This window comes from Aythya ferina, assembly GCF_964211825.1.
Source record: "Aythya ferina genome assembly, chromosome: 7".
Taxonomy (NCBI): domain Eukaryota; kingdom Metazoa; phylum Chordata; class Aves; order Anseriformes; family Anatidae; genus Aythya; species Aythya ferina.
In genome coordinates, this window is record NC_140302.1 from 31,295,981 (window position 1) to 31,368,069 (window position 72,089).

A 72,089-nucleotide genomic window follows, 5' to 3' on the forward strand; every position below is an offset into this window, starting at 1 on the left:
TAAGTCCTCACAATAGATTTAGCCACAACATTTACAGAGAGAGGCCTGCTGGATGGTTCTTCCCAAAATCTCAGAGCTGAGCCTCCAAACTGCCTGTTAACACCTCAGGATACTCCAGTACTGGCCCCAGGAGCCTGAGACTCAGCCTTTGCGAGCAGCAGCATCTGGCAGCAGCAGGTAAATCACTGTGGATGTTGCAGCCATCACATCTGCCAAGGGGAAAATAATTGTGGGGGAACACCTGGTTTTGGACCACCCAACATACCTGCCACTCGGGACACAGAGGAAAGCAGAGCACACGTTTATTTAAAATCACTGTAAAAAGCATGAAAATATCTGGGGGCAGGGGAAGCTATGGTGCAGGGAGTCCTGAAGGTAGCTACTGATTTTATCAACCAAAATTGTTTTGTGAAGAAGAGAGTGGAATAGAAGCAGGTGACGGCAAAGGAAGGATCCAAAAGCCTTATTTCTAGTTGTTAGTTTCAGACTGAAATGTAATGATCCATTTTAGTCTGTCAGCTGTAGCTATCTTAGGTATATGTATAAGGGATAAACAACCACGCTCTTTGTCCGAAACATCCTTTTTCAAAGTCTTCACTCATTTTAGGGCCATTTATTTAAATTCTACAGTTTGCAGCTGTGGACAACACACATCAGGAACGCACAATCACAGCACTGAGGCTGCGGCGTTGATTTTTCATGGCAGCTTCTGGATGATCCAGTGAAGCTGAATCTTTGCTGCCCATCAAAAATGACTGCACCATTGCCACCAGTTGTCAAATGGGAAACCAAGCAGGAGACATGCCTTTTTTTTTTTTTTTTTTTTTTTTTAAAGTGTTTAGACATTGATTGCACCAGGGTATTAAGCACCCAGCTGCTTTTAGAAATCTGACCACTAGAGCCCTGCTCATAATATCTTCTGATAAGCAAACCTAGTTTGAGACAGCAAACTAAATCACAGTTATTCCCAAATGCCCAAACTATACTAGCAAAATTGTATATCATCCTTTATCTGACTGGCAACTGTCCTTTGGACATTATTAACAGCTCAGCTGCCGGGAGGGTGTCTTTGCCAGGGATCATCTGGGTTACAGAGAAATGAGGGAGTGTAGATGCCGAAGCAGTCCAGGACTTAACTTTCAAAAGAAGGCTATCGCATGGCCAAAGTTGAAGGAAAACTCAACAAGTGAAGGTACGTGTGTTTCTGGACTTTGATGTGGACGAGGTGTATTCTTTCATATGACCCAGATAAATATCACTCTCGGTTCTCACTGTATCACCTCTCCTAATGCTCATAATCAGAGCTCTTACAGTACTTTGAATTAGATCTGTGATTTGTGAGCGACATGTATAATAATTAGAGTGTGAAGATGTACAGTTAATCCATTTAAAGGTGTAAAGAAGTCCATTTAATGAACATTATAGTCACATTAGACTTGGAAACATCTAACTCTTTTGTTGAATAAAAAGAAGTTCAATGAGATTAACTTCTCTTAGTTGGTTTTAAAGAATACTCAAACATGTCCTACTCTGATAGTGTACTATTCCTTAGTGCATGGTTTCTGCATACCAATGCCTTCAGTGCAGAAGAGTAAGAATAAGACTGGGAGACATTCTATTTCAGTTAAATAATTACAAATTAAAGAGGATCACTTCTACTTTCTATACTTACTGTAGTATGATAAGAAGCTGAACTCCTTGAACTTGTAATTATATAACAGAAATGTTAATCTCCTGGTTCGGTATTCAGTCCTACTGCATTAAATGTATTCTTACAATTATCAAGTTTACTACATGGCACATAGACATTTCTATTGGGAAACCTATTATTTGATCATATCAGATTTTGACCACAAATACTGTAATGGAATTCTGTTTTCAAATCTCTCACTGCCACACAATGACTAATGAGGGTTAATACACCTATGTAACTTGAGAACCTGAAAAAAAAACACATTGGTATAATTTCTGATTTTCAATTTGTAATGCTAACTGAGCTTCCGATTATTTTCCACAGCTTTGTGCAATTAAAAGAAAGAAAAAGGAAAAAAAAAAAAAAAAAGATTTAAGCTAGAGAACATATAAGTCCAAAATACGCTAAGTAACTTGTAATAAAGAAATTTAATTTTAAATATATGTACTTTAAGCGGCTGTTCTCCTCTTAGGAGAAACTCATTTAGGCTTAAGAGTTACTGGCCGGAGCTATCTTCTTTTCACAGGATATTATAATGTGTGCTATTGGCTTTAATAGTTTGGAAGTACAATTTACATCCTCGTCCGTTTAAATATATAAAACTATTTCAAGGGGTAGCATAGCCGGTTAGAAAAGAAAACAAGATAATTCTCTGACTGCTGCTTTCATATTTTTAGTGAAAAAAAGTTATCTTTGCAGCAAAATGCTGGCTCCCAATGCTTTAATGAATTTGTACTTCTTTTTAAAACTGAAGATAAATTCTGCAGATAGCATCAGTCACTTCAGATTTAGGCTGGTGAAGCGCCTGCTTCCAGCGGAGATACCTGGCTTGGTGCATACACCAGCCGGGATTGGTTTGTGGTTTGCAGAGCAAAACCTGATAAGATGGAGAGGCAACATAATCCTGGCTAATGCGGAATGACTTTGTGTGTGCTGTATGTGATGCAAGATGAACGTGAGAAAGGCAATCCTTACACCCAGGGAGGTTTTGGCAAAGCAAGTGTCCTCTTTATGGCTAAACCTGCTCCAAAATGGCATTCTCAAGTTTTGCCTACCAAGCATGCTGAGCCTTCAGGTCACTGCCTAAAAAGAGGCGTTTTACACATGTCCCAGGGTACTGGAATCATACAGCTCCTCATTATCCACTACTGGAAAGAGTCAGAGCACCGTTTGCAAAACACAGTCACAAACATACCAAAACAATGATTTTTCTTCCCAAATGTGTTGGTCTGAGTTGTATTACTGGCCAGACACTTAGGCAGAGGCTTCTACAATCTAAAAGGCCAGAAGGAAAGCAAAACACAGAAAAAGAGCAGTCTGTTCAGGACAAGACATGTTGCTAAGGATCTCTGAAGCTAATGCTGCTTTTGACCTGTAGGCAGTCTGGGGAGAAGTCTGCAGGCATCTGGGACAGAGATAACTGGGTCCTCACTCAAAGGTCAGCCTCGGGGTGCCTGTGCAATGCCCAGATTTCCTGAGTTTCCTTGGCTTATTGAGGACCCAGCACCCCCAGCCCCAGCACAGGGCTGTGCCTGCCAGGCACGAGGGCTACTCTCTGCTAGCCTGGCACCAGCCCCGTGTCCCCTTTATACTTCACATTTCTCAGAAGCCTCCTCTCCTCAAGTATCGAATCAGGCATTTGATGCTCACTGGAGCGAGCAACTGAGATAAGGATAAAATCAACTTTGATTGCTCTGCATAGAAAATATACTTCCCTTTAAATTTCCTGCCTGCCTGAGTTATTGGATACGCACACAATACCCAGCCTAATGACTCAATCATGCAAGCCGAGCTACCCAGGCTGACCCACCAAGCCTCTTGCTGACCCGGGTTCTCACACAGCATGGTTTGCAATGGCACTGCTAACTCCAGGCTCTCAAAGAGAATAACCATTGTCTGAAACCTCACGCAAGATTCTGAAACACCAGAATTCTCTAATTCACTCTTTTTTTTTTTTTTTTTGTCTTTCCATCCTCTCTAGGCATATTAGTCCATTGCTTCATTATTTTCCCATTAGCAAGTTTCAGCTACTGTCTACACTGAATCTTCCCTGTTTCAACAGAAATATCGATGATGCAGGTTGCAGGAAGAAGTGGGTTTCATTGGAAATCCAGTCCTTGTCCTATACATACATGTGCACCATGGACATGGATAGTGAGTTACTGACTACCTCTTCACATGCACACACCTCTGCTTTTCACATGTGCTCACAGAAATGTTACTGCACCTTCCGTCCAACACAGGCTAACCAGAACTATGTTTTTTACATGACTACCTCCTTAGTCATGTTTTTTGGACTCCTGCTTACTCATGCTTCTTTTCTCCCTCCACACCTTTATTTGAAGTGCGATGCCTCTGAATGTGGTGCTTTAGCTGAGGCTTTGTCAACCCTGGACAGACCTGAAGGATTACTCCTTGTGTCCTGAAGGCTTTGGTTTTTTTTTTTCTGATTAGAAAGCCAGCCAGTGGTTGGCCTTGCTACAAGGCATTTTTGACTCGCCTTCAACATATGAGCAGAGGGAACTCCAGATCTTTTTCTGAAAGAAGCTAAATAATTTTAATAATTAGTTAAGATCAGTAACCGGTGTCATGAGTTGTAGGTCTCAGTCCACGTTCCCCACAAATGCATATTTATAGTCTATTGCTACTCGTGGCATCAGCTAGCACCCTCCCTTGTTCTGAATTGGCACAAAAAACTCCTTGATTCATTCCAGGAAAGGTCTTGTTCGTATCGCAGCCTGCTTGAGTCACGTCGCTGAGCCAGCCTGGGAAACGTCCTCTGGCGGCCAGGTCTGCCTGCTTGGCAAACAGCACGCTTTGTTCTTTGGGGTCAAGCGAATTCACAGGTTTGAGCAGGCCACTGCAAGTCAGAGACCACAGGGACAGGAACGTGCTGGGGTAGCTGAGGCACTGCTGCAGGCAAGAGTGAGAAGGAAAAAAAGGTGAGTGGGAATGATTCAGCTTTACTGTAAGCGGGTAAATCCAGGCCCTGTCCCTGCCAGGAGGGGGGAGCAGCTCCTGCCTCTGCTGCGACAAATCCCTCCCTGCCCTGTAAGCAGGGACACATCAGGGAGGTGACAGAAAATGTCATCGCTGCAGGTGAGCAGAGCCCTGTGTGGCCACAGTGCTCTGCATGTCCCCAAACAGTGTAGCGCCCTGCACATGGCACAGAGAGTGTCAGCAAGGCAGCAGCCTTTATTTGTGTTCCGATTGCAGCTGGCAAGCACCTGAAGAAGGTATTCCAGCCTCATTAACTTATAAAAAACTTCATGCTTCCCTCAAATATCCACTTAGTGGAACATCGATATATCTCTACTGCATTACAAGGCTGCTCAGATAATTAAGCAGTACACACAAATGTGAGCTGACACATTGGGAAATATACTGCACTGCTGCTTAAATGTGGGAGATAAAGCTATGGGAAAGAGGCAAGAGAACATACTGCTGTAAGATTACGGAGATATAAATTCATGCCGTGGTGCCACTAGAATACGGGGAGAAAGTTGTTAGAAACAAAATGAATTCAGTAGCGCCTTGAACTCACTATCATAGTCTGGGGCAAGTTAATCACTTCATCCTCATCCACTAACACATTTATCCACCTACTAATTCTCCACCTAATTAGAGAGAAATTCAGAGCTCTACTGGTCAGGGAGGCAGGGATTAGGGTTAAGAAAACATTTGTATTTGAAACCCCCTACCTCTGCTGGTTAGTGTGAAAGATCCTATAAGAAACTCCCACCCTAGCTAATCCATGACCCTCAGCAGGGAGGAGTGTTAACAATTTGGTTTAAAACTCACACTCTCAGACAAACGCATCAAAAACGGCTTTTCTTCTTTGATTTATAGGTATTACTTGTTTTTCCAAGCTCCATTAAGGACTCTTCATCATGTACTGCAAGGGGCATTAAGCACTGAAAGTTGTTCCCAGCTCTGTATTATTCAAAGGCAATTTACACTAATTATTGGAGTCCGTGGTGTTACCCATACTCATAGAATGATCCATCTCAGCAGGCTAAAGTACTTTTGAAATGTTAATTTATTACTGAGGTATAAAAACGTCCTTACATTAAAGCACAATTCTTTCTTAAATGCCAAGGGTTTTCTATTACTGATATATTACATACTTACTGTTTATCTTAGATATAAGAATAAAGATATAATTTAATTTACTATATAATAGTGCCTATAAAAGCCTCCATTAACACAAATTGCACTGCATTTAAACTCAGTTACGACACTGATATTATTCTTGTTTTTCTTGTTTGGCAATTTTCTCAACACACATGCAAACAGAACACACAGAGCTGCCTCACGGAGGTTAGCTTTTCAGGCAAGCAGCCGAATAGCAAAGTGGAAAAAAATAAATATTTCACTGGTGAAGTGTTTCACTGATTCCAAACTAATTTCATTCACATTAAAGTACAGATATTTGTCTGGTATCACTCCAAGGACAGAGAAAATGTCTTCATAAACTAGAAAGAGAGAACACCAGCCTACCAGGTGCCAACAACAACAACAACAACAAAAATCCACTAAAAGTACCCAAGCATTCAGTTGAATTCTGGCACAAAAGCCATTTATTTTAGCACGAATAGTCCAACCAGTGCTGAGAACAAAGACTCCACCTCTTACAGGTTTTGTTTTTCTTGGTCACAGTGTGTAAAACTACAGCCACGCCAACAAAAAATGATTTAACCTTGTGTTTGACAAAACCCCTTGAACAATCAAGGGTATTATTTCTTAACTAGCTCAACCGACAACTTTTTCTTCATTCAGATGGCACGGCGTTGCATTCAGTGGTAATATAAAGGTTGCCTTACAAGTGTCAGAGTCTTGGGATGTGTAAGGAGTTTGTGGCAGGTGTAAAAAAGCCACCTTTGCTTTCCTACATCCTCTGCAAATCCTCAAAGATAGTCTTTGCCCACAAAATGGACCCTGTAGTGAATTAAGACCATCTGCTTTACATCTGAAATGCCTAAATAACATCACATAAACAAAGATTGCCATGATAGGCTCTAACCTTTTTTATCCAAAAATTTCTGGCAACCTAGAATTTGTTTGCATAGCTGAAATACAAAACACGACTTTGGAATAGCAGTACTCTATTCCCAAACTCTGTGAAGACTTTATATGACCTTTTCCTAGATTTCATTTACCTCTTCAGGTCTCTCTCTGTCCATCCTTATACATAGTAGTTCCTAACATGTAAGGACTTCAGAAATAAACTCTTATGCCTACATAAAGCTTGAAAAGCCCAAAGAAATCCAGATTTGGGAAGTACACCCTCAGAAGCTGGCCAGGCAGCTACAGGTGCTCAGGAGGCTGAGACTTTGCAGAGGAGTCAAGCAATTACATGGAGGAAGTATTGTGCTCACCTGCTTGCCTAAATTCCATGCGTAGGACTATAATTTGCATGCGCTACAGTTTGCATACATTAAGGTTTTTTTTTTAGATGCCATGTAATGACTTGTATACAAAACCACAGTAATTCTACCTGTAAGTCAGGCCTTTAGATATACAAGCTTGACTCACAAAAAGCAGCTCTTAAACCATGAAAATCTGCTTTTGAGAAATGTGTGTTCTCACAAAGATCTCTGTAACTGATCATGAAAATGATTCACATTGGAAAAAAAAAAAAAAAAAAAAAAAAAGGAAAGAAACAAACAAACAAACAAACAAAAAACTCCTGTAAAATTTAAATCATGAATTAAAGTATGGTTTATTATTTTGAAGCACTTCAGCACCCATCTGATCAGTCATATTTAATCCTGAATTTAGTCCCAGATTATGCATCATTTTATCTATAATTCCTCTCTTATTTTGGGAATAGGTGGGCACAGCTAATCCTGGACTACAGAGTCCTGGATCACCAGAACTTCTTTGGAAAGAAGCCATCTGGGTATAAAGGTCCCTCACAGGATAATCCCGTCTATCCATAATAAACTGACTTTTTGGTATGCAGATGAACCTATGTTTTGCAAGTTTCTATTTTATTCTTCACTGAAAGTTAGCCAGTTTGAATCATTGTTTGTCTCCATAGATGTTGTAGTTTAACCTGGCCGGCAGCTAAACACCACACTTCCAAACCTAAAAACTTCCAAACCTAAAAAGCCAGCTTGATTTCCCTTGTACAAAGCTAGCCAAGTCCCAAATGTCCATGAGGAGGGACTGGAGATGTCGATGGGCAGCTCAGAAGCAGTGTCTCTGGTGGACAGCATCACACAGGACAGTTTTGGTTTTAGCTGAAGTCCATCTGGGAAGAAACACATTCAAGCAGAGAATGTAAATCCTGTCCTTGCCTGAAAATCTTACTGTATCTCAGACTGGTTTGTTTCGGCAGGTTGGGCCAAGCAAGTAGTAGGAATTCCCTGTCTATCAGAAACAAAATAAACATAGGCCATCATGGAGCCATTCTCCTCATTTCTCCTCAACAAAGGAATGGTTAGAGAGATAAATACAGCTCAGATGTAATTTTTGGCAATAAGACTTATCTTTATCCACATGGAAGTCTAGATAAAGAATCACTTGAAGCTGTGCAAACTTTCAGTAGTCACTGACATTGGCTACTGGTTAAACTCAAACAGAAAAGGGTGAAGTCATGCCGTTTGGGGTGACTCAGAACATTTTAGGATCTACAGAAAGTATGTTGTGTATCTCTCTATAGGAGATGATTTCTACCTTTGAATTAGTGGAAATTACCACAGAAAACAACAAGAGTAGCTCTGGAAAAAAAAAAGTCTAATCAAATCCTTAGCTTTCCTTCTAAAAGCATGATTTAAAAAAAAAAAAAAAAAAAAAAAAAAAAAAAAGCATGATTTTTAGAAGCAAGATTCCTTCTAAGAGGAAAAAAAATGCTTACTTCTAAAAGGAAAAAAAAAATGTTTCCTTTCTAAAAGCATGATTTTTACCTTGTTTACTAGGAACTGACATGGAACATTATTCATGTCTCAAGCTGACTAAATGTTCAGCAAATGGTAACTTCTGAGATTTAGTGAATTTGAACTTGTAAGCTGGAAATCAATATTCTACGTCCCCCTACAATTCTGCTCAGTAGTTCAGTCCCCCTCTGCCTCTCTCTCTCTATATAATTTTATTTATGTATATATATTTATCAGCAATGGCTTAGAGTCTTCTGATGATCACATTTAAGAAAATAGTTTTCAAGATAAACAAAAGGAAAAAAAATACTCATTTCTGAAGAAAAAAAAAATTCCTTTTCCAGACCTTTGGTTTATGCACACACTGTAAGCAGTGACCTGTCAGGTTTCAATGGCTGTGGATTAGAACAGAATAAAGTCATCATCATAGGGCCATAAGAGATATTTCAGGTTGACAGAGAGAACAGTTCCAGATATCAAATTCTAAACTAAATCCCAGCCTATCAAATGACTGCTGGATCAGGCACTTAATGAGTACGTTTTATCTTATTAGACGGAAATAAGTAAAGTTTGGAGAAAAAAAAAATGTTACCCATCTTACTTGTAAGCATTTAATTTTTTAGCCATAGTAATATATTTTATTACAAAGATAGGTTAACCTAAAAAAAAAAAAAAAATATCAACAAGTTTGCCTAATAACATCAAGCCAGATATTCTTTATTTTATAAATTCATCAGGATATTGCTGTGCTGCCATTCAGATCACATAGCAGCTGTGCATTATATATGCAAGACTACTGGCACCAGGCAGCTCTTTTTCTAATTAATACAAGTCAGACTGAATTGTTAGGAGGAGGGAAATAGAGCAAAAATGAGAGAAAAGAAGATTTCAGCACAATTGCCTATTGCAACATGAATACTCGGCTCATCTGCATAATATTAATGATACCAAATATGCAAACAGATGTTTCTCTCATTAAATGCTGTATGCAAATAACACTAGAAGGAGTGGTAATGTTGTTTCAGGGTTGAGAGATCACGGGGGGTAATTAAAGGTTAATCCAGTTTTCAGTTCACAGACTGTAAGACATGAGTGGTTGTAAAGAAAAATCATCACTTAACCTTCAATTCATTACCCACAGCACATGGATTTTTCTTCTAAAATAACAAAAACATATATGTATTTATCCGCACTCTAGTGCCGAGGTATGGTGCATATCATTAGGGAAGAACAGAAATTATTTGTTGCCATGAATGCCATTAAGTAGGTGCAGGAATGCATTAATTAGGGAAGCCAGAATATGATCAGGAGTTCCTGATGACAGACTAAATGCTGCAATCTCACTAAGCATATTTCAAATGCTGAGATGTCATCAGATGTTAACAGACAATCATCTAAAGCACTTGTGGAACGAAACCCCTAAAATAATTAGAAGTCTAATGTTTAGATACTGCGCGAGTTTTGCAGGGAGCCTCTGTGACTTGGATGGTACCATCAGCAGCAGGCTGCCAACCACCACTTTTGCTCAGAGCATCCTGCTGGGTGGATTGAAAGCAGTAAACATTTTAGCACTTAGATCTGAGTTCAACACGCCAGATGAGACATTCCCACTCCTTGCTCATAGGAGAAAATAAAGTGATAAGTGTCTGCGCTGCAGTCTAGCCATGTTCTTCAGCAGCAAGATTCTGTGCTGAGGGAAAGGAAAGGCCAGTGTGAACTACAGCAGCCACAGGTGGGAAGAAGTAGAAAGAAGCAAGGAAATATCTTGATTTGTGCAACCCTCTCTATATAATTTCTGGGTGAAAATCGATGTGGGCCTGAGATTGCGAGAGTTGAGAAAGCAAAGAGGAGATGACAGTTGGCTCTGCTTGGCCTTCGATCCAAACCAGAGCACCCTCTCCTTCCATGACGGTAAAATAAGTTTAAAAATTTTGGTGTTTCACTTAAAAATCTGCTTCCATAACTCTCACAAATTATTTTCTTTAAATATGGTTTCCTAAGAAGAAAAAGGGCTTATGCTGTCTCCCATGTGCCTCTCACCATCTGGCTGTCTTCACCACCTCTCTCACTCCTCCCCCAGCAATGCACAATGCTGGACCTTCCATCTGTGCCTCATCCATTTCTTTGGGTCTGAAAAGTGATTTCCTTCTTCTCTGACCTCTCCAGTTCCCACTTGGGCTGTTTTTGAGCCTCACACTTAAAAAAAAAACAATGACCACACCAACCTATCCTGAAACTTTAACTTGTTTTCCAGGGCAAAGGATCTCAGGTTTGGCCCAACAGCACTGGGTATGGTATATCTTCAACTTAAGCTGTCATAATTGTTTGTTCCATTCATCATTTGTGTTGTAAATCTTGCTGCTGGAGACAGTCTTAACACTCCATGCCACTAATTATTCATTTCTTTTAAAATTGCATCACTTTACTCCTTGCCTGAACTGCTCTTTTCCTCTTTGTTCTTTCTGCTAACTCTGGAATTTCATTATGGAATTCAATTGAAAATGTTCTTATTAATTGAGGGTATGAAAAAAAAAGACATTGAAAAATGCATTATATGAGATAAAAAAGTCATCATATCTATACATCGTTGTCTGCATTCATGTGGCATCCTGTGGCACAAACTCTGTTTCATAAAGATCCCCCCTCTCAATGATTTTCACAGCTATTTACAGCCTGGTTCCATTTGAAAAAGGTCTGATATCCAAGAGAAAAAGCCTGTGAAAATATCACTTTTTCTGAAGCTGAACACAGCGGAGGGGTTTTATTATACTTTATTTTGTCCTGACTGAAGTGAAATAGAAGAATTATCTTCCTTGCCTCAAGTGTTCAAGAGAGCTGTGTGTTCCCTTGGAAAGCATATTTTGCTAGGTTATTATATGTGGCCAGCCACAAATTTTAGGACAATGGAAGGGTCATCTACAGCACTGTGGATAAGAGTTTTAAACTTTGAAGGCTACAGTTACTCCATATATCTTTTCCAGTGATGGGAGCTTTGCTTGAAGCCCATAGCAGGAACAAGACAAGAGGGAAAATCACCTTTCAGCCACGCAGGACCTGAGTACGGCTGCCTTCAGCTCTACACCCTTTTCCACAGCCACTGCCCCACCTCCTCAGTGGAGCAGCAGCTGCTGTCCCTTCTGAACCCCCGGAATAAACAGCTGAGGATTACCCTGCTGTGAGTGCACACCCGCCAGCGCGGTCAGCTCTGCGTCACCCCAGGGTAAAGGGAGCACACGGCAGGATGCAGCACAAGCATAAAGAAGCAGTGGCCAGCAGGTGCAGGAGTCCCGCGGGGGCCTGTCGCGGGCTGATAGCATTTAAACAGCCGTCAGCCCCCTGCTTTGATCACTTGAGCACAAAGGTGGTTTCCACGCCTTCCCTATCGCCATCATTCCTAGCCCAGTACAAGGACCTGGAGAGCAATTCAGGTTGGAAATCTCCCCATCCACTTATCTCAAGATCCCACCAGAAAAGGCACCTGTCAAAATCTCATCCCTGGTTTATCACCTCTAAGCATCACTGATGCTTTCTGACTTGAACAAGCAGTTGAAGTTTTAAAGTTGCAACCATGAGGTTTGGAAGTGTTCTAGTAAATGCCACCTGATCCCCATTAAAACAGATTACAAGTATCCCCTTGAAATGTCACAATGCATTTACAGGAAGAACCATATGGAAAAAATAAATAAATAAAATAAAATAAAAATGAGCCATAAAATTTTCCCTTATCATGCTCTGAATGTACTTTCAGGGCAAGTGGATATCAGTAACAGTACAAGTAAATCAGGCCATTGAGGATTTGGACCAATGCTAACAAGAGCATAAGAAAATAACGAATACAGTGGATAGAGGGATGCACAGAGCCCTGAAGGCAGACATCTCATGGGTGTGCTTGCCTGTGTGTGTGCATGTAGGTGCCAGCCACTGAGAACACATTCCTCAGTCTTTGGTTATCTGGGAGAGAGCTTGGCTCTGGCAAGTAAGCCCCTGGATTCTGGCGTACACAAGAAAGAAATAGCTGTTAAAATCTATTTATCACGAGCAGAGTTTTGAACGTCTAATGGCTGCAGTTGGTTAGAGGAACAAAAAGATCTTCCCTGGCTTCAGCCATATCCAAGGGGATTAATTTGTCACTCTTCAAAAACAACTCATTGGAGGAATACTCTCTTTGATTCTTTATTCTCACATTAATTAGGAGTAATAAGTACACTAGATACACTTGGTATTTAAAAATTAGTAGAAATAAATCTGCTACACATCTCAAGAGGGCAAAGAAGATCTGGCTGAACAGACCGAGAGCCTTAAAAGTGACTCCTGATGGTGGGATGGCCCTGCCCTGCCCTACCGGGCTCTGGCACCCCTCTACCCTGGGTACACATCCAGGGCAGCCCCCAGCCTTGGGTCTGTGGCAAGTTGTGTGACAAGCTGAGAGACCCCACTGATAACACTGAGGGCAGCTGGGATGAGTTCTTCTCAGCATGCTGCAGGCAGTGTGTACGCAATGCCCCAGTGTCTGCCCCAAAAACAGCTGCCTGCAACAGCCTTGTGTGCTCTGCCATGCTCAGCCAGGCCCTGCCAGACCCCAGGGGGCAGGCTGAAGACACAGGTTCCCCCTTCTCCATTCTTCCCAGTGCAGCCAAGTGCATCCCATCCCACCCATGGCATCCTCAGCACAGCTTTTCTGCAGCTCCATATGGAGCACCAGAAAGGGCCCGTCTGCAATGGCTGTTGGCGACATGCAGCAGGCATGCAGTGCTTCAAACGGGGCCTGGCTGGTCTCTTCACTTTTTTTTAAGACACAGCCTTATGGCCTGCTGGAAGTCCCAAGGCACCGCGTTCTCCATTTTGTACCTCACAGGGTTTTCCTCATCCCCAGGTCCCTGCCAGCACTTATCGTCAGCAAAGTTTCTCTGATTTACCATGGGAGGAGTTGGCTGCACTGGCACAGGGGAAAAAAAACAAAAACAAAAACAAAGTATTTTGTTCTAAAAAAAAAAAAAAAAAAAAAAAAAAAAAAAAGGTGACTGAAAAATTCTCCTCCAAAGAATAATTTTGACATCATTGGACCTAAACCCATTTTTTTTCTGTCATCAGTTTTCAAGCGAGAAACCCCCTTAGTGCTTTGGATATCTGCAAATCCCTCCTGTGAGCAATTTCTCTCCCTTGAGGACGCCTTTTCCATCAGTGGGGCTGTTCACCTGAACAAAGCCATCCTTCCACTGACTCCAGGGGTCCTCTCGGCTCCCCCGTCCTGGCCCCGCAGCCAAGGCCCTGCCCGGCGGCAGAAGCCGGAGGAGCTGGGGACGCCGCGGTACGAGGCAGTTGTTACGGGCTGAGTGCTGACACCTCCACCTTTCATCATGTCCTTAAACCGCATGGCTTGAGAGGCAGCCTTTATTGCCTGCTTGTTTAAGGTAATTACTACATGTATTTCCTCCCTGCTGGTTCTGCTGAAGCAGAAAGGCTTTGGCCTTCACTGCACTATACATAATAAAGAAAAAAAATCTGGTATATAAACACCACTTTTTCTATACTTTCAAAGGCAGGTTGTAGGGTGAGCATTAGGAGAACGGTCCCTATTTGGCAATCAAGCTAATAACTGCAAAGTTGCTGGAGGGAAATCTCTTGTGGAGCCTCCCTGAGCTGGAAGGGCGTAGAGAACTCTTTGTTCCCCTGTTAGTAAACAATAATCCTTTAAAGATATTCTGCTGTCCCGAGCACTCACTCCCCTACAGGATATGGCAAACAACAACAACAACAACAAAAAAAAAAAAACAACACAGCCCAACTGAGTGTAAAAAAGTGGATTTAACTTCAGAGAGGGTGGGGAAATTTTTACTTTTTAAAGACACTTAATGTTAATTAAAATCTATGCTACCCAAAGAGATATACAGCACTGGTTTTCAAAGGGGGGTGAAGGCAGTCTGATTAGCAGATGATTTACTAAGTTAAAATATGCTTTTTCATTCTTAAAATTCAGTGCTTTGTACTGAGGGAAAACAATTGTACTCCATTCAACAATGAAAGTTTGTTTGACTTTAAAATACAAAAAAAAAAAAAAAAAAAAAAAAAGCTCAAAAATACACATGTATATGTTTTACAGGGAAACCTTATAAACATGACATTTTGAAAAGTACACTGAAAAGGTAAACATATAAGCAATATGGAAATTCTCCATTTAAAATCTACTTAGCAGTCAGTAGTGTGTCGATTTGAAATGCTTTGCATTTCTAACTGTTCCCCTCTTCCTAATAAGCACTTCCTAATAAGCATCCAATTTGTATGTTATTCTGATGAAATGGTTTAAGCGAGAGAAAATGAGTAGTTTGAAAAATAAAGGAAAGTTCTACAGAAGAAATGAAGTGCTATCATTGAAATCTTTATTTATATGAAAAGAAAGGGCTAAAACATTACCTCAGAATTCAAGATTACAACATCAGTAGGATATAAAGTAAATCCATTCTCGTAGTGAAACATCAGAAACCATAATCCTTTTTCAAAGACCTTTTGTTATTTTAATGTCTGACAAATTATGCTTTTTTAAAAGAAGAAAAACACTTAGATTTAAGAGGTTTCTTTTACTTCAGTAAAAGTAGTTTCACCATTTAAAAGTTTTAATTTTCTGTAACCAATAGTATTTACTATGCTGGCAAAGTATTAACACAAGAGTAAGGTTATTTTAACCTCAATAGGACTGAGTACAAAGTTACCACCAAAGAGTTTTGCATCAAGTTGTTATGGCAACTTAGCTTTCAAAAAGTATTAAGTTTTAGCAATGGTTTTTGTTTCATTATTGGTTACTTTTCCTTCAACTTTTTAAGTTGGAGTCACAAAATCTTGCATCAATATCAGGTTCAAAACCATTCAAGTGACAGGAGGTCTCAGAGTATGTTTAGAACTCGTTTATGTTACAAGAAATTCCAGGGTGATGTCCAAGGCCTCCCATCCCTGCCTTTGGGGGGAACCTCCTAACCTCAGTATGAGCCTGAAAGTCAGTCCATGGTGTTCCTGGCACCGAGAAATGAGGACAAAAAGAAACAAACTACTTAATTATCTCCAAAGAACTGAAACAGAGAGGATGGATCAAAGGATTGAAGAGGGGACCTTTCTGTTCAGCTTTCAGCTTCTCCACTTAATGTATTTATGTAGAAAAGCATAAGGAATAAGATCCTAATTGGTATTCTAGACTCCTGATACCACACGAAGAACTGGAAAAGTGAAATATGTCAGGTTTCATTGGGTGCAGACATTACAGAAAATTGTTCCAAGAAGCCTATTTTAGAACCTATAACACAGATAGGGAAGAAACAGAATTTCGGCTTTAAAAACAGCTGGACGAGAGCTCTGGATCACAGAATGTCACAAAACATTCGTAACAGAAAGAGCCAGTGCTGAAGGACCTCAGTTCCTTCACCCTCATGTTGACCCTAACCCTTCTCTGTCTCAAAGCCTCTTTCATCTCCAAATGAACCATGAGGTATGGCTTATTCCTTACTCCAGCACCTCTCCGAGCTTGCCAGTTTGGGCAGGGGAGCACCAGAGCTCAGCCCAAAAGAGTCAGAGAGGCGGTCATGCAAAGGAGCAGAGTGTTCTGGGCTGATTTCCATGTGCAATCTCATGGGTGCATGGCCAGATATTTCTGCTGGCTTCATCACAGTAATGGGTTTTAGGGGCTTAAATATACAGAGAAAGATAATAAATAAACAAATAAATAAACTTGTTAGATAAACAAGTGTAGGAGTGTAAGAGGGTAAATGAATTGGGTCTCTTGTGAAGAGTTATTTTTTCTATATTGTAAAATTTCAGAGCTTTTTAGTGAAACTTGAAGTCATGGGGGAGCCTATGTTATTTTTATCAAAACTTTGGTTCATTGTTTTTCCTCACCAGGTGTCTCAACTCCTTCCTCTCCCAGTTTTCCTATTAACATGTTTATAAATAGATGAAAATAAGCTGGAGAAATTGAAAAGAAAACCAAAATATCAAAAATAAAAAACTGACATGCACATGCCTGTAACAGACTTAGAAGGTAACAAAAATAATTCCTTTTTAAAATCTCATTTTAACATTTAAAACAGTATTATTTTTTTTTTCAATACGTTAATGGCATCCATTTTCCTAGAAGACAAACAAAACACCTACCTTTGTCTACCAAATTCTGCCAAAGATTTCTTACATGAACTTGGCAAATCATTGAATTTGCCAGTTTCTCAGTCTGCTCTTTGGCAAATGAGAACAATAGTACTTCCTTTTTCTCATCCTCTGTCTTGTTTATTGAGATAGTCACCACTCCAGGGAGTACACAATCTCTAATTATAAGCAACCAGCATAATAGCACCCTGATCTCTAGGACCTACCGCAATACAGAGGACCAATAATCATCACAAGTCTTTCGTTCTGATGCATGATCTGCAAGAGCTATGAATACTAACATACGCTGGAAATTTCTGTTTAATTTAAACTCTTTGAAAGAAAATAAAAGCCTATTTTTTTCCCATTGTTGTCCTTTATGCAAGCTTATACTTTCCAGGAAGCTTCTGCCTTTACATTTCTTCCTTCCCCTGTTCAAAATGGAATTAAAAGTCTCACTAAATAAAGATTATGAATGGCCAATCTTTTTCTTCCTACCAGATATTGTCATCCAGGAACATGTAGCAAAGGATGTCTACACTATCGTTTAGTTTCATAGAGATCTACAGAGGTCTGCCAGCTGCTGGCCATATGCTTAATCTCAAAAGGAGGTATCTGTGTTCTCTGTTGCCTGTACATGTCTGTTTCCCTGTTTATATATTCTTACTTGATCAGGGCATATTATAAATCCATCTAGCTTAACTTTTGGTTAGGATCCAAATCCTCCAGTTTTTCATTATTATTATTTTGTTGTTGTTCTTCAAATGAAATTCCAAGGCCATTGTGGGAAATCCGTGCAGCAATAAATGTGATGAAAGCAGTAAGATTTCACACAAATGTATTCAACACAAAACAAAAAGTCCACAGAACTTCATTTGCAATTACATCCTTTCTTTACAGGGTGTTTTTTAATGACCTGGTAGTATTTCAGAGCAGACAGAATTTCCTGTCAACTTCCACAGCCCTGTCCAGAATCTCTGTCCACCAAGTGACTTGTGGGATTTCCACCACAGAAACCTCTGGCCACCCCAGCCATCGCAAGGGTGGGAATGTGTTCCTTGACTGCCCTCACCGTGCCTTATGAGAGGGAACTGTGAAACAGAGGATGATGAAGTGAATTGCTCACAGTCAGAGGAAATAGCTGACCTGGGAATTGAGTTCCAGTTGCTCAACTCTCTAGCAGGAGCCAAACCACAGGGTATTGTTTGCTATTGAAGCCTGTGGACATCCCCAGATACTTGAAGTCAGATTTTATGAGCAGGCTCGCTATGCACATACCCGTGTTGAAACGATGTATCTCCGTACGACACCAAGGCAGGCTTTTATATTTCGAGGCCGTGGCAAATCTTTACCACGACAGCATTCTGAAGTGCCTTTTACATGTCAGGCTTATTTTTCAGAACACAGGAACATGTCTCTTGGGAATGCAGATCATTTCCTTAGGACCCAGCTTAAACATTCCCATGTGGTAAAATGAAGTAGGAGGATCCAGTGAAAGGAGCTCTCACTTCTCATTTAATTTACTACCTCATACTCAGCGGCCCCAGATATATAACACACTACAGAACTGTCTACATGTTTCCCCTCGTGGCAGATAGAAGATAACTGTTAATAGACTTGCTTAGAAAGTTTATTTAAAGGAAGAACTTAACTGGGTTATTTTTCATGGAGGTGTGAACATTGCTTAAGGAGCTTAAGTCTCCATGTAGAAGTATTATCAGATAGGTTCTCAAGGATGCTAACGTGCATTAATATGGAGCTGCAAAAACAGTCCTCACTGGTGTATGTAGATAGGGCCATTTTGTAAATCATGCCCTCTCTGATATTGCAGAGTTCTGGGATTGTGGAATGTGTTGTTATTTCCAAGTATAATAATATTAGCACATAATACACACCCTCTCTGTCCTTTCTGCAACTCCTGTAAAATCAACAACAAAACCACGGGGGCAGAATTTGGTTTTCTCTCCAGCTGTATCTGGCTCCTGCCACAATAGGATTTTGTCAGCCAGTCTAGACAGGATCATGCATCTATTCTGGAAAGGTGAAGGATGGGCTCCGAAAAAAAATCTCATTTTTCACTTGTCAGGTGTACCAACCTAGTTTCAAACACTGCCATGGACCTAGCTCGAAACTTCACTGTAAGGACAACAGTGGGGAGCTCGCTGAGTGGGACCAGGCTCTTCCACATTTGCATCTTACAGCACAGCTCTCTGACCCCTTTCCATTGCTGGTGAGCAACCGTAGCACCTTCTGCCTTCAGAAAGAGTGGAGAGTTCACACAAAACTCTGCTCAGCACTCTCCAGGATTTAACCCACACTCCACATGCTGCATGGTGATAAAACTGTGATTAAAGGAGCATATATTACATTATGTCCAGATCTAAAGAAATATTTTAATGGAATAAAGCAAAACCCATACATTTTTTATTATTTTTTTTTAATTTTATTTTATTTTTTATTTTTGGTTTAGATGTAAGCTGCACCTCCTTGTATTTACAACCTCCAATATTGAGTTAGTTAATAGGATCCAGACAATGAACCTGACTACAGGGAAAAGCAAGAGACTGTTTCAGTTTCAGCCAAAGAGAACAGACCCAGGTTGATAAATGGTAAGGAGTATATTAGATGTTAAAAAATATTTCATTTTTAATAATCCTAGGTGTTACTGACAACCCAGGTAAAAAGCAAAGTTCATTTCTTCAAAATATACTTAATCTGACAGTATCCCTTTAATTAAGTAGCAATTTAGATTTTCCTCTCTTCCACATACAAAGCTTTAATGAAACATGAAAGCCACAAAAGAAATTTGCGTGTGTTTCATGGTAAGGCGTGAGGAACGATTTTCTGTTTAAATTCACAGGCAGTAGCTATACAAATAGCATTTAATATTTGTCGGAAGTATTATCTGCCTCTTTCCCTCACAGCATTACATTACTAAGGTAATAAGTCCATGAGAATACATGATTTCCTGGCTACTGTATTGAATATGCACCTTTAAACAAAGTTAGACTTGGGAATTTACCCATATCTTAAAATGCTAATCTAACACTAATTAAAAGGCTGGTGAGTACGCTTTGATGAATTCCAGCTCGCAGAATATGACAGCTGAATTCCGATGGCACGCGTGGCTGTAGCAGAATTACAATGCCTGAGGTGGGCAAGCCGCGCTCTGCACCAGTGCCTGGTGTAGGGAGGGGAGAGATGGAGTTTGCCACAGCCCCTTTTGGTGCTGCCGTCTTCACAAGGTGTGGCCAGCCACAGCCTTTGTTTCTCATTTCATAGCCGCTTTCCAGTGAGGCTGAAGCAAAAATTTGGCTGCTTTTTCATCCCGCATTCCCTTCAATATGCCCCTGGTATTCACTGTCTTACTCTTCAGAAAGGACAAAGGCCACCATGGGGAAGAAAAGCCAAATAGTAGCATCTCCTTTCTTTCACAAAAGCAGGTCATTTCAAAGGTTTCTTCATCTCCTTAAAACCCACACATATCTTCTGTTAAAGAACTATAAGGAGATCAGGTAAACATTCTGAAAAAAGCCTATAATATAGGTCCAATATCTTCTGCAAATGACTCTCTTGCTGGTCTTGTTAGTCTTCCTGTCTTAGAATCAGGACAAAATTCAAATCCAGCTTGTAACACAATTTGGAATTGTACCCTATGAACATACACATGCCCCTGTTAAACTGACTGCAGATCTCTTCAGAGGTACTGCTTGCATGATGATATGGGAGAAGCTAACAAAATTGTTCTTGTAGTTTTACCTTCGTACTTCCCACATGAGGAAAGCCAAGATTTAACTGAGATAAATTTACAAGTCAGGTTAAAAAAAAAAAAAAAATGTGTGGCTTTGGAAGTATTCTTAGACCTCATTCAAAAAGGATTTGGAAATTGAGGTTTCCATGTACCTTTACTTACCTGCCTGTGTACAACACACTCTGCACCTTTTTCTTACACAGAGTTCCATATAAATCATAGCAGAATTCACCACATTTCTTCATCCCTTTGGGCCTTGCAGCCCCTTATGGTTGCTTTCAGAATAATAAACACCAGCAAAGCTGACCCACCACTTGAGAAACCTGAAAGAAAGAAGATGAAGACCACTTACTGTCCTAGGAAAAGAAAGCAGTAGCAGGCACCAATACAATAAAAAATGTTTGCCAGAGGAACCGGGCTGCTTGCTTTGGCCAGACTTCAAGCACCAGGCTCAGAGAGATATTCTGGGAAAAAAAAATAAAAAATCTTTAAGAAGGAAATTGTCCAGTAGGAGGAGGTGGAAGGAACTATGATCAGATGATGAAAGCCTTTATTCTTCCAATAACACAGAGCTCTGTCCAGGTTTATTTTGAATCAGAAAGAGCTGAGGACTTAGGTGGTGGTAAGAGCCCATGTATATTCACTGATACACTGCAGCCAGGGGAGGCTCCTGCACAGAGACCTTCATGGGAACAACCACCACCTGCCTGCCTGGGTGAAGTCTCTCCTTTCTCTCCCTGTCAGCAATGAGAAGGGAAAGCTGTTCCCCTCTGCAGCACAGGGCACTGTCAAGATCAGATTTCTATGCATTATCTGATCTGAATGCAGTAGCAAACACAGCAAAGAACTTAGCTATAAACAGATAACACAAGTGAGGAGTTGGAAAGGAAAAATGTAATTTCTTTTTTTTTCCTGATTAGAAAACAGCGGTGAGAACATCACAGCTGTGTCCCCAAACAACTCGGGTATCGCAGAGCTGCAAGTCTGAGCCTGGCAGCGTGATGTCCTGCACTGGGACACCTCCCAGAAGTGGTGCCTGTGCTGCCACCCACCACAGCTTAGAGAGGGCCACAGCTGCTGAACTGTGGAGGAAGCAGCTTGAGATTGTACCTGCGAGGCAGAAAACAAGCGCTTCTGTCAGCCCAGGTAGGATGTCCCTCCTGAGGATCCTGGCTGCTGAACTTTGCACTTCCTATATGTAATAAAGCAGAGGGGAGAGCAGTGGACATCTCATCAGGCACAAACTTTATCACCAAAGCAACCCTCAGGGTAGCTAAAGATTTTACTTTGACTGTTTCTACCAAATTTGTAATAGAGTCTAGAGGACACCTTTCACATATCCCAGCCGCTGAGGCACTGGGTATCCTGAGGTTGATTGATTCTCCCTAATTGTGTCATGTCAGTTTGTATAAATAATTATGTTTCTATGGGATCAGAAGGAGGGTGCCTATACTTAGGGGTTAATGCACAAGTACATTCACAGCCTCCCTGAGAGGCAGTGTCAAAGTTTGAGTGGCTTTATATACACCCTCTGGCAAAAACAGAGATTGCAACTGAGCAGTGTCTCTTAAAAGATCAGTGGCATTTTAACAGTGGGCTCTGGGATGGCTCTGTGCATTTAAAATCTGGCTCGAGGCACTTTTTCCAAGGTTTCACAGTGAAATGGTGCCAGTGCTGGATATTGAACTAATATCTTCTGGGGAATGTCTATCCAGATTTTTGCAAACGAGGCTCTCAGAAGATTTAATGGAGTGGACACAGCTCTGCACTAATAGAGCTACGCAGATTTGGGATGGGAGCTGGCTGGGTGCTAGCCAGCTTGGACTGTGGACAGGATGATCTTTAGACTGGCCTGCAAAAGACCATGGAAAAACACCCAGAGTCCCAACTCATACCTTTAAACCAATATCAGGGGGTGGGGAGGAGAGAAATTTTCCAAATTGTTCTTTTCCCTTTGTGAGGGTGGATCTTATTTTGAGCACAGCTGAATTTCTAGATGAAGAAAATTCCTCTCCTCACAAGTCCTGCTTGATCTTACTACCACAAACAGTGCGTACCCCCTTAATGTGTTCCTTGACTGCTTCTCCTAGTTCCCCTGCTCTTCGATCACAGATAAATAAACCAAAGACAGCATGATGCCTGTTATCTAAAAAGATTCAGGTAGAGTGAGTATCATAGCACAATCACAGTACTTGAAAATTGTATTTTCCTGGAAAGGACTTTCGCTAGCCTTCTTGGACCGTGCACAGAGGAAGTCCTAAGTCTGGGGGGAGAAAATAACTCTTAGCAACAGAATGTTTGAACATTCATACAGGATTAATTACTCGTTTTATTTTTTTCTTTAATTTTAAGTGATTGTACTGCTAGTAAAAGTGAAAAATAGAGACTCTGATCTATGCCAGGCATTTAGTACATGCAAATACTCCGTAAGTTTTTTCCTATCTTGAAGAATTTCAGCACAGACTACAAAGGCAAAGTGGACTGAACTGATCCCTGGAGAAAACATGTGCAACTCCACTTATACGAAAAGACCACTCGCTTCAATAGAGCTGTACCCACTTATCCCCAGGATGAATTCACACATTTTTTTTCTGTTATTAGATGGAAGTCCTATTTCTGTTGGAGTGTATATGATCTAAGCACTTACACTCATTTTTTTTCCCAAAAGTAGAATTCTACGCTTATATGATGAATAACACTGCTGAACAGTGCTGTAAATACCAATTGAGGTACATTAACATTTGCAATGCCATTATGCTAAACCTGAAATACTAGGCAGTCAAAAAAAATAAAAAAAATAAATAAATATATCAAACAAAGCTTCTGTTCAGATTTGGTACAGAAAATCTTTAGTCTATGGCATACCACACTTGCAAATTAGCGCCCTAAGCTCTTGGAATGTCATCAAAATGGATGAATTTCACAACAAATAAATACTGTGGAAAGAATGGTGAATTTCCAGCAATTATTCCCCCAAACCTATTTCAACAAAAATTTCATGTCCTAGACGTGATTATGGCACAGTAATTTCTAGTTAACACTTACTTATGACAATAATTGAGTTGAAAATATTTAGTCTGGGGCAAACACAAAGTATTTAAGACCTAGTGGTTATGAGCAGTATAAAATAGGGGCTTATGACAGATTACTTGGGAATCACAAAGGTTGCTGCCAGGTTCCTACTGGATAACAGTAAAAGGTCAGGTTGCTTGTGCTTGTTATGGTTAATGTGAGATCAGGTCTCTGTATATTTTGTGAGACGAATTCTCCCTGGCCTTGGCCACCTCTCCTAACATCCTTGGGCATCCCTGAAAGCAAAACAATGCTCACTTACCCTAATACTTGGACATTTGTGAGCCAGCAGACCTAACTAGGAGTTGTGCACATAGTCATTGTGACTGGAATGAATAATCTTTGAATAAGCACCAACAAAAGTAAAATTACCCCTCAAGTCGACTTCTATTCACATCTGTGCAAGCAGTACCTGTTCTCTCCACACCAGAGGGAGCTCAGACATGACAAGCAGAGGTTACACTACAGCTTTAATGGCAACACTGCATGATCAGAGGGAGATATGTTAAAATAAATAAATAAATCAGAAGTACAGTAACATTCTCACTACATTATTCTAGCTGATGAGCTGATCAGTTCACGTTGTCCAGGAACTTCCTTCTTCTAAACCAAGCAACCCCTCCTCTACTCAGCATTGAAATATAAGGCAGTATCTATCTGTTCACCTTAACAAATGTAGGTCCTCATCTCCAGACCAGAATTTGTAAGAAAAGCATACAACCACCCTTATTTCTTCCAGTGTGACCAGCTGTGTAGTAAAGGTGTTGCTCTTCTTGATTGAGGACAGCAGAATACAATCCCCAGTGATTTTCCAGGGACTAGGCTGTAGCTAAACTATGCCACTTTCATTATAAAAGAGTTTGACAACATATTTCTAGAGCATGGGCGTTCTGAGGAAAACAGGAAAAAAGAGAAAATTAATTACATCAAGTAATTCTATACTTCAAATCCATAATTGCATGTAACATCATCATCCAGCACTATCGTCTGCTATCAAAATCAACGAAGGCTGATTTCAATACGAGCACTGTCAGACTAAAGCATGGAGCCCTTGAGCACAGTATGTCTTGAGGTAACATCAGAACAAGAGATTTATTCCCTCCCTTTTTCTTCCAGGAACCTCTTCCTTCCTTTTGCTCCAACCTTCCCGCTGTGCTGTCGCTGCCCCTGTTTGCCCTATACTACTTGTTGGGAGTCACATTCTGAACCGGGGCAGTAAAAGGAACAAGCTTTAAAAGAAAGACTTGTTCTTCTTTGACAGGGTAAGAAGAGATTGAAAGTGCAGCAGAAAGTGCTTAAATACACCAGAGATGGGTAACCTAAAGTCTTGACCCAAATGTCAAGCAGTCCATTGCAGAGTGTGAGATGTGACACAGAAGCAGGCAGACAAAACCACAACAGTATTAAGGTATGTGCCTGTTGGGGTGGGAGGTGAGAATTTTGAAGAAACCTGCTAAAGGTATGATGTGAAACAGAAGTTCCATGGATCTTAGAAAAAATGATCTGCTTTTTTTGTTTGTTTTTTTTGTTTTGTTTTGTTTTGTTTTGTTTTGTCAGCGTGCACCTAAATTCCTTATCTGAGCTGTTTGTTAAAAGCTGAAGTAAGCTGAAGCAAGGCTTATTTTAAAATGTTTCTTAGAATAAATGAAAAGAGCAAGAGAAGCAAGGGAAATAATTCTTAGCAAAAAGCATGCTGATGTCTATTTCTATAGGAAAAGTCCCTAGCACTCCTATGGTGAGAGTGGAGGACATCTTATAAACATATTTCTATAAAGAGAGTAGTATTCAAATTGGAAATGCCCATTTGGCTTACTCTCACTGCTTGCAGCTTTGGCAGGTAACAGAGAGGACAGCACTTAATAGCAGACTGATCTCAATGTTCTCTTAGTTAACTCTGCAAAAAGTAAAAGCTCTATTCTCAATTCTTTGATGGTAATTAGAAGCTGAAACATGCATCCCACCAGTGTTCTTTGGGTGTTTGCAGTTCATACTAGCCTACTACACTTCGTTTTATTTAAGGCCTTCTTGGAAACCTGCACTATTACAGAGAGAGCAGCTTGGGGAGCTGATGTTGTACTCAGAATACAACTGTGGAAAAGGTAGTCTAATAAGTTCTACAGGAGAGAAATGAATGCTTAAAAAATATGAATCATTTATGTTGGGAATCTTCAATTTGCAAAAGAACTATTTTTCATCACAGATGCCAAAGATGCAGCTAATTTTTCACAAAGTCATCCCATTTATCACAGAAGATGCAGATGATTTTCACTTGTCCCATCAAGCAGTTCTGATTGAATCAATGAGCTACTAGTTGGAAGTAATGGTCTCCACTGGTCAACAAGCACTTCAGTATCAAGAAAGATCCTGCAAGCCAGCAACCCATTCTCAATACAGAAAGGCTTAAAAAGCCTTACCTTTCAGGTAGGAGACTCCACAGACAGCATTATGAGACTCAACATACCTGAAGCAGCAAATCTAGATCTGTGGGTCATATCAGCTAGCTTGCCAAAAGGAATGAACTAAATTCCTCCCTCCTTACTGTAAGAAGGCAGTTGGTTCTCATCCGAGTAACAGTTATTATTTCTGTATCTTTTCTCTTGCATGATGTGAACTTATACTCAGTTATAGCAAAAATTAAGCTGTGAGAGGACAGTTCACACTGAAGCATGTAACACAGAAATACAACTGCTTGTTTCAACCTGTGACAACTTTGTATTGACTCAAAGTCACTTTATCTGTATAACCCAAACAATCTACCTGGGAAACTCCAGGAGGAATGAACACAGTATTTAAGTTAGGATGACAATTCAGTAACTGACACGCTTCTCTGTGATTTGCAATGCAACTAATGTCTTGGCACATTGCTGACTTGTCACTGCAAAGAGCTTTCTTCTTACTCAGATGGTGCCCGTCATATTCATGAACGTAATCAAAGAAAGAACTTGGTAAGAGCCATTACATGCAGAACCTGTACAGCTCACATTTTATATATAAACTTGACTGTTTGCATTTCTGAGCAACCAATTTCTATGTTTATTTTTTTTTTATTTCTATTTGTTTTATTTTTTTTGAGAACAAATTGTTATATTCTAGGTCTGATTTTAAGCAAAGAAACGGAAAACCTCTCAATTTTGCCACACACAGTTCCAAGGAAACTGGAAAGACAAGATTTGATGGTAAAATAAACACAGCTGTAGGCAGATACAAAACAACACAGTCATTTTTAGACAAGAAGGATGACAACTTTTCTTGAATGAAATTAGGGCTTCTGCTATCTCTTGTGATGCTTAGAACATTCACATTCAATGTCCCAGTTTCTTGCCTTCTCAGCAGGGCAGATGGCAGCGAGGTACCTAATTTCCATTGGCTTTCAAACAGATTTAAACCTACCTCATTTTTTCCAGATTTCAAGTTATTTCCAACTGTGACAAACCACACACTAAACAGAGAATAACGTCCATTTGCAACTTTGCTGTCAACTTGCAGGTTGTCCTTGCATAAATTGCTCAATATTTGTATTCTTCTGAGAACTCCCATTAAAGTTAAAAAACACTGATATTAATACATTAAATCCTTTTTAAAATGCTTTGAACTTCCACTAGAGGTGCATCATAAATAGATTCCTATCTGAATTAGCAACATTCAGAAGTAAAAGGAATAAAACTTGGATTCACGCCATACGATCAATGCCAAATGAAAATCTGCTCTGGTCTTGCAGAGGTCACTCAGCGCTGTACAATTCTCATAAAGTAAATATTTTTGAAAATGGGGAATGCTGAGATTAAGCAATACATTACATTTTTTGATCAAATGCCAGAACCCATAGGTGAATAGGAAACAGACATCAGTAATTACAGTTCGTACTCCAGCTATTTCAAAACCCCTTGCTTCAATGAACAAGTATTAACTGGACAGACACTCCTTCACAAATTAGAGGTTGCAAAGGCTTATTACACACCATATTTATCTTTGAAACTTGTCCAACAGAATTAAACTAAAAAATAATGATATAGATTATGGTTGCAGGCAAAAAACTATTAAAACTAACAACTATATATATGTTTTTATCTGTCAAACTGTCCCTGCAGCCACTCTTTGGTTTAGGAGCTCAGGAATGTGGTATTTAGAAATACTGTTAATTGTATTAGCGTGCTGTTGTCCAACTTTAAACTGTATTTTCTCCCAGGATTTGATAAACAATTTCTTTCTTAATTGTTCAGGCCTTATAACACAATAGAATTGCAAGAACATGAGTCTGGATGACCTCCAGATGGAGCAGGAAAAAAAAGTATGACACCCACGTGAGTGAGCAGCTTATACTGAAGCATCGAACATTGCTTAGAGAAAATGCGGAGCCATTACGTTGATATTGGCCAAACCTACTGTAAAACCAAAAGCAATCCTCACTCTGCACCTGAGCTAACAGTTGAGAAGCCTTGCTGGTGAAGTTGGGCACCTAACACAGCTCTGGTCAGGCCAGGTAGCTCAAGGTAACTCAAGATCTCAAGATAAAATGTTCTTTGAACTTGGGTTGCATAATTGCACGAGGACTTTCCCCTTTTCAAAGTTAGTTTTGCCCTTGAGAGATGTCTACAAAAAACTACAAACTACACACACACACACACCATTATGTAGGATTACTCAACATATGAGAATCTCAAGGCTTTAGTTTGGCTAAATATGAAACTGTGGTGGGGAAAGAGTTGGTGCAGAACTTGCTCATGGATTTAGGTTTCCCTGAGGCTTCTGAGAGATGGTCAGAACTCTGGCACAGAGCAGAAGTACTCTACAGAAGCCAGGAATGTAACATCTCAAATCAGATCAGTAATTCAGGAAAACATTTATTAAGGTACAATCATGCATGCATTTATTATGCATTCAGATAATCTCTATACAGATGCATTAGGCTCTTAGATTTTCCCTAATAATCAGGGTGTGGTTTTTTTTTTTGAACACTGTATAATTCCAGGAATTAAGTAACATTCTCAGTCATTAGTTTAGGTATACCAAAATACTTGAAATTGGTTATTCATCACATATGAATAACCAATAACTATTTCATCACATAAGGAACCCGGAACCCAAAGCAAATATTTTGCATACTTCTCAAATAATTAGGTTGTTAACAACCTTACATAAAACTAATTAGTTATTTTAAGTGAAATTGAAAAATATTACACGAAGGTTTGTACTGCTGTGATGAATAGCGTGTCAACTTCTCAGACAACAGCTGCTATTTGAGGGTTTGGATTCTTTATAACCCATTTTCAAATTAAACAACCACACTGATCCTTATGATTAGATGAAGATCTTTATTTGACCAATGTATATTAACTGTTACTATTAAGAGTACTGTCTATGAGCAGATGTATGAACATTCTTAATATACAGTACTTCTGTGTTTAAATAATGGAATACTACTAATGTTTTCAGCACAAAGTTATTAGTATCATTCTGCTTTTCAGTATGTCATAAGTAGAAAGGTCGGCTGTATCTAACACCTATCTGTCAAGTGCTTAAAAAAAATAAACTATGGGCAGAGTGTCTGTTAAGTTTTAGACAAGAATGTTTTGTACACACCTATCTTCTTTGGGACTGAGGAAAAATAGACAATGAGGAAAAATCTGGACAAACATTCATGGTGTTATCTAGTTTGGTTACAACAACAAGCAGACAACTACCTTTGCAAACATTTTACTAAGAGGTATCACTTGCTTCCTTCCATACCAGTTTCTAAAGCTAATGTGTTTTGTAAACCATAGTGTGAGATTTATGATGTTCTATTGCAGAAACCTGTTTAGCCCCTGATTTACAGTTCTGGCAATTGTATTCAACTCCGTCATCATAACTAATTACAGCTAACTGCAGATTACCATATTGCAAACTCTCATCTTTGTGAAAGAAATATGATGTTCTACTAAAAAAAAAAAAAAAAAAAAAATCAAACATCCTGAGGGCTAATGAACAAAAATGCACTATTCCGTGTTAGACTGCAAATCTAACCTCTTCGAATTCATGCCGTAAAACTTCAAATTACTATTTGTTGGCAAGTTGTTTTAGCCTCAAGTACTTACACAGTAAATCACCATTACGCTAATACCATACCTTTGGCCTGAAACATATTAATCTTGGTTAACAATAACTGACATTTACATTACCAATTCAATTCAGGCATTGTGGTGACTAAACATATATGCAAGAGCTTCAGGGAGAAGAGTTATTAGTTCTGAATGTGTCCTTACTTTTCACTGAGAACAATTTTGTGGAAACATCATCATCAATTCTTGCTATAATTCTTAAAAGCATTCAAATCTTAATTTATCTGTAAAATATCTGACTTGGAGTAAAACCTGTATTTGTCTCTTGGGTGCAGCTAACTGTAAAATATAACAGATCTTAGGTATTTTTGAAGATACGTTTCTATACTTGATCTACTCAAACTGGGACTTTAAGAACTTGAGTTCTTGCAAAGGAAAGGATAATGGGAATTTGAAGCATTCTGAAAAAACATGGCACCAGGACATAATGAATAGTACCAGATCCTCCCAGTAGAGGGAGGATGGGCTTTTTCAGCCAACTTCTGTTTGCATTTACAGAGTTGATAAATACATAAATAAGGACAGCTTTAAACAGGTAAGGTATTCTTTTCTTTATTCAGCCCCATAACACCACCCTAAACTCTCGAGTAATCATAGAAAAGAAAGTACTTCATTATGTCTGTATAACATAGGGAAAAACATAGAAAACCTTATACCTCTCCTTATACCCATGGAACAGGTATATGGCAACTGCAATGAAGCACAGAGAACACATTTGGATGAAGTATTTTATTGCATCTTTAGAGAGCTCCCTTCCAGACTCCAAACATATTCTACAATACAGTACCTACAGTACCTTAGATTTTTATATTTTGGAGAAAAATGCTGTTAACATAGCAGTTATGTTTAGATAGCATTTTTGCTACATTATAAGAGTGACACAACAAGATACTGTAATTTAACAGCACTGAAACACAAGGAATTTGATGTGTTAGGATTTATGTGGTTTTTATTTATTTTTAAATTTTGTGTTTATATTTGAGAAGGTCACCCACAAAGATTCTTCAAGTAAAACCAGGTATTTAACTCCTGATGAAAATACAATGGATTACATGTATCCCATGTTGCTTTTTGTTTCCCATCTTTTCTTAGCTTCAAATCTGAAACAGAGGAGAAAAAAATCGTGAGGAATAGTGAACATAAACACTTCAGGTATTCAACCATTTCTTAGCTATAATTACAATCAAAACCTATTTTTTAAACCATAATAAAGACAATGTAATTTAACCATATGACCAATACATTAATCCTGGTAAAGCATCCTTAGTCTTATGCACTGCTCAAAAGAAAAAAAAAAGACACAAGGTTAAACTAAACAAATAAGATTAACACAAGCCTATTTCAACTAAGGAAACATTCAACTGAGATTGTATTGCATACACTTAGTGCCAACGAAACCACAAATGTTTAATTCCATACTCAAATGACTTACCCCCAAGCAAGCTTCTTTTTCTTCCGAGCTTCTTGGGCAGCCTCTGCTTCTTGTTTGGCTTTTACAAAGTTGCGGCAAGCAGCAGCTTTGGCAATTTTCACACCAAGCTAAGACATAAAAAGGAACAAAGGAAAACTGAATAGAAGCAAATGGCTCATATGAAATGTAAGCCTCACAAATTACTTGGTCTGGTATTGTTTCCCAAAAGTCAATAAATATTAAAATATCTTTCCAATATTAAGCTGATGCTGTACTGTAAGATTAGATGGACAAAAATGTCTCTTGAGAAATACACAAAGGAGTGGGATCCTGTGTCAAGCCATCCTTTTCACTCAATTCCTTAATTTTGAAGAATAAAAGCAAAGGGCACTAACTATGCCTTTCCCACTATGGCCTTTTTTATTTTTAAAGTAAATATACACACAAATATACACACACACACCCTCCCTCTCACAGTTATTAAAACCAGTCTGTTTTTAAAACACAGTTAAAACCAGACCTCAATTGTGGTAAAATATCATCTGTTCCTATCAACATGAAAAGTTTCCTGTATACAACTGTCCTTTCGGGTGAACTGCCACTACCATGCATTTTCCAGTAGTACCAGTAACTGTGTTTTCATCAACCAGTCTAAGAAGTAAATGACACTGTGTCCTTAAGAGTCCATCTGGCCTTTAGTCTTCACACTACCAGCTTGTAGATTATTAGTGTGATAATATGCGTGCTTTCCAAATAACGTCCTAATAGGCTGTAGGTGAACACTATTTTACTTCTATAATCTTATTCACACCATGAGAATTAAGCCCATATTAGTGCATGACAAGAGGGGAAAAAAGAATAGAGCAGATGAAAAAATATGGAAGAAGGGTGGTACAAACTATGACCAGATTATTTTCCTTTATCGGCATTCATAATTTGTTCGCTGTAGTTACATTTTGTAATTGCCATCATGACTTGGATGTTACTTGCAGCTAAATTATGAAAGAATTTGAAGTCTGAAGTTACCGCTTTTCTCCAAGACAAACAAGCAATTCGTTTACCCAGAACTGCTACAAGCTGTGATGTGAACAAACAGGTTTTCCTTCCCTCCAGTCAACTAACATACACTTGGATGTTCAAGATTTCCCCTGAAAGTCATGGAACCACTAAATAAGAGAAGCATGGGAGACCCATGTAAAAGAACCATTATTCATGGTAATACACTTCAATAATCCGCTGCACCTGTGCAGGCAATTTACTCTGAAAAAAGGTTTACTGAAATAAGACAAGAGACAGCTCAAGAACGTAGATGTATTGACATCTACAATTCTCCCACCTAACACCTACCCTGTAGGTAGGTTGATATCCAGATCACCTTTGTTCACACAAAAAAGAAATCTCCCTCATCACTACAAACTATTTACCTTAAGGTCCTTTCAGCAATCATGAATCAAAAAAATAAACTTTCTGCAGGAGAGTTTGAAAGCCTGCAGACCTATCAGGCATTAAACATTACTTTGTGCATTGCTTGAGGCTTTAAGCACTGGCAGTAGAAACAGTTAATAGGTAAGCATAGTTTTTTTTCCCCCCAAAAGGAATTGTGCACAACACATGTTAGCCTTTTTTCTTTTAAATCTAGTTCATGCATTTGTTTGTTATAGGGTCATAAATATGCACCTATGCAATCATCAAGATGTACAAAAATGATATTTCAAAACTTGTGTTAGCTGTAATTTTCTGAGCATTCATAATACTATATAATCTGTAATTCAATGTCAACATCTGAACCACCAAATAGCAAGTGAAAGACTAACAAAGGATAACATTCTTTATCGTCATTTAATTTTTAGGTGCAACTATTTATGTTGTTATACTTTCACTATAAGAATGCTTATGAAAACTCACCTAAAATATTTAGAAAAATGATTACTTGATGAGAAAGGCTCTATATTTTAAGCTAATCTGATGGCTGAAGTCCATGAGAATCCGCAGAACCATGCCTTCATTATTTTTGAATTGCATTTTACCTCCTAATACGCTTGCTAAAAATGAACTCTTACTATATGATGAATAATGGTCTGTCCCTCAAAATATATTCTAGGAATCTACCGAACACTATTCACATACAGATATACACTACTGAGATCTATACAAGTGCTGCAAAAAAAAAAAAATCCTTTGATCTGTATTTCTTGGAAGCCAGAATGAGTTCTTCCATCTTTGAAAAGTACAGAAAATGGGATAATAAGATCCTCTGTAGTGTATGTGGAAGTAAAAGCAGAAGCATTTTGCAGCAATAATGTTACCACGTCTAGGCTACACAGAGCCAAATTTGCAAGACATGAAAACAAATGTTGCATATAAACACAAATATTTCAGTCAGATTAAATGTCTTCTGCTCCCACCCACACCCAGACATACATCTTCAGTGCCCCTCCCAGAAGAAAACCATAAAAGCTTGGTCAATGGGTTTTACATTAAAAAACATTTCAGGTCATCAGATAACTCCCTAAACTACAATGTTAAAAGAAGTAAAAAAGCATGAATAAAAATATATACAACAATTTCTTGTGTAGTCAAAGTATCAGCATTTTCCATATAGAACATCCAATATTTTGCTGCATTTTAATTAAGGTGTCTAAACATTATCACAAAGAACTGCAAATTGGTCAGAGCACGCAGTAAGGAAAATTAAGCTCTAAAGGCTTTTTATCACCATATTTCAGGAACCAAGGGTGTAAAATGTTCTAATTTGGGATATATTAAAAGCCATAAAAGGTCTTTCAAAAAGATTAATGGTACTTTGCTTGGATTTAAGATAAGGGCTTTAGCTGGTTGGAAAAGCAGGGCCCTGGCTAGACCCTTGAGGCATTCATCTTTACAGCCACTTGGAAGATTTGTAAAAGCGTCTGCATAACCTCCAGCAAACGCACTGCGACACTTTTTTTTTTTTTAAATTCCTTTCAATTTTACAGGTTTAAAGTGTGTAAATCATATTGGGTAGTAAAGCTGATATGATGGTTCATCCTTGTAACACAATATATATATTTTTAAGACAAACTAAATAAAACAACTTAGCTTCTAACAGGGCAAAGACCTTTCCATTTCCAAGTTCACCAATAATCACGTCGAGTATCTTCCTCTAGCTGTTTAATGTAGCATAAGTGAGAAATTCTTCATCCATTATTTTTCATAATATTTCTATTCATCTGAAATTGTTACCTTGTAACACATTTCTGAAGCTTTGCTTCTTTCTAAATAAATGCCTTGGAACTGTTCAAAAATACCAATTATCATACTTTAACTTTTTGTGGAATAACAGGTCTCTATGAAAAATATTTATGCCTTTCTCTTTTGTTCTTTAATTAAATGAAAACAGATGTTTTCTGAAGTAAAGCGGAACCATTACTGGAGTACTTAAAGTGTTAAGGTCTTTAATTTTTATATCAGTTTGGTCTACAATTCCTGATTGTCTTTACTCAAGCTCAACATTAATGTCAAGCAAGTTACCTAGGAGACGAAAGAGATCAAAGAGACAAAAAACCCTCAAATGTCTGATTAATCAAGCCTGCAAACAGCTTATTTCTTTTAGCCTGCATGCAAGTATGAAAATGAGATTCTGGGAGCCGTACATTGTGCAGATTTGTTCATTCTTATCAGAACAAAGCCAGCGGCAGCTTATTTCATGGATCATTGGCACTGTCATCAGTGCTACACAGAACGGGTGACAGCTCCTCATTTTGAGGCTTGAACAAAATTAGCAAAAAGTCGGCACAAATTAGCCTCTCATCTTTTTAGTAATATGACATTATTCATTTACTTTTTATCCAATTTTTAATTTTTTCCTTGTCAGCTATCCCTTTCTAGTGTTTCTTGCACAGCATCATAAAACACTTTTAAAACAAGCAGAGAAATGGATGAAGTTGAAATAGTATGGAAAGTTCAGGCAGAAGAGTAAACATTTTTGTCAAGTTGCACCAGCACCTAACTTTCAGAAAACTTCCTTTAAAAAAAAAAAAAAAAAAAATCAAGACATTTAACATCAAGTAGTACACTGTAAATATATTTCATTAAAATAACACCCTGTGATACAAATGCTGAATGAGCCAGATAGATTCAAGAACTGCTCAGAAATATTTAGGTATGACATACAAAATGCTAAACCCACAGAAGCTGTAACAAAACATCTGTATTCAAACAGGTCCTGAAATATCCTATGATCATAGGAGAGAAGCCAAACAGCCTTTTAATACAGTGTTACAGTTCCTCATCAAATATGAATCTAGTTATTTCAGGCTTGCCTTTAGCAATGATTTTCTCCTTTTATGTTATGGAATGTTATCCATTGCTGACGTATATAAAATATATAAAGCAAACAAGAATACCGAGTGGATTTTGCAGTGAAAATTGTCCCCTTTCAATGATGTGCTCAACTTCCACTGTAAAATACTTTGTAATACCTTTGTTGTATTTTTATGCTGTGTATTACAACATCAAATTATATTTGGATGACACAGTAATGGGGCAAGGACAGAACACTGTTATACCATTAAGCTCTTCTCTAGATTTAAACATTTAAATGCTAGTAACTTCTTCCATTCATGAGAAAACACAGCATTAAAAAATTAACTATAAGCTGTTAGATGCTTTACACAGCCCCCTTATAAGAAAGGCAGTTTTAAAAAAAGAACTGTAGTACTGTTTTCAGCAATTTCTTTATCTCTGTTCTTCTAAGTAAGAAAGCTTATTAACAAGCTTTGAACTTAAAATCACATTTACAATAATGTGCCATCAACAGTTTTATAAGCTAATTAGAAAAAAAGATTAATTAATGACTGGCTGCTAATAAAATGGCAATCATGAAGAAAGAAACCAAGGGTGCTAAGCTTCAACTACCACCAATTAAGAGCTAATTACAAACAAATTATATATGTGTTTTGCTGTGGGCTTTAATTTACTAAAATGGTTTTAATTAAAAGAGAAAACATGCTGATTAATTGAACTGCAGAAAAAATCTACAGTATAAACTGTGCTTTGTCTGTCTCTTTAATTAGACTTGTAACATCTGAAATCTTTTTTTAAGGTTTGTTAAGGAAAAGATATACATAATTAAGGAAACAGAAGAATGTAATTCTAGGTGATAACCCTGCCATGTTCCAAAGGTTAAAAGAAAACAACCTCAATGAAGAGAGATATTTGGAAGCACCTCTGCTAAGTGTTAGAAATAAAATCCCTCACATAAAAAAAATAAATTCTCCTCCTCCTGCCCCCCCCAAGTCCTTCAACTGGCAAGACTTCCAAGTTAATTGGTGCTTGGTTGTATTCTGTATAAAACTGTATCAATCTCTTCAGGTACCTAAAACCACCACGATAGACTGTGAAGGCTGCACAGAATTTAGGAATGAAACTGTGAGACCAAAGCAAGAGCAGCCAACTCATCCAGCCCTACAAGTTGTTTGAAACAGCTCTGTACAACCTCGTGATCATCCATATCCTACCCAGATTTTCAATACGACAACAACAGCTTACAGAATCTGTCTTGATGGTTTTGACACACAACCTTGTTTGTGCACTTCCCATTCTAAATGATATGGCTGAAGTTACTACAAACCACGGTAATTTGAACACTAGAAAATGGTGAAAATTGATCAACACACGTTTTGAAGACAACAGCAAAACCCATTTTGCTGTAACATGAGAACGATGTGCCAGTGAATAGCTAATTAATTTGGTCAATTACGATATAGATCTTTCATTTAAACTTGACTACAATACCATACTTTCCTTGTAAATTGGAGCATTTAAAAAAAAATCGTTCACCGAAATGCCAGAAGTCACCAGCTAAGTACATAGAAACAGCACTGTCTAAAAGCCTGCGCTCTTTAGAGATTGACAACTACTTCTGCAATTCAGCATGCCAAATTACAAAATATTTCTAAAGTTCTTTTTGACAGGTAAATCTAACATGGCCAAGATTTTATGGTGTTCAGGTTACAGTCCCCAGGCTAACATGCTCTTAGACAATATGGCACCTACCTACCAGGCAGCAACACAAAAACCACAAGCCAAATGCAAACTCCGAGGTTTAGACAGATTAGTTCTCAGAATATCAAAGCCACAAGAAATCTGCATGCTGCTTCTTGAGACCCTGCACAACAATCTGAGTCAAAAAAAGCACAAAGAACAACTCCTGCTCTGGAGAAAGAAGCCTGGAAAATATTTTCAGGTTTATAGGTTGGGGATATAGGGCAAATATTTGAGAGTTATTTGGTTGAACAAGGAACAGAACTTTACAAGGTATCACTTCAAAGTGAAGTCAATTTACAGGAAAGTAAAATTACCAAGCATCTCCAGATACTGTCTTTACTCAAAAGGATAAACACCTCATACTACAAAGCCACTGAGCTCTAACTACTCAACTTTAATTCTTAAAAAGTATCTGGACAAATTCTCACAAACATGGTAAGAACAATTCAAGTACAATTGAAGATAATATTCCAAAAAGCTTTTTTGAAAGTATTAGAAAAATCCAAATACTTTTAAGCATCTGGTCTCACCTACATGCACATTCAAGTGCTTGCTACCACTGAATCTCAGTTAGCCTACCCTAGAGTATTCCCAAGAAAGGCATTTTTATTGTAATTCAGCTAAACATACACAAACTTCAATGCCACTACAAATTTCATTCTACCGGGTTCCGAATTTTTGGTCAACTCCTATATTACTATTACCATTTCTCTTGATCTCTCTCAAATTAAACAAGTTGTAATTAAATGCAGTGTTCAAACTAGAGCTTTAGGTATGCCATTCACCATTTAAAAAGAAGAACTTTAAAAGCAGAAAGCCCTGGCTTTTTACAATATAAAAAAAAGATAATAGCAACCAGGTTATAATACTGAACCTTAACTGTGCGTGTTGTCACACGTACTGTGCTGGATTGCTAGTTATTTACTACTAATAGTGTTACGATATAGGCATTACAGGAAGCATTATCACTCTAGCAGTATGTTTAAAAACCCATAGTGGATTATGACTAAGCAGTATGACCCACCTGCATTACGTGGATGCTCAACAAAAATCCATCAAAGGAGCTGATCTTATGTGCTGTACCTGCACCACAGCACAGAAATGCTCAAACTAGACCAGGTTCTGGACGCAGTCTAGCCAAAGAAGCAGGGAGTTACTGGTGGACCAAGCTATTCCACACAGCGTAAATGCAGACATACCCATGTTCTTTCAGGAGTAATTCCACTCATAAATAATGGATTCAAGAATTTCAAGACCACTGTAACTCCTCAGCAAAGCAGAATGCCTCAGAATAGGACATACTGTGGGGATGGCCCAGGCTCCTGTAGTTAAAGCTATCTGTTAGCTTGATAACATCCAAACTAACGGGGATCACTTTTGTAGTCCACCAGCTGGGTGGACAACAGGAAACACGGGGTAATACTTCGCAGTGAGGTTAGCCAAGAGATCAGACTATCATCATCATAGAAGTACAATTCTTTTTTAATAGAAGTGTGTTAACCAAGGTAGCCAAGTTGTAACTTCTAGCCTTCCACAGTTGAAAATCTTGAGCGCTAGTAAGTGAAGACACTTTGTTTTGAAGTCAGCATTTGGGTGTGTTTGACAAAGTAGAAGAAAGCAACAAATAACACATAGCCCAAAGCCTCATTTACAGCAATACAGTAACATCCTTCTTAAGGAACCTGCAATAAGTACCACATGGAAAACAAAACATCCAAAATCTTGAAGCAGCATCATTCAGGTTTTAAGGATATACGTTTCAGTGATTTGCTCACAGCTGCTAGATTATGCATATTGCCTAAATCATCACTGATTTTAAGGGAATCTGATTTAAAAAAAGAACACTTTTTTCCACCATGTCATAATGATAGCATATTGACAGCATCATTTTGGCATTCCTTTGCTTTTCAGGACGTGTTTCTCCTGCCCATTCTCAGTCATCTGTTTATTTTTGGCTTCATTTTTCTAAATACTGAAGCTGCCCTATCAGTTTCACAGGCTTATAAATGTTATACATCAAAAATTAGTTTCACTTATTAAGGCAGGAAACGGCTTTAAGAACTCTGGGATCTGTGCCTCAAAGCAAAAGCTTTATCAGCAGGTTCCAGTCACTGCTTCTTGCAAAAGAAAATGGTGCCGATTAAAAACCCATACACCTGATTTCAAAAAGAACACCTACCCACTGAACATTTTCTCACATGGCTACAAGGGGGGCTGTACCCCCAAATGGAAGGCAGCTATTTCTCACATACATACCCATAACCCTGCAACATTGCTCAAGAAAAATGAAAGCCATACATAAAAAGATGAGGTTGAGATAAAAGAACAATAATTCATCCACTTATTGCTCTAGATTTCAGAAGTGTTGTACTTCAATACAGTCATCGTACAGTTCCATGCCTGACTTGCTCAGAGTTGTGTTGCATTTGGAAGTCAAAACCACAAATAACCCCATGCTCTAAAAATTAACTGAAATCCGTTCTTAGACATATTTCGTAAAATGACTTTTAAATGTTGTATTTCTCTAAATTGCAAAGAGAGGAGGAAAGTTATGACTGAATCAATACTGCACAATACAAAGACATTTTATTAATTGTTCTTGTGAACAAAACAATGATGTTTTAATCAGCCTCTCCCACAATTGAATCCTTTCCTACAGCTCTTCATTGAATCAGAATTAGCCACTGTTAGAAGGATCTCCTTCAAATAGTAAGTACTTTAAAAGATCCACTAAACAATATAAAATACAGGCTCTTAAGATCACACAGAAAAATAAAATCTTGCAGCAGGCTACACAGCACATCTTTAAACTAGCAGAGAACCCCAGTGAATTCACTGAGTTTCTGCCTTCACAGAACTCCTCATGAGATCAAGTCAGAGTCATTTGAGTTTTCCTTCTTCCAGCATGCTATTTATTCAGATAAACCCACTTAACCAAAACCAAGTCAAGGCTGTGAATACTAATAACGCTTCAAGCATTTTGTTTTCAGAATTACAACATGCTAATATTTGAAAGTCAACAATTTGGAGTTAATGTTCCACAAATAATATTATATTGCTGTAGCACCTGGGATATGCTAGATGTTGTACAATCCCATGGCTACCAAAATCAGATAATAGTTTATCATAAATATTACAAAACCTTAAAACTTCTTACATTAATTTGTTTTTATAGTCAAACAACTTGCACTAGAACCTCAGTATGTTTTATTGATTATGATACTCTACCCACTTTAGAGTAGATGGAATAATGACATTTGTGAAGGAGAACAGCAAGAGTGTTTAATGCTGTACACAAAAGGTAATATAACAGTATCACAATGAGAAGGTGGCTGGGCTTAAAGGGAACATTAGGCTATGTTTCTATCCCTGTCAGGAGCTGTTATTATTTGTGCCGTGAGGTTCTGTGATCACAAGTGAAAAAGGCTGAGTCTTGTAATTAAAAACTGCCCTGAGTAGTTAGTGTAGCAGTTTCTAACGAATGTATAAGAAGACGCACAGAGGAAGTTAGTCTTACCTAACTGTATTTATGGAACCCAAAGAACTGCATTTCTCATTAAAAAAGCTCTCTCTTTTTTAAGGTCATCACAGTATTTTATTATATGGCATTAAAACAAATTTTTACATTGAAGATTAACTGAAACACCAAGTATTTCTATGATAATGAGAAGCATTCAGAATGCCTTTTTAAATGCTTTTCTAATATCTTTGTATTTGGCAGGTATATGCAGTGAGGACAAAATTACTTCTGTGAACATAGAACAGTGTGCAAGGTAAATGAAAAAATGCAAAGCCCTTGTTCAAATTATATAAATCATGTGACTTAAAAGATATCTCTTCCACTCACCTCAAATAGCATTACATTTAGGATTTTTTTCCTCACTTATCTTCAAAACTATTCTAACTATATTTTTACCCTCTTTTTTTTTCCTTCAAACTTTCTCCCCTATGCACAGATTGCAGTGGGCACAACAGCCTAGACAGATTTCAGTGACGTACTCCTATTGCTGCTACCTACACACCAATAGAACCGTTTCCCTTTGATATCTCCATTCCCAGAGGTTTGTGATTCCTTAACAGGTTAAGTACTCATGCAGCACTACACGCAAGTTTAAAGTATCCATTTTTTTTTTGCAGCAAGCAGACAAAAAAAACTATCATAAAATTACTCAAATACATCAACTAACAAGACAGCCTCTTCAGGAAAATGGCATTTCTCTCACCTGGATTTATTTGGAGATATACATTTATACTCAAAAATTTTAACTTTTAAAGAAAAAAATATCCATTCATTCTATGAAAATCACTCTAAAGCTACAGAAAGACGTTTAGCATTTATTTGCTTTCATTCTTCTTCAAAGTTCTTCCTACCATCAACTCCTGAAGACATAGGAATAAAAAAAAAAAGTGCTGACCATCATCAGCTTAGTTCAATCTGTCCTTATTTGGATAGATTGCACTCTAAACTTCCTCAATCTTATCTTTTGCCAGGCTTACCAAGCTTTTGGAGGCAATGCAGAGAATAACCTGATGCATGGGGAACTGACAGGAAGGGAATGTCATACCCATATTTTTTTGTGCAGAGAAATTAAAAGCTCAATACAGATCACTAGTTAGTGATGACTCTAACTTGCAGAGTCTTTATCAAGGCTTCAAGGTAAGGTTACTTGGGAATATTTATGGTTGTATGGTTGTATTTTTAATTGTTATACAATTGTTATACAAGTTGGCAACCTTTACTAAATCAGCAGCAAAATACCTGAATCACTGAAAAAAATCTGGTTAAGAAAAGATGCCCTAAACAACATTCAAAGCTATTTTAGTTAAAACTTTTTTTTTTTTTTAAACACAGATGTACAAAATTGATTTTTTCCTAAACGCTTTTGGTAATAGTCCACTTACCTCACGAATGGCTAATCTATCACTCAGCTCCTCAGCTTTATCAATGTCACCTTCAGCCACAGATTTCTCTATGCTAAGTTCAAGGCCAGACTAGAAAAAGAGAAGTAAATATCTTTAGGGGAAATAAACAGAAATAATATGTCTAAAAGAGAGGAAGAAAGGATCTTCTTTTAAAAAAAATATTTTAATAATTCTTCATTTTATGACGGTACATAAACCTGTAATTTCTACGCAACACAAATCACTTTGTCTATGTATTGTAATGGACAGCACAATTAAGAATTCACCAAAAGGCTGCCTGAGCACAAATCATTGCATTAGTTCCATCTTATGTGCAGGATAATACTGTGGGTTAAAAAAAATTACACGGACTAGTTTATGCCTGTCACAATAAAATTCATCTGAAGATCTGGCTTATCTCTTCCATCCCTGGAGCTTTCTAAACAAAATGTGAAATATATGTGTCAGGTAACATGAAGAATGGCAATTACCACTGTATCGTTACAGTTCTAAGATCTTATCTTTACCCAAAAACTGAGTTCTGGCATTGTGCCACTCCACAATACTAACACATTCAGAATTCTAGCTATCCCATGGAAAACTGAGGAAATACTCAAAAATTCAACCTTTATGATCAAAACAACTCATGAAATGACTTTTACATATAAAGCAACAATAAAGCATTTAACAGAAACTATAATTGGAAACTTCGGAATTTCACAGAAAATCACTCATTCATCACAGTACACAGTTTATAGCCTCACTAGAAGTAAATAGTAATGATGCTAAAGAAAACACTTTGAATGGTTTCAAAACATATACTTTTAAAAAAAAAATAGAAAGAAACAACTATTGAGAAACTGCAAATACCTGCAATATCCGCAAATACCACTCTTAATTATTCAGGTGGAAGTTAAAGGAGTGTACAACTGAAAGTTGCAGTGATATCTAGTTGTTAGATGCCTTTTCTGAAATTTATGAGACATTGTGCTAGCAATTAAGTCTCTTAATTTACATGGACAGTAGCTGCATGTTAACTCTTTGGGCCTTATTCCAGAACTAGCCTGAATAGTTTAATGACAAGCAAATGCCCACTAAAGGAGCTCAGACAGAGCTCAATGTCAGTGTCAATGCAGACATTTACATTATGCAAGTGAAAAACTACAGAAGAAACTCAAGATATAATGCATTTGTAACTTGTCTGTTATATTGTAGCAATTACTTCAAATATGATTAGCTTTATAGTAATATTTATGAACAGAATGTGTTGTAAATCCAGTGAAATTAGATGACAGATTCAGTTGTCTAATTCCAAGAGCTGCTGGTTTCAACTAAAGGGCTGACTTGACATATTTTGAAGTTAAAGCATTATTTTTAAAAAAGTTACTATAATCAAACAATGCAGATCAAGTCTTTTGCCTCTCATAAAGAACAGAATACAAAACTAAACAGGAAAATAGGCATGAATATTGTCCCTCCCAAAAGAACGCACAGCAACCTTTTGATCAAAGTACTATTTATGTGAAACCTAGAACAAAATTCACAAAATTATTCTTCCTCATAGCAACTTGATCATTTGCTTACTCTCAATTATATTCAGTTTTGCTTTTATCTCAGTTAACAGTGAGTTGTTTTTGTTTCTTACCAAGTAGAAGAGGACATTGCTTTTGTAACAATAATTACCTTTTGTGGAGCCCTGCTATCCACAGGTGATTCAAATCTATCATTGATTCCAAAATACTGTGTAAGTTCTTTCCATTGGTCTTCACAGGCCAACTGTTGAACACTAAAATCCCAGAAAATAAACATGAATATAACCAGTTTGCTTCCCACAACTTGTAATGCTCTTTTCAAAACCAAAAGAAATTCTTTTATTTGGCAGACAAGCCCTTTTCACCCACTGACAGTTTTTAATGCAAGTGAAATTACTCCTTTCCCTCTGTAATTGCAATGTCACAATCTTGAAAGCAAGCTTGTACGCAATTATATGCCAAACACTATCGAGAATAACAATAAGTTCTTTGTAAGTTGCATTAAATAACCAATTGTGTTGTTTTTAAATCAAGCAATAAACTCAATTGGGATCAAATTGAGCCTGTGTGACAGAGACACCAAGCAACTTCAGCAGATATTTTCCATGATACTCAGAGCTAGCATTTGGCTATGCATGTGGTCAAGCTTTCCACCAGTTTTGCCTGATATTAAAAACAGACCTCAGATAATCACATTGACCTGGTTATACCTCTTAGTCACTTCGTTAGCGTTCTTTTTCAGTTTTTCTAGGAAAGAAAAAGAAATCCAGCATTACACAGTAATACCCTATGACACCCAGCAAAGTTAACAGATCACTAATAAGTCACATTTCCTTTAGAAGATCAACCCACTAGCATCTATTTCCAATGGCCATGTGCATTTAAATCACTCTGCTGTCAGGCTTTCATATGCAGAACCTCCTACAACATTTGTGGGGAGCTCTAATCAGAGTACACAAAATAATGGTAGAGAACTACTGAAATATGCCTAGCCATTTTAAGCCAGCATTGACTGAAATAAGAGTTCTACCTCCTTTTTGAAGAGAAAAACATATTACCTGAACTTTGAGTAGCATTTTACAACCTAGTCTTGGAAGTGAAGCACAGCAGCCAGAGAAATAATGTCCCAGATAACACAAGGCATCTATTCAGGCATTCTACTCTTGGTAAAAATAACAATGCACTTCCAGTGTACTTGGATAGCAACTCCATTTTGAGAGAAATAAGTTCTGGGATTATATAAACACCTTTTCTGCCACGCTTTCTTTTTCGGCCTTTGTTTTCCTGACTTGCTTGCATTTTCATTTCACGGTTTTTCTTCTGAAGCTCCAGAAATTTCTACAAGGGTAAGGAGAGGTAAGAATCAGCTTTTTATTTTAATTCTCTTTTCCTATTTTTTTTTTTTTTAAAGTTGCACAATAGGCTGAGAAATGCTGTCCCAATATTTCATGTGTCCACAGTAGCTTCCTGTATCTATTACACTAAAACTTATGCATTGAGAGCATCCAACTCTGACAGTGTTAAACGGGAATCGCCTCAGGTATTTTATCACCTCTGTTTCCCATGGAACATGATGCTGAATACACTTCTGATGGTTGTGTGCTCTTGAGCTATTCAATGTTTTATTATCACATAAATGGTATTTTGGAATTTGAGGATTCTAAATAGCATATTCCTTGCACATCAGACTAGCTACACAGATGGATGGAGGACAGCAGCTAGTTTTTTTCTAATTTTTATTTTGATTCAAAAGCCTGGAACACAGACTGCTTTGTTTATATTTAATCTTTTCAGTCTTTACATGCAATGGGAATGTGAAGAGAGGATATAAGCAAGCAGGAGTCTTAACACTTGCACCCAGCCCCTACAGAAAGCAGAAGGGTACAGGTCTACTTCACAGATATAAATCATCAGCACAGCAATAAACATGCCTAGCTATAATTCCTTACTAACACAAAAAATGAAGCTCTGAGCCCATACACTACCATTAACACAAATCCTGCATAATTGCATGGCTACAAAAAGACTTCCCTGCTATGCTTTTAATTACCACTGCACTAGGAGTTCAATGCAATTTCTGTTTCCTAACTAAATTCCTGTCCACCCTACCTTAATTTTTTCCAAGTAAAGTAAGGCGACCACACTTTGATCGTATTTTATTTCTTTCTGCGTGTAACTACCTAAAATACCCAAATTGGAGTTATTTTAATTTAAAAAGTGGCCATTCAACTGGTAGCATAGTTCCAAACATCCAGAGCATGCTCAGATACCCACATTCCACATATCTAAAGAAACTCCAGGAGGGCGCGTTTCAGATGTGTTTTCTCCATCTGGCACAGAGGTCAGAAGCGATTCACTGGTGGCACTGCTTTCAGGTCCATTCTCCTGCTGTTCAGGAAGCTGAACTCTTTCAGTATTTTCGTTTGCATCCTCCTTCGAAGGGGAACAACACGATTCATCTCCATCATCCGAAGACAAGTCAACATCACTTTCATTCAGACCTGGAGGCAAGAGCCCGCTCCACATCTTCCAGTTTAAACGGGGCCACTCCAGATCATCGCAAAGACGCGAGGAGCCACACAAGCAGACCTGTTGTGAGATAAATCCACGATCAGCTCACAGAAGGATCAGGAACAGCAGAACACACCAGAAAAAAAATAATTTTCCTTGAGAAAAGTAACTATGATCAGGTGCTTTAGAGAAGCTCACCACAAAGCTAACACTCAATATTTGAGAGAGGAGCCACGTAGAGGATTTCAGCACACAAACTAACTCCATTATGACCATAACGCTGTTATTTTGTTATTTTCTCTCCCCCCCTCCCTCCTTAACGCCTTCTCACCGAGGCTTTGTTTACCGCAGCTTCCAAAACAACACCCCCAGCCCTCCGGGGCGCACACGCAGCCCTTCTCCACTCCACTCCACTCCACGCCACGCCACGCCACGCCACGCCACGCCACGCCACCGCCTCCCGGTGGCCGCGGCCCCTCGCCCCGTGTCCCCACCGGCCGGGCCGAGCTGGGCCGGACAGGGCCAGGCCCCCCCGGCCGCCTCCCCTCACGGCCGCCCCTCAGTCCCCGCAGCCGCCTCCAGCCGTGTTTACCTGGCCGCCATCTTAACACCCTCGCAACACCCCGCCCGCCGATTGGGCCCTGCCCCGCAGCCAATCAACGGGAGCTTTGCTGCCCCCAGCCCGGCCTCGCGGGTCTCCATGGCAACCGTGGGGTGCGCGGGCCCAAGGCCTGGGACGGGGCGAGGGCGCTTCGGTCACAGAGCCCCGGGGCGGTCCCGTTGTCCCCAAACGTGCAGCGCGGGTGCCTCTGTCGGAATTATCGGCGGTGCTTGCACGGAAAGCTGGTTGTTCCAGCAATCCTGGCTGTGACAGAAGTGTGGAATCTGTTCAAACACTAAACCTTGGAATAAAATCATAGAACCACAGAACCATTAGGGTTGGAAAAGCCCTCCAAGATCCTCTGGTCCAACCACCCCCCTACCACCAATGTCACCACTAAACCATGTCCCCAAGCACCATGTCCAACCTCCCCTTGAACACCCCCAGGGACGGTGACTCCACCTTCCTGGGCAACCCATCCCAACGCCTGGCTGCTCTTTCTGAGGAGAAATGTCTCCCTGTTTCCAACCTGAACCTCCCCTGGCACAAACTGAGGCCATTCCTTCTAGTCCTATCACAATACCCAAGTAGGGGTACCTAAGCTGGGACACAGTGACTAGGGTCCACAACCTTACTCTTCAAAGATGGAAAAATCCTTCCAAAGTTCCCCCTAATGTCTTGTAGGAAGGTGGTAGAGAGAAATCCTTGAAAAATCCAGTCCTCAGAGCTCGAGTTTTCCTTAAACTGCACCAAGAACCTGGAAAAGACACCTGTCCTCTCAGAAACCAGTCTGAAACTGTGAAGGGAATAACACCATACAAAGTATTTCAAAGGCAAATACTAACTCTGGAGAGCATTCAGTACAGTGCTTTTCTATTTGTAAGATGCTCTTCTTTGTCTTCTCAGCTTGTAGCTGAAACAGATGAAACGTCTTTAGGAGCAGTCTGAATATGGTTCAGCAAAAAGACTCACATAAAAGGAGCAACAGGAAAGGTGGCACAAGACCTTTGCAAGAGAGACCTTTGCAAAAGGTGGCACGAGAGATTGCAAGAACGAGATGGAAATATATGGTGGAGATGAAGGGTTCACTGCCACAGACCTGTGTCTGAAAGAGAAGAGAGTTTACAATTGAAATAATCCATAGGAAGATGCAATTGGGGCGTGACGTTTTGTCAGGTTGAAAAGTAACTCTCAGTATCATGCCCTCTAAGAAAGAAATTGCTGACACCAGACCAAGACACAGCCAAGTTGTGGACAAACATTCAGCCATGAGGGGAACGAAAAAGGGGCAAGAGTTCAAGTGCTATGAAAGATAACAATGGACAATAGCTTTGCATAGGGATTTCTTGTGTGGAATAGCTTCTGGGAATGGCAGTGAAAGGAAGGAAAAATAAACACCTTTCTCATAAAACAGATCTTCTGATTCATTTCCTTTCTATGCCATAATTTTATGTCCTCAGTTTCATTTCTGAAATCAATTAATTCCGTAAGTAATCACTTTTTCATGAACTACATGTAAATTTCACACTCAGCTTGCTAACTAGCTTTTCTTCTCATCTGGGAAATCAATTTTTAAGAGATTTATTTTATTTACATTTAATAATTGATTGTATTTGGTATACAGATAAGTAGTAACTGATAAATATATTGATACTGGGATTTCATTTGCCATTTGTTCTACCTACATGTTAGACCATTAGGCTGCATCATATTTTCTTAGTTCAAACTAATTTTAGAACCCTCCAAAAATTGAAAGATTAGGGACATCTTTATAACCTGTAAATTTACATGTTTGTAAGGGATACATTTTAAAAGGGCAAGTTTTGTTTCATGACATGGTTTGTATCTAAAAGTTGTGTTCCTAATTTGGTATCCACAGTCCAATTTCTGGCACACACGTCGGCAGAGGTAGTGCACACAAATGAAATAATATATTTTAAAAAGCTGAATTTCAGAATATTCACTGGTTCTCCCACAAGTTCTGAATTCTCACAGGTTCTTCTATGAGAAAAGATCTGGAAAGAGCTCTTGCCTGGCATTCAGCAGTCCAGAAGCATTTGTATTCAAAGGTTTTGTTGTTGTTGCTGCTGCTGCTGCTGAAACAATGCGTACAGGGTCTTTTTATGTGGGGAAGGAAAGGAGAAGAGAACACTACAGTACTTTTAGTCCATGCTGTCCTGAGGTAGTCTCAAGATGAGGTAGTCTCAAGCAAATTTGCTTGAGAATAGGAATCCTGTATTCTTTCAGAAAATCAGTCTGTGCTTCAGGTGCTATCTGTACTTTCGGAAGTGTTTGAATGGTGTCTCAAAACAGAGCCACCTTTGCTGTGTGCATCATACCCAGTACTTGTGCATGGGACGTAAAATATTCACTAGTCTACAGAAGCCTGGATAGAAGAACTAGCCACACCTTCTGTAGCAGCACTGAAAGGGAATGTTCTGCTAGTTTCTGGGTAAAAAATATTATGATCTACAGAACTTGGTATTGCTTTGGGTCCTTTTGGAACACTCTCTTAATGAGTAACAACAGTAGTCAAATGTGTCAAATATCAGAAGAGCTAACACTCACATTGGTGGCGGTTTCCTGGGGTAGGTTCTGAGATTAGAATTCTCTCCTTCAGACTGGCTGGAGCATGGACTGCTGGACTTCATGACAAAGTGGAAGCCTGAACTGTTTTCTCAGACACATGCTGGAAGCCATGATTAGCTAATCATAAGTAATCATATCCATGCTTATTTCCACAAAATATATGCAAATGGTTTCCTAATACAGAAAAAATTTGCTACAACATAATTTATGCATTAACTGATTCTTGTTTTTAGCAGTAAATGAGGACATCAAGAACTTTTCCTTAAGCATGGAAATATGCTACTTCTTATCCTTTTGAGACACTGTTTTGGAAATATGTCAAAAATGATCAAGAACTGAATTCTCCTTTAAACATAATAGGAAGGCCTTATTGTATTAGCAGATTACTGTCATTGTGTTAGTATACTATCTACCTTGTATTCATTTTTGCTAACATAATGAGAGTTTTTTCTAGCATGATTATATTTTAATACAATAAAATAGTATTGGAAAAGAAAATTAATATGATTTTAAAAAGAGATGTAAAGACAATAAAATAACCTCTGTTTGTTTTTTTTTTCCCCAAACTTTTAATTCATAGCTAACTTAAAAATACTTTTTATTAATCCTTTAAATAATTATATTCAAATGAGCATTTAAAGTCAGTTAAAAGGATTAAAGAGGTTTTTTTCACATACTGTGCCATATAAGAACCAAATTAATTCTTTGCTAAACAAACATTACAAGAACCATCATAGAGAAAATTAATGGAAATCTCCAAAGAATGTTATCTAAGACAGTACATTAAAGTATATTAGTAAATATTCTATAGTATATATTCTAAGTAGTAATGATGTTTTGTAACACGAGCTTTCTTTACCTCATTGAACGTGAGACTTTAACCCACACAAGCCCCTGCCTGAGCCCCGATTGAAAGCCTGTTAAAGTTGGTGGAAAGATTTTCATTGGCTTCATTTAGTTTTGGATTAGGCCAAGAGTGTGAAGCAGAGAGCACAAAGAGCACAAATGGGCAGCACAGGCATTCAGTTGGTTTGTTGTACTAGGCATTGTCACTTGTCAGTCGATCTAAGTCCTCTTACATTCTCATTCCCATGGTCCCAAGGATACTAAGCAAAAAATGGAAAGGGATGTAATAAGGAACAGTATTCTGAAGGAAAATGAAGAAAAATGGGCTTAATCCCCTGAGTACAGTTGAGAAGCTTTGCAGTGTGCTCCATTCTTGGCCCTTGTACCTGATAGTAGACATGATCTACCGTGATCAGCATCAGAGCACAACAGGTATTTGCTCAAATATTTCTAAATGTGCTTGTTTGAGAACACCGCATAACTGTACGAGGTAGGACCAAGCCCTGAGCTTTTACTGAGAAGATTGTCATATTGTCTCTTACCGTGTCCATGTTCCTCTGAGGTCTGCACTTTGGTGAAAATTATTTCCATAGACACAGAAAGAAATGTCTGTGTTTTCAAGCAGCAGGAGAACAGAAGCAAGTTGCTTTGTCTACTCATTTGAAAAAGGCATCTCCAAAGTATTAGTGCATAGTATTCAGGGAAGAAGTAAGACCTTTTGTCTTAAATTCCTGTTAGATACTTGGATGATCTACGTTCAGTTATCAACCTAACCACAGTCTTCCTGTGAGAAATGAGCAACATATTTTCAGCTTATTTCCTCAAAGGTAGAATTTAAAATGCTTCCACAGCTTTCATCATGCTTTCTCAGCAGTCACAACCACAACCTCTGAAGGTTTCAATCTCACTTGGGCTGTTCAGGGCATTGACAGAGATTGCCTGCTAACTAAATTCAAAGGCCAAAACTGTCGTGCCTGCTTTCAATGGGCCCACATTGATGACAGATGCTACTTCTGCCTCAGTTAGGGATATCTGCTCAAATCATGAAGACAACACAGGTTTCAGTCCTGTCAATTGGGTGTATTAATTCCGAATGCTGCTGTTGAATACTATGACAGTCCAGGAACTGATTCGATAGCAGGTCAGATTCGTCTTTGAAAGTGATGATACTGATGCTGTAGACAGGGAGCAATGCACTGAACACAAGTGTTGTAGATGTACCTCCTAACCCTGAGAGTACTTGTTTGGGTACTTTCAGTGGCAGGGTAACAAAGTCCTGAATGTCCACTCTTGTTAATTGCCATGGCACTTCTTCTTCTCCTTGGGACCTGATGGCCACGTGTTGCCACAGCTACATGAGTTACTTTGAATATAGCATATGTTTCTATGCAACCCGCAGTCATGTTTTTCATTACAATGAAGATATCACCCTTATTTTAGGGTCTTCTCCTGTTATAGGACAAATCTCAGGGATCCAACCACATCAATTCCAGTTTTGTTGTAACGGACAGGAGCTCTGTATAACGTATTGGAGTCGTGGACACACTTACTCTGCTCCAGCAATAGAAGAGAAGCACTCTTCTGTCGTATCACTAAAAAAAATATTTATAACTTGATTTTTTTTTACCCAAGAAGAGTCAGAAATCAGTTTTCTTGACTTCTTGAAGACTTTTCCTTTGTATTAACTTAAACATTATTTAGAAGCACAATAGTGAGACTTCCAGCTAGGATTGCTTCATGTTGCACTCAGATATGGCATTAAAGCAAGTCGCTTTACCTCTCCCTGTTCTGGTTTGTGGAGCAAACAACTCTATTTTATTTACTTTTCAAGGCCATTGGTTCAAGATTCATTAGTTTAGTATTTGTATTTCAATAAAGGTCTATATAATTAAAAAGCATTATGAAAATCTTGATCTTTTTAGTTTTATTTTGCACTGATTTAACTTTGAAGGGCTAGTTTAGCTACTCGGAAGGGTACTTCAAATCAGCTATTGTCTCCTTTATGTAAAAAACATCTGAATTTTTAAACAACCCTGACAAACCTAATTAGGCCGTATGCATACCAATGCCCTCTACTGGTTTGAAGCACAATTGCTCAGCAGAGGGTATCGCAATTTTCCTTTATTGGGGAAACTGTAATGTTTAAATGAGTAATTTATGAGTTTCAGAGTAGCAAAACTGTGGTTGTGTATCCGGACTCTCTGTGAGGTTCACGAAGCTGCACCATGGGCAAGCTGATGCCCAAGCAACTATAGCTGTGCTACACCGGTAAGCTTCCTGAAGACTTCTGTTTGTTTCACAGGGTTTTTTACTCTTGCCATGAATGTCAGGCTTATAGGTGGCTGTTTTGAGAGGGAAGGCACTTACCTGAAACTTGTTCAGTACAAAGCTCTTCTCCGAAGAGCCTCTTGGCTCCTGAGCCGGGTTCAAGGCCTCCCGAGAAGGCAACGGGCAGTTGTGTTGCCATGATCTGGCACAAATAACCCACGAGGCACGGGAGCTGCAGAGGTAATGAAGTGCCTTAAGGAAAAAGTCTTAACTATCAAGGGGTGGATCCACTCCCCCGTGCCACAAACCAGAGGCCACGTGTCTGAGGAATGTGTATCCAAAGATAATACTACCTTCAGAGAACTCTACTTACAGGTAAGTAACTCTTCTTTAAAGGAGGTATCTTTGTGTGGCAGACTGTTTATGGGAGCAATTTGAATTGAACTTTAAATGAAAAAGGCATATCTCTGTAAGTGGTAATAATTTTAGTCATCTCGCTGTGGCTAGGGGTTGTGGAATTCATTAGCACAGATTAACATATAAAGTGGGTGAGATATCTAATAGCAAACGTAGAGGTTTAGGGACCTTAATTCATCACTGAATGAACAGCGTGTACAGTATTAGGGACTATGAAATTTTTAATTTACACAAAGTGTCCAAGAATATAGGGAATAAATTTAAACCCAAAACAGATAATGGAGCTGTGCCCTGCCTAGCTGGCAAGTTGAATTGTTTTTACACTGAGTGAAGAAAGCTAATTATCCCAAGCACAAGGAGACTGCTAAAAATAATAAGATTATAAAGAATAATTTGCTGATATAATTACAACAAAATTGGGTACACACAATCGTCAGATACATGTATTGCTTGACCTGGGCGAGAAAGTGAAATAAATCCTTCCTCTATAGCCTTCGTAAATTTGTTTTTATCATCTCCAAGTGGTGTTTGCACAGGCAGCACAATTTGCATGTGTAATGTGGCTGTACAAATTGACAACAAGTAAATTATTCAAGGAAATAGGCTGGTCGTGGGTCTGAACTATCTCGCAAAGCCTATTCATTTTGAAGAATCACTGAGACGTGAAGCTCATACATCAACCATTTTCTGACAATCCTCAGACTTATTGTCTCCTAAAATGTCATTATGGCTATTATTTATGAAGCTAATTCATTTATTAATATATATTTAACTCTGACTTGTCATGCACCTTAGCAGGCATTCTGTGCACTGCATATTTTTGAATAGATGAAAGAGTTTTGCATGCTTTAATGATTACTGTAAGCTGCTATAGATTTATAGAATGCAGCTTTATTATCTACTTGCATTAATACCTTTTTGTAACTTTTTTTTTTCCTTAAGGCCATCAAATATAAATAGCAAATGACATATCCAAAAGATTGTATAAAAAGAGATTTTCTTAGAGTTTGTTGAATTTTAGAAAAAAAATAAGGTAGCTAACTGTTAAGGCCTAATTCCTTTTCTAAGAATATCTAACAATTGCGTTAAATTTTTGTGCATTTTGCTGAAAATATAGAATGAAATATATGAATGTAGACATTTATTATATTTTTGTGTACAAATGGCCATCATTTGATTATACCAACAGGGGGAGTACCATTTAGAGGTGGGGGGAATGTAGCAGATGGAAAATAGATCTATCCTTCTACAGTATACATAGTATATAGAGAATTTCCCTCATATAGAACAGTCCTTAGGAAATGAATAGCACCAAGAGTATGTATGAAAAGGTTGCCTATGGTACATGGATTTTTTCATCTTGATTCACTCATCTTTAGGGCATATTAAAAGACATAGGTATCACAATAACCATCTACAGTGTCAGGAAATTAAAAATTGCAATCTGCTATAATAAACGCATTTGGGGCAGACCTACATTTTATTACACATGCGGAATTCAGATTAAATTTAATAACAAATTGTAATTTAAATGCATAGTTATTAGGACTGTATGGACAATTTTACTTTTACTAGAGCTCATGATCACAATTTGAGATGACTGGCTAGTAGCCTAAGAACTGATTTAGAATTTATGAACTCCTGCTTCTGGTATGGATACCACCCACAGATTTGTTAAGCCACATAGTCTTGTTTCTTCAGTGTTTCCATCTGTTGGATGGGGATAAAAAGTTTGACATGTCTCCCAGTAGCATAAATAAATAATCCGCTAGTGTAGAGGAACTTTCTGGTCAGAGCTGTTTGTTAGTATTAAAGTTATTGTCTTATTTTACACCTACTCCCAGGCCATGCAACATACTAAAAGCCATGGTATACAGTGGAATGGGCAGTCTATGAATAAGGACTGATCTCATACTGTGCCTGTACCTTACAATCTCACAACGCAATGCTCTTCATAGTTTTCTAGAAAACTATTTCCCTTTTAGCATAGGGAGAACAGAAGAAGGTCCTCAATATTCAGAAGTCTTTTACGAAAGTAAGAATTGCCAGCTCCTTAGATAGCAGGGAGGTCTTTTGATGCTAATATAATGGTAAATACTAGAGATAATCCTATTGAAAAAACTCACTTATTATTTTGAATTCTGCAACTTTTTTTTGAATGTTAATAAAGAGCACAAAAGGACACATATGGGCAGCCTCAAGTGACAGAAATAAAGACGCTGAGAAACCAACTCAATCTAAACAAGAGCAAAGAAACTTGATGTGGTTCTGAGTATGTGTGGTGAATAACTAAGGCTTTTTCATGTCTGAAAGTTGGTAAGAATAATAACATCCTGTGGTTTGGAAATAGAAGTTTATATTTTCAAAAGGCTGCTGTCTCTTTTGGTACTTGCTATTTCAGGTGCCTGCCTTGAGACATCTTAGAAGGTAAACTGAGACTTCCAGAATTTCTGGATGTAAATTTGCCCAATGCTTACCCAGAATTTTTTAAAATTTACAAAACACATTGAGCTTGTGAAACTTAAATTTAAATATCTTTTGCTACTTGAAAAACTTTATGGTGTAAAAACTGGTTAGTCTTTTGTTTTTCTTAAGAAAAATTACATTTGCAGTCAAACTATCAGTCATTCATTATTCAATGCCTTTAACAGTTTTTAAACTTACTGGCCAATTTCAACTAAGAGAAGTAGATACATGACCTCCCTGCAGGTTTGTTGAATGCAGCCAGTTAAACATAGAAACAGAAGTTAATGCTACTGCTGAATTAATTGTGTAAGACTGATTTCTAACATATTTCTTGTTAGTTTACAATTGATTAGGCTATTTAGGTAGTCACAAAATTGCATGTTAAAAAAGAAAAATAATCGTTTCCCAGTTATATATGAACGTTAGAGACTTTCCAGATACATTTTTCACAGTTAAAACAGAATTTGAAGAGAAGATTGACTGGATTGGTTAAAAAGAGCTTTTATTTTCCTCATCCAACAAGAGATTACAGACTTCTGCAAAGATACTGTATGGCACATCAAACTCTACTTCGTGCCATTTCTGTGTACAGTGGTGGAACTACATGTTTATTTTATGAAGATCAAAATTATACCTGCTCTATAAGATATTCATTCATCTTTATTCAGTAACCTGTAAAATTCAGAGTGTAGAGAGGGTGCAAATCTGCTTGATAGTTCTGGACAAAATTTTTCAGCTGTGATTTTCTGAGTGGCTCAGCTGTACAGCCGCAGAATGATGTGCGAGGAAAGTGCCCCATCAGACTGCCTGTGCAGCTCTTGCTGCTGCTGCTGCTGACACTAATCCATATTCCACTTCTAAGTTGGCTGCTTCTCAGGGAAACGTTGCTGCTTCAACATCTTTTGCTGCTGATCCTGCTTTACATTTTTCGAGCAACCCAGGAATTCTCCCTTCCTCCTTTATAGCCAGGGAAAGTAAACACAATTTACTGTTTCACAAAACAAAATTCCTGAACCATAACATCATTATGAATTCTAGCTGCAATGCTTTGTGCTGTGTTTAAGATGCCTTAGTGTATCCTGCAATAGTCTTTGTTGGGCTAGTATGGTATCAGCCCATATGGAGAGCCAGAGCGACCAGCCTGAGATTCTTCCAAGATGCTGGGACCCAGCATACAACAGCCAACTCATTTCACCTTGGGCAGTATGTGAGGAATGTGCCAAGTGATACCCAGAGGACTGCCCATAGCTAGATTCCTAATAATCCCCTACAAGCTAAAATCAGTAAGGACACAGTGTGAGCAGTCACTGCATGCTGTAGATGCTGCAGCCAGCCTACCTGCTCCTATCCCCAAATTGCTTTGCTTATAACTATAACAAATGAGGATTTGGGAGAATACATGAACTCGCCTAAAAACCCCACACTTATTCGCTGTGCAGCACCCTTCATTCAGAGGTAGTCATCCTATCAAACATTATCATGCATAATGCAGCTGAAGGACACTAACCATTCAAGATGCCTTGGGAATGCAAAATTAAGAACTGGATTGTAAACCCCAGCGTTCAGTCTTGAGAAATACCAAGTTAAGCAATTGTATTTGCCCTGTAGACAGATAATTAATACTTCACTTTTGTTTTAAACATTTATAACATATTGGCAAGTGATGGTGATTTCAGTACAATGGTTGTAGTGGAAGTTGACATGCCCTGCTGTTGATTAAATTTGCAGAACACATTGAGATTCTTTCGGATAGCCTAGGCTGTGCAAAAGGTAAGGTAATTAGTGCATAAATTTATGGTGTAAATTCATGGAGATTCATTATCGATAGGTATCAGTGGGGCTGATTCTTCAACCCTGTCTATTTTGGTGCATGAATAAAAAACAGTCTGGTTTGCATCAGAACCTTAATGAACCTCAGAAAAACTGAAACTGGTTGGCCTGTCCATTTAGGGCAAATGAAAAATTGCCTTTTTTTTTTTTTTTCCAAATTGCATCCAGTGCTGTCAATCATGAAGGCCAAAGAATGGATGCCTCTTTTGAGTTGCAGACAGTATTCAGCAAACTAAGTATTTTTTCTTAAGAATGCAAGGGATTTCTTCAACTGGCTGCTGCATTCTGCAGATGGTTGGATCAGCAGGAAGATCTATGCAGCTGTGCTTATTTGGCAGACAGGTGTGTAATTGTATTTGGAAGTTAACCAACAGCATGGGGAAAAGGAGGACGCAAATACACACATTAACCTTGCTGTTCACAGTGCTTTTTCTGCACATCCAATGTCAAATTCTGTTTCATATTGGAAAGCTTGATTTCCTCTCCTGTGCTCATTTCATGCACTCAGCTTGCACTCAACCTCTTAGTTGTGAAAAAAAAATAAATCTTAAAATAAGTTGTGTTTATGAAGTTATAGGTTAATAAATTAAGTCTTTTGGAAATAACGGAAGTATGGAGTAAATGGGTCATAAAGTGAGAAGACTGGGATGAAAGTGGTCCTCAGACAGTGAACATCTATATAACTATATAACTTGTTTTCTTTAGGTTGGATAGGGTCAGGTTTCTATTTAAATGTGAAACAATCCATCTTTATCCAAAACTCAAATGAAACTCTCTGAGGTTGTGCAAAGAATTTCACCTTTTTTTTTCCACTTTTTTCATCATCTTTTTTTTTTTATTTCTTATACCTTTACAGTTCCAGGCTCTGATGGGAAAGGCAAGACAAATAAATAAATAAAAATAAATAAATAAAATTGCCAGGGTCAATTGCCAACAATTGACAAGAGAAAAAAAAAAAAAAAAAAAAAAGGAATTCAGATTTATTCATGTCTTCCTCAAAAGAGCAGTCACTTGGAAGCCACATGCACTGTATTTTATCTGACTGAAAGTTACAAATACACTTTCTCATGCAATTGAAATGTGTATGTATGTATATGTATGTATGTATATTATATACATATATGGTAGGAACAAGATGGATTAGGGAGAAATTATATATTTAATAGTCTTCTGTACTGAATAATCCACTCCCCTTTACCATATGCTTGGCTTCCATTAATTCACATAAGAAATGTTTGGAGATGGTTGCTAAACCCAATCCTGCCCCACACATTATTATTGCAGGACTGTAGTACTGAGTGTACTAATCTCAATAATATGTATGTATATATTTTCTTAAACTTCCAGAGTCATGCTTCTAAGCATTTGAAGCATAGATCCCATAGGATTATCTAAATCTGACATTTATCTGGGTAAAAGCTAGCACATAAATTGTCATAGCTAATAACATGTTTTTTATACTTTCACTTGGAAAAGAAAGAATACTGGAAGTGACACACTAACAAATAATACATAATCTGTACACGTGAAGTAATCTGTACTGCTTTGTTACTTCTTAAATATGTGACACGCACTACACACAAATACAGCATGCTATCTTTGTAGTTTAGACTCGTGATATTTATTCTAAGTAACACAATTAGTAATTGATCACAGAAAATTTGACTTGGGAGAAATCACCTGTTTAAGATTCCAAGGCAAGCTCTTACATTTTTAGTCATATGATTTTAAAGTATAAATACGTGGGAAAAAACTCTCTTCTTAGTCACAGGTTATGGAAAACTAGCAGAGCTTTTATGCTATGCAAAATATGCTAAAATGTTCATTTTCAATTTCTTATATTTTATTACATTGTAAAAAAAATAATGAGATTATATGAGAGGCCAAACACTTAAATTCTTATTTTACACGCTTTCATGAGGTGTGAGGTCTAGAAGGAACTTCAGGAGTTCATCTAGTTGACCCAAAGAAAGATTTACCTATGTCATCTTCACCTTTCTCTTTTCTATGTTGTTCTTAAAGATCTTCAAAGTTTCACAGCAAATTTGGACAACCAATTCCCTCACCTCACTGTTCAATATTCAAATGCTTTCCCTAAGTACTTAACTAAAACCATTTAGACTGGCGGTTGAACCTATTCTCCCCTCTACCCAAACGTGAGCCATAAAACAATCTCTAACTTTACTTTTGCCAAGACAAAATACAAACACAATGACATTAGTAAATGTTCTGTTTTGTTTTTACTTACTATAAAAATCAACTTTTGATGGGAAACACCCCATGCAAATTTTGACTGGGAAAAATAAAATTAAAAAAAAAAAAAACACATAAGAGATGACAAATATCAAGCTCTGTCTGTTTCCTCTGCTATTGTTGTGCAGGATCCATGAGACTATAAAATAATAAAATGTAATATTGTTTCAGACACAGTTTGGTAGATTTTCTGGCCAGAAAATAACCCTTACCTTGCTTGTGCCCAGAGAAGTCCAACTACATGTGCTATTAATGAATAGCTATCATAAAAATAAATTAGCCAGTCTGCATTTTCAGGTTAATCTTCAATTTCGTAATTGAATCAGTAATTACTATAAGTTAATATAATTAGGTGCTAACACTTAATTGAGAATTATTTATTCAGGAATCTTCACTATTGTAACACTTCTTATAGCTCCAAATCATTCTGAGTAATATACTGCATCAAATAAGCTTAACCAGAAATTGAATGGACAGTACTTGGGATTCTGCAGATTAGGATTTTAAAGCTAATTTTTATCACTATGGTTCTTGCTGAAACAGGGGATGACACAATTTTTTTTGGCAGTCCTTCTGATTCTGCTCACAGCTGAAGTGCCACCTGAACATTTTCAAAGGACCGAGCCAAATTATATTGGAAAGACTTTCTACTGTCTCCAGTGGTTGTTGAAGTACATCCCAAGAGGAGACTTTACCTCTAAATCTCTCTCAGAATAAGTGCTTAAAGGAGGTGAATAGCAATCTCTGATCGGTATCTAGTGATTGCACGTATGCTTGTCCCTCCAGCCTCATATCCAAACAGGAATTCATAATCCTGCTGTTTCAGAAAACATCTCTGAGCCAAGTTATTTGATATTGGTATTTTGCTAAATTATTTAGGTGCTATGGCTGCCATGCCTGAAAAGGCAGTGATGTAGTTTAAAGATTGTCCCAGAGATCAGTGAGGTTTTCTTATTTGCTTTAAATCAATATCTGCAGTCATTTGCTGAAGATGTACATGTTATTCTCTGTTGCTTTGTCTTTGTTAACTGTGATTTAATATAGGCTCAATTTTTCTGTACCATGTGGTTTGGACAAGTTGGATTTCTTCTACCCACCGTGGAAAGTCTTGAGTTTGCATCAACCCACCCCTTTGTCTGCTGCTTTGGTTGGCTCACTCCAGGGTTAACCAAAGTGCAAGTCCACATGTAGGCTGTGAGGTCCATTAGGGAGTTTGGATTTGAGTGTGAGCACAAGTCTAGAGCTAACATGGCCATACTTGAAAACAAAATGTCCTAAGTCATTTAGCTAAGACTAAATATGCAAAGGAAATGAGATACAGAATAATCGCATTTTGACCTTGGTCAGTGTGATAGAAGTAAGTATGATAAAACCCAGAAGGCAATTTATGTGACACATCCAAATTTTGCATTGCTGATTTGGTGTAAATTCAACACCTCCTCCAGTTGTGTTGTAGTGGGCAGTCCCAGTGGTTCGTTTGCTGGTTTGGCAGAAAAAATATGCATTTTTCAAAGTGGCATGAGAGTGTTAAGCTGTCTGACTCCCAGAAAAGTCAACATTAGTTGTGCTGTTAGATCTCTTTTTCCTGTTTTACGAAGTAACAATGAAGTGCAGTGGGTTCAACAGAACTTCAGAATTACTTTGATAAATCTGTCAGAGGAAAAAAATATTAAAATCTGTGTACTGTCTGTTTGCCTTTTTTCTTGAAATATAAATTAATTATGACTATATAAAAACCTTTTACCATAGCTAATTAATCTGAATCTCCTCATAAACTATGTGTCGACAGCACTGTATGTCTAATTATCTTTTTCACTTCAGAATTGTGCAGTTGAATAATGAAGAAAACATTACCTGATGAATTCTTTTATTTTATGATGATATCTCTAGAGACAGAAAAGACAGAGCAGCTTAAATGCCATCTTAAATTACATCTTGGCCTTGGCAAGCTTTCAGCTGGTTTTGATTTGCATGGAAACCATTTTTGTAAGACTCATATTCTCTGAAAAACAGAACTTAAAGCTATAACTAGAATAAATTATCTATAGCTATTTAGGGCTCTATTAAATCTAGATGCTAGGCACCCTTTTCACATGCAGAATGCAATGGAACAGCTTTTAATACCCTGTCAACCTGTTCTGTGAAAAGTCGATTGGGCAAGGAAGGTTTGATTTGGCTGGTTTTATTAAAATATCTTTCCCCTCCTTATACCATCATGAACCACTCAGCCTAATTTAAACCAGGCAAATTCACCAATCTGTCTTGCATGTCTCTAGAAGCAGCTTTTATTTTTTAAAGTGATGACATCTACCCATAACTGTAGGCATGCAAGCTCAGGACAGTTATTCATACACTGCTAATAGGGGATTGTTCCCTATATGATATACCAATATAGGGATCAAATTCATGGACGATATGCATCCATGCCTCTCTTTTGATTGCATCATCCTCTCTCAAAGAGTATCTAAGGATTTTGCCTAGGACACGGAGGGCCGTATCAAACAATTTTCGAGTGTGCATCTTGTTAGTCAAGCTTTTAAGTTTGTTATGGTTTTATAATTTAGAATATGTCCACCTGCAGTACCACTATGGAATACAAATAGCATCACATCACACAGGGGTTCATAAGAATGTTAGTACAATAAAATTATGATCTGATCTAGTCTTATTTGTTATTTAGTGCAGAGCTTAATTAAATCTAATGGCTGAATTCAATGCTTGTTTACTGTTCTGGAGACCAGCTAAAAATAAGGAAGCTTCTTTAAAAGTGTACTGGTAAGAAAAAGGAAATCAGTTATAAATATCTTAAAAGCAACTATTCATACCACTTGAATTAAAGACTTCAAAAAATTAAAGAGGTTTTCTCTCTATTTCACCTGCTGTCCCTTCTGAAAGTATTGATCTAGACTGTGCTTTAAAAACAGGAGTGTCTTGTCTGAGGGTTACATTTCCGTCTGCCAAATTTCTTCTTTGTGGATCCTTGCAAGGTACTGGGAGAATTTGCTACAGTAGAAAGCATTTTTTTCTTGTATTGCATAAGAGGAAAATAACCCTCAGACAAGACTAATTCTAGCTCTGAAATACTGACACTGACTGCTATGTACCTTTGTGCTGAGGCTATAGAAACCTAATAGAGGGGATCACATAACTCGTACACATCCTAATAAGCAATCTGAAAATGCGTACCTTAAATTCAGATTTAGAGCATGTTAGAGAGTCAGCTAGTCTGACCTCCATGGTTAATGAATTCCATAAGGAGAGAGCAAACACTAAAAATGCCCTCTAGCTCAATGTCTTCAGCCAAAAAGAACTAATCCAATTGACTGAGACCAAAGAAAACGACTGGGGATGTATGGTTCCAGAATGTCTCTGAGGTATTCAAAACCAAGTCAATTTAAGGACTTGTAAGTTAATAACTAGGACTTTACACTTAATCCTGTACTTTACAGGTAGCCAGAGAAGGTTTTTTACAACCAGGGTAATGTGATTTTCATGCATGGTGTCTGTCAAAATTTCAGCAGCTGAGTTCCAGACTAACCGAAGTTTCTCCATCAGTGCAATAGCAAGATCTACAAAATGCTGACATGGAATTGCATTACCTGGTTCTAGAGTGGATTCAGGCATTCAGATTTGTATTAGCAAGAGCAGATACCATGTTTTTTTCAGTATGTTTTAAAATAGGAAGAAATAAAATAGTAACTAGCAATATAATACTAGAAAATATGACAGCCTTAATTATCGCTTGCACTTTTATCATGAAATCTCACCAACCAAATAAATGGTAAAACACTATATTTAGGAGCTTTAAGCTTTAAAATTTGGGAGTCTGTATTAGAACAAATCCATTACATTTATTAGTACATATTTGTTAGCTGCAGTTGACATGGAGAGGGTGGGAAAGAGTTTCCTGACAGAAAAAAAAAAAAAAAAGTTTGTGATAAAGGATTGAGTTTTCCTTTTTATGTTCAACAAAGTTAAACTGCTATTTCCAGACACCAGGTTCCTGGTTAGAATTGACTGAGTGAAGGATGCTGTTTTCGTCTTTAGTGGTTGTTGTTGTAATAATGAGCTGTTTGTACCTTAGCAGATGATAAATAGACACACAGACATTTAAGCACAAGGCCACCTGAGTTCTTCTTTATACTTGCCTTGGCAGATGAAACTTGCTTTTCAATAGCTATCCTCAGATATATTGCTGAAAGTTAAGATATGAGAATCAATCATAAGGGATGAAAGCACTGGGTATTTATAGGAGAAAGGGTTATTAAAAGAAGATCAGCAATGGTTTTACCAAGAATAAATCCTGTCAGACAGAATACGACCAAGTTCTTTGAAGGAATGACAAAAGAAATAAATGATGGGAACGTGGTGGACATAATTTATGTAGACTTCAGTCAGGGGTGTAGCCAGCAATTTGAAGTTTGTACACATCCTGGCTGATCCCTTGCCCCCTGCCTGCAATATCCCCATAATCTCCCACAGCAGACAGGCCATTGCGTATGATCACTAATGCAGCAGGCACACATAGATGTAGATTTGTATCAGAGCTATGCTTTCAGAGCCCAGAAAAAATGCTGGCCCCAGGAAAAAACAGATTGTATTTAGCACGTGCTGCTTAAACTGACAGCATTAGAAAACGTCTTTGGTAAGACAAAATCAGAAATACAGGTATCAGCATTATAATGGCGGAATAGCCTCAGTCAATTAGAAATGTATTTCTGTTGGATATTGAGTAATATTTCTCCTGACATCTTTCCTCTGTTATTTGAAGATTGAAAATTAAATCTTAACCTTGGGAATTTCTTTTTTTTTTTTTTTTTCCCTTCTGAGTTTTTAAGACTGTGGGAACTCTCCCTCTCTAGTTCCCATTTCCAGCACCAAGTCAATAGCATTATTCCCTCTTTCCAAAGGTCTCCTTCTCTATCATTACACCATCTTAGTCAAGTTCAGATGCTTTCACTATTTTGCAAGTAATGTTTATCCAGTGAGTCAAAAAATCTTCTGTCACCCTTCGTTCTGCTTTCCCTGAACAGATCTCATCCATAGATGTTAGGCTATACAGTTGTTACTTACTTGTAACCTTTTCTAATTGCACCAGCATAAAATCTATTCTTTCTTCAATTTATCTCATACAATCTATGATATATTACTAAGTATTACTTTCTTCAATAATAACGTGCCCCTGACCCATATTACTTCCATTCCCCATTGCATTTAATTAACTAGATATTATTCTTCCACATTTACCTACGTCCCAAAACTCTCTCTTACAACTCTTCCCAATTCCTCAGCTTAACTTGGTCTTTTAATTATTATTTCATCATTTTAGTAATGTTGCAGCTAAGCTTGACTTAAATCTCTGGATTTGAAGAGCCATACACTTACAATTTGAGTTTAGTTTCAGATCTGAACTTTATGAGTGAGAAACCTTTCTACACTGGGATACTGAGTCTTGAAACTTGGCAACTGGATTTGTATAGCTCACCTTCATTTCTGAATGACATTGTACTACGTACATGTTCTATCTTTACAAAAGTATCTGTAACTGAAACAAAGGTAATAGATTTCCTTTAAGCTAGATAAAAAGAGCACCTACTGAGCAACCAACTGAGCAACCTACTTCTCCTAGATTTGTAATGTCATCTCATGCAACTAAGATCTTTAACATGGAATACGACTGAATGTAAATACAGAGTAGATTGGGTTGCTTTGGTAACACATAGTCCAGAGAAGATCTAGTAATTTTGCCCTCAAGTGCCCAGATATAAGCTTTTGACCCCAAAGGAGCTGGCTGTATTCTTGTTTTTGTAACGTATTTTGAACCTAGCATGAGAAGTACTTTACCTGCAAGATCTTGGATTGACTTTTACCACTTGCTTTGCTTTTAGCTTTCATCTAGAACTTTAATATTTGCAAAAAAAAAAGAACAACTTTTTTTTTTTTTTTCCAAAAGCACTTTGAAATATGAAAGATTAGAACATGAGGAAAAGTCTGCCATAAAAATCATTGCTTTTTCTTTATGAGGTATCATATTTGTTTGTCTTGTCCCATTTCTACTAATGCTCACTGCTAGACAGCCAGGGAGATTTGTTCAAGTAAGCATGTAATCACGTCCTCTAAGAAGTGGTGAACCAGATTACCACAAGGCGTGCAAATGTTTGACAGATTATTACTGTATGCTTGCATACAGGAGTCAGGCCGATCTGTCCTCTTTTCTGTGCTGTGTAGGTTCAAATACTAGCTGCATTGTTCTTTGTGTCTTATTATGTAGGCTTCCCTGAATGGCAATGTAATGATATATGGTGGTCTCTCCACCTACATTCAAGCATCGACATGTACTGAATGTTCACATTGAGTAGCAGCAGCTGGGATTTTGTTGTACGTTCATCTTTCTACCAGTTCTATCCTTCAGGGTGTCATTATCAAAGTAGAACATACTTCTCAACCTCAAACAGTATGAGTCTTGTGAAAAAAAAAAAATCAAGCAGAGAGATATGTGAAATTCTCATTGAATTAATGGGTCTCTTTGATTTTTGCCCAGGAGAATACAAAAATAAAAAAATTTCTAAGCCAAAAAAAAATCTGGCGTCTCCTGGGTAAAATGTGAGAGTTGAGAAGTATGACATAAGCATTAGTAGCCTTTGTGCCTCTTGATAGCTCTGCTGAATCTCCCAAGACTCTAAAAGTTGATTTGTCAGCTTAACATTAGCTTCAGCCTTAGCTGCAGCAGTAGCTGTTGTTTCACCTTTATCAGCAGAAATGGTACAGCTACTGGAGGGACTGATGTGGTAAATCTTTTTGTGACACCATTTTGTTTTTGCTACTATCTCTAATTGGCTTGCTTGTGCACTCTGCATCCCAAGCTAGATAGGCTGAAAGCTTCATCACACTTTAATTAGAAAAGAGCTATTTTAAAGTTACAGAGTTGACTAATTTTATTCATCAAGTCTCTAAGGGTCAAATTTTTAAACTGGACCACTTAAAAATGTCATTGTTGATATTTTGCACAGGCTGAATTCACAATACTACATTATAAGCATCATAATTTGACACATTCAAAGGAAATAATGCAAGTCCACCGCTACCAGCAAAACACTGCTTTGTGTGTGTAAAAAGCTAGAGATGCTGGTTAAAACTACTCTTACTTCTAATTCTGTCGCAACTGCTTTCATCTCCCATATATTTAATCAGGTCTGGATGCCCAGAGTTGAGTTGCTAGATATATAATCACTCTTTCATGTTTTTCTCCAACCCCCCTCCCCCCCCCCCCTTTTTTTTTTTTTCTCATCACACTGACTGAAATAAAAATACTCATTTGTAAGTTAAGGCCAGACATATATCACACTCTACACAAGTAAAGGTGGCCATGCGAGGATTATTGGGCATGCCAAGGGCTGTGTTATATGACAAGAGTAAAGCTGATGGTACTGAAGTTTCTAGACACACAAATCCTTATCTGTGAACCAGTGTTTAGGAGGGAAAAAGGGGTAAAGATTAAGGGAATCACCTGCGATGAACTGTGCACTTTGGACATTGCAATATTCCAATATCCCTGCCCCATCTTGCAGGACTACAGGACAGTCACTTATCTTTCATCTGAAAATCACTTCCTGGCTACATTGTGTTAAGAAACATCTCTCGCTGCAGAGGGACCCAGTTATTCATGGTCTTCCTCAAGCATGCAGTATTATAGCTTACACATTCCCCACAACATCCTCTGTGCTTCTACATGAGAAACAATTTTCAGTTCATTCAAGCATATTGGAATTTTTAGTGCTTCCGGTCTTGACTTAGGGGTCTCTGATGCAGACTGCTCATTCTGCATTTCACTTGTTTTTCTGCCAAATAAAATCATTTTTCTGTATACGGTCTATTATTGCAGTTTGGGTGGGAATTCTGGCTTGGTATTCCGGGTAGGTAGCGAGGCACAAAGAGCCATATCACAAGCAAAAACCAGAACTTACTCAGGTATGTTGAATGTTTCCTTTCCAGAAGCAGAGCCTTCTTGCAATTTTATCGTCTCAGGTATATTAATAAAGGTAGCATAGACACCCTATAATCCAGTTTCAAAGATGAAGCTCTCCGGCCATGTACCCCCAGTGCTGTTATAAGGTGGTAATAGTAGGAAGCCACTGCTGGCATGCTCGGAACAGTGAGAGTTCTGTGATCTACCTGCAACAAGAGGAGGCAGCTCTTTATTAGTTCTTTTGTGTTTGTGTAGAACTGAAACATTAAATTGCCCTTTGATTTTTAAAACCTTCAATTTGTTTGTTTCTCTGGTACAAAGAAACTTCTTAAGCAACAGTTAACATAATCTCATTTTCTTATTATGGTTTTAGATGCTATCGGTCACAGTATCTTTCTTCTTGTGTGAGGACAGAGAGTGGAGCAGGAAATCTATCCTCACTTAATAATCAGCAGAGAGGGATTCACCTTGATTAAATGCAGAGTTTTGCCACATCATATTTCCCATCTCTCTTTGTAAGGCTTAGTGTTAACAGAATCTGGGTCATCATGAGGCATTCAAGCAATTTGTATGACATTTGAGGCTTTTTTTTTTTTTTTGGTTTGGTTTGGTTTAAGGGTATGTCTTCATCTTCTTTACAAATCTCTAACTTTTGTCTGTATTTTTCCTCCGTCATTACATTTCCCCTTCTCTTCCCAAATATGTAGCTCAGGAAAAAATATTTTGTAAAATACAGTTGAAGCTGCATATTTACTATGATAAAATGTTAGCTCAAAAAATTAAAAAAAATATATAAATAAATCTACAATTTATAGTAAGATAAAGTTTTGGCACACCAGTCATTCTGAATTGCCAACATCAATTTTGTATGGTAAATGCTGCAACAGGAAGAGATGATGAAATTTTATGATATTTTAGTTATGATATTTCAACTTATATCAACTTATGTCAACGTTTATTCTCAGTTTTATTTCAAGTGTGCAATGCAGGTGGACCTCTGAAGTTGCTTCACTAGTCTCCTTTCTTTCATAGTGTTATATTTAAGATAGGTAACAAAATAAAAATTGGATAGTCATCCCAAAGTTGGGATGTTGGGAACACTGCAATGCTAACTTCAGATTTTGCTTTCTTGCCATACAGCCAACAAAAAAATAATTATAAATTTAGATCTGAGTATGTATGCATGTGTGGAATAATTGGTTGAAAACGGAAATATTTACTATGCAGAAGTTTTTATGCTTCTAAATCCATTATATCAGACTGATTTTTCAATGTGATGTGTTGTTATCAGCACCTAAAAATTTTAAAAAGTTTCATTTTAGTTTGTCACACCAAAATGAGATGTTTTCTGCTAGATGTTTTCAAACTAGATGTTTTCTGATATACTGCAGTGGTGTATGGGAATTGTAATTCAGATGTTTTAAATGAGACAGTTTAAATCCTCAGAAGAGAAGAGCGAAGCAAAGCGAAGCGAAGAGAAGAGAGAAGAGAACCCAAACCTCTTCTTATTTCAAAGTGAATTGGCACCAGACTGAGATATTTCATTCTGTTTTTACAAGGAAATGATAAAGATTTGCTCCTAATGAAAATCATACTTGTATTTATTTATTTTTTTCTGGAAATAGCATTTTGTCAAATATTCTTACCCAGCTATACTGAGATTCTTTCAGGATAACAGTCCTGGAGAGATAGTGAGACATAAATCACAGAATGGTTTGTGTTGGAAGGGACCTTAAAGACCAACCCCCCTGCCATGGGCCACCCCCAACCCGAGCTAGGTCCCAATAGCTCATATTGCTCAGTACCCCCGTACAACCTAAATTCCAGTGATTGGGCACCCACAAATTCTCTGAGCAAGCTGAGTGTCTCACAACTCTAATCTTGAAAGATTTCTTCTTTATATCCTATGCAAATCTATCCTCTTTCAGATTAAAACCATTGCCCATTGTCCTGTCACTACAGGCCACGGTAAAAAGTCTTTCCCATCCTTCTTATAAGGTTCCTCTATATACTGAAAGGCTGCGATTAAATCTCCCTAGAGCTTTCTCTTCTCCTAGCTGAACAAGCCTAAATTCTTTTCCAGTGTCCTGTACATCTTTATGCTGCTGTGTACTGAAGGTTCTAGTTTTCTCTTGAGCTCAGGCCTCTACCTGTGTGCCCTTCTCCTATCATTTCCAGGAACTCATGTGTAATATTGAAGGATGGACTGCCAGGAAAGTTAGATCAAAGAGTACTGAAACAGCATATAGGTACGTGAATTAATATGTATGTGGTTATTTCAGATCTGAAAAGTGAGGAAAGTGATTCTGTTGGAAGAACTTTTGTTTACCTACATAGCCCTAGGAGAGGCAAACTTGTCAGTAACAGGACATTTCCACCTGCCAAAAAGCCAACCGTAGTGAAAGCTTGGATGATGCTCAAATGACAGTTCAACACAAAATCGGGTTATATGTACATTCCCAGCCTCTGATTTTTTTTCGATCAATCACAAAATGCAGGCTTCTGATTTTCTTCTTCTAATCAGTGGTACTTCTGTGTGACAACTTCATCGTTGGTTATGGGAGCTAAGTAATGTTGAGTCATGGCAACATAAAATACTTAAAACTGGTTATCATTTGTATACTGAATTTACCTCTGCAAAACAAATGCATATATATACCCAGTGGCTTGGGTTGTAAGGGACCCTAAAGACTGCCTAGTTCCAACCTCCTGCCATGGTCAGGGACACCTCCCACCAGCCCAGGCTGCCCAAAGCCCCATCCAGCCTGGCCTTGGGCACTTCCAGGGATGGGGCATCCACAGCTTCTCTGGGCAGTCTGCCAGTGCCTCACCACTCTCAGAGTAAAGAATTTCTTTCTAATATCTAATCTAAATCTATCCTCCTTTAGTTTAAACTGTTACCACTTGTTGTATCACTATGCTCCCTGACAAAAAGTCCCCCCCCAGTTTTCCTGTAGGCCATCTCTGGGTACTGGCAGACCTCTGTAAGGTCTCCCCAGAGCCTTCTCTTTTCCAGGCAGAACAACCCCAACCCCCTCACTCTGTCTTTGTAGGAAAAGTGCTCCAGCACTCTAATCATCCGTATGGCCCTTCTCTGGACTCATTCTAATACTTCCATGTCTTTTTTTGTGCTGGGGGCCCCAGAGCTGAATGCAGGGCTCCAGGTGGGGTCTCACAAAAGCAGAGCAGAGGGGGACAATCTTGCCCTTGACCCTTGCCCTGATGGTCACACTGCTTTTGATGCAGCCTTGGGTACAGTGGGCTTTCTGAGCTGCAAGTACACATTGCTGGCTCGTGTTGAGCTTCTCATCCACCAACACCCCAAAGTCCTTCTCAGGCCTGCACTCAATCCATTCTCCACTCAGCCTGTGTTTGTGCTTGGGATTGTACCAGCCCAGATGCAGGACCTTGCTCTTGGCCTTGTTGAACCTCATGAGGTCCACACAGGCCCACATCTCAAGCCTGTCCAGGTTCCTCTGGATGGCATCTCTTCCCTATAATGTGTCGACACACAGCTTGGTGTCATCGGCAAACTTACTGAAGGTACATTCAATCTCACTGTCCGTATCGCTAACAAAAATGTTAAAAAGCACTGGTCCCAATACTGTCCCCTGAGTAATGCCACTTGTCACTGGTCTCCACTTGTACAATTGTGTTGACCACAACTCTTTGAGTGCAGCCATCCAGCTAATTCCTTACCCACTGAGTGGTCCAAGACTCTCCAATTTCAAGACATGGATATCATGCAGGACAGTGTCAAATGCTTTGCACAATTCCAGGCAGATGATTGTTCTTCCCCTATCCACCAATACTGTAACCCCAACATAGAAGACTTCCAGATTTGTCAGGCACAATCTTCCCTTAGTGAAGTCATATTGCCTGTCATCAATGTCCTCTTTATTTTCCATGTGCCTTAGCATGGTTTCCAAGAGGATCTGTTCCACAATATAGCCAGGCACAGATGTGAGACTGGCTGGCCTATAGTTCCCCAAGTTAATAAACAGAAGCACTGACATGAACTTGTTATTTATTCTGGGTATGTGCTGTTTTTATTTAACTCTATGAGATCCAGTTATAACAGCAAGTTAAGGTGTCTAGAGGTTAGAAGAAAGTTATGGCCACTTTTCTAAGGTCAAGGGCTGAGTAGATTGAATTGAAGTACAAATTATTTAGGCTGTTTTGGATAGTAATGGCAGATTCCAAAGTAGCTTCCTTTATTTCATGAATTTCTTAGGATCAAGAGATTCATGCAGATCAGAAGAAAGACACCCAAATTTTCTTTTAGACCAAAGGATATAATTCAGTAATTAAGACTGTACATTGCATTTTGAGTGTCTTGGATTCTATCTTCTGTATGTCCTAATGGCTTCAAAACATGAACCTAAATAATGAAAAGTAGTAAAACAAGCTTTAGAAACCTACACATCTTTGAAAATCTAAGCCCTGCAGTCTTAAGTATGTTCTATACATTTAGATGAAAATTCTTATCCTAAAACATAAAGAACAATGTGTATTTTGAGGTTCATGTGCTTCAAGGAACATAGCTCACCATAGTCAACTCTCCCAGTTGGCCTGGGACTCCAGGGTTTTCTCATTTCTAAAACAAGAGTGATTCGGGGCTCATGAAACTTCATTAGATGTGTAATGATAGGTAAATAGGCAGACATGCAGTAACACAGTGCTGAGAAGCTAGTGTCAAGATATATTTACAGTTTTTCTATTGAGAAAAAGAGTGTATACCAAGTTTGCTGAAAGAAAATTCTAAAAATATGAGTATTTATTATGCTAGACATTTATATTTTCATATATATTTGATATTATTACATGTGTGCAGATATATATACATGAATA

The 72,089-nt window shown here is 38.2% G+C and overlaps 1 protein-coding gene and 2 long non-coding RNA genes across 7 annotated transcripts; 1 reads left to right on the plus strand and 2 right to left on the minus strand.

The window, feature by feature from the left end:
- Window positions 1-19,126: 19,126 nt before the first annotated feature.
- LOC311440178 lies at window positions 19,127-24,202 on the minus strand. Of its 3 annotated transcripts, none has more exons than XR_014695254.1 (4): window positions 24,069-24,202; window positions 21,560-21,641; window positions 20,612-20,772; window positions 19,127-20,351 (listed from the first exon to the last, which is right to left on the minus strand). It is a non-coding gene; the product is annotated as an uncharacterized lncRNA (long non-coding RNA). The 3 variants fall into 3 exon arrangements; XR_014695255.1 differs by lacking the exon at window positions 24,069-24,202 and adding an exon at window positions 23,894-23,976; XR_014695253.1 differs by lacking the exon at window positions 21,560-21,641.
- A 194-nt stretch (window positions 24,203-24,396) lies between these two features.
- LOC311439812 lies at window positions 24,397-26,541 on the plus strand. The gene is made up of 5 exons (XR_014695020.1): window positions 24,397-24,593; window positions 24,783-24,929; window positions 25,541-25,620; window positions 25,722-25,942; window positions 26,423-26,541. It is a non-coding gene; the product is annotated as an uncharacterized lncRNA (long non-coding RNA).
- A 3,796-nt stretch (window positions 26,542-30,337) lies between these two features.
- Window positions 30,338-46,638, minus strand: FAM204A (family with sequence similarity 204 member A). 3 transcript variants are annotated; one of them, XM_084525975.1, is made up of 9 exons: window positions 46,448-46,520; window positions 46,334-46,407; window positions 45,766-46,080; window positions 44,739-44,829; window positions 44,202-44,238; window positions 43,643-43,745; window positions 41,960-42,049; window positions 31,052-31,158; window positions 30,338-30,719 (listed from the first exon to the last, which is right to left on the minus strand). In XM_084525975.1, exons 3-9 carry the CDS (start codon window positions 46,015-46,017, stop codon window positions 30,668-30,670), a joined length of 732 nt encoding a protein of 243 aa, XP_084382101.1. In that variant the 5' UTR covers window positions 46,018-46,080; window positions 46,334-46,407; window positions 46,448-46,520; the 3' UTR covers window positions 30,338-30,667. The 3 variants fall into 3 exon arrangements, with proteins under 3 accessions (XP_084382101.1, XP_084382099.1, XP_084382100.1); XM_084525973.1 differs by lacking the exons at window positions 46,334-46,407; window positions 46,448-46,520 and adding an exon at window positions 46,595-46,638; XM_084525974.1 differs by lacking the exon at window positions 46,334-46,407 and having other exon boundaries at window positions 46,497-46,546.
- Between the last annotated feature and the right edge of the window lie 25,451 nt (window positions 46,639-72,089).

Coding starts and splice junctions, on each gene's coding strand:
- FAM204A (XM_084525973.1), bottom strand. CDS start 46,017: ATGTGGAGCGGGCTCTTGCCTCCAGGTCTGAATGAAAGTGATGTTGAC. Junction 44,830..45,765: donor TTTCTTTAGATATGTGGAAT/GTGGGTATCTGA, acceptor TTACCCTTGTAG/AAATTTCTGGAGCTTCAGAA. Junction 42,050..43,642: donor ATAGCAGGGCTCCACAAAAG/GTAATTATTGTT, acceptor CTCTTTTTCTAG/TCTGGCCTTGAACTTAGCAT.